The sequence below is a fragment of the Mauremys mutica genome, chromosome 13 (assembly GCF_020497125.1).
Source record: "Mauremys mutica isolate MM-2020 ecotype Southern chromosome 13, ASM2049712v1, whole genome shotgun sequence".
In the NCBI taxonomy this organism is placed as follows: domain Eukaryota; kingdom Metazoa; phylum Chordata; order Testudines; family Geoemydidae; genus Mauremys; species Mauremys mutica.
In genome coordinates, this window is record NC_059084.1 from 53,151,931 (window position 1) to 53,224,019 (window position 72,089).

At 46.7% G+C, this 72,089-nt stretch overlaps 4 gene segments (V, D, J or C); all 4 read right to left on the reverse strand.

Moving 5' to 3' along the window:
* Positions 1-4,098: 4,098 nt before the first annotated feature.
* LOC123348523 lies at positions 4,099-6,663 on the reverse strand. The segment is given in 2 exon segments: positions 4,099-4,462; positions 6,559-6,663. Coding segments are annotated over 2 exon segments (369 nt in total).
* Positions 6,664-21,437: 14,774 nt separating this feature from the next.
* LOC123347740 lies at positions 21,438-26,509 on the reverse strand. The segment is given in 2 exon segments: positions 21,438-21,760; positions 26,413-26,509. Coding segments are annotated over 2 exon segments (420 nt in total).
* A 3,528-nt stretch (positions 26,510-30,037) lies between these two features.
* On the reverse strand, positions 30,038-32,174 carry LOC123347741. The segment is given in 2 exon segments: positions 30,038-30,360; positions 32,126-32,174. Coding segments are annotated over 2 exon segments (372 nt in total).
* Positions 32,175-33,799: 1,625 nt separating this feature from the next.
* LOC123347959 lies at positions 33,800-34,431 on the reverse strand. The segment is given in 2 exon segments: positions 33,800-34,152; positions 34,361-34,431. Coding segments are annotated over 2 exon segments (372 nt in total).
* Positions 34,432-72,089: the final 37,658 nt, after the last annotated feature.

Consider the following 72,089-nt stretch of genomic DNA (forward strand, 5'->3'; position numbering starts at 1 on the left):
ACAATAAATTTGTTAGTCTTTAAGGTGCCACAAGTACTCCTATATTTTTTCAGTCATTCTTATTAGTCATTTTTCAGTTACAATCTCTCTTGCTTTCTTTAATTATTTTACCCCGACCGCGGTATCTGTCCCATTCAGACATGAGAAAAGATGCCCAAAATTCTTCCCGATTTAAGTTCTTTCCCTTTATATTCTCCAAAGACTGTGTTTTAATGTTGCTATTTTGAGTAAGCACTTAATTTGGCGGAGGACAGAGCGTGGACTAACTAAACCGACAGCTCCATAATCACCCACAAATGTTTGTACTGAATGGGGTTTAAAAAATTCAAATGTGCTGCTTGTGGTTTTTAATTTCCACAACCTCCGCTGCAGCAAGGCGAGGGGATTTTTTGCGCAGGTCTCCGGTTTGGGTCTGTCACTGCAGGGCGCTGTAATACACCACTGGGTCTGCCAGCTGCAGGGCTGTGATGTCCAGAACTGTGGAGCTGTCATTGGCCTGAGAAGAAATAGACCGGATTCAGCTTACTCTGCAGCTGACCTTAGTGGCGATAAGAGAGAGGGAAGAAGGATGGGGTTGTGGTGAAGAAAGCTGAGTCTGGGAAACAGGAGGTCTCAGTTTCCCATTTCTGCCACAAATTCCCTTAGCGAAACTGGGCAATTAACTTAGTCTCTCTGTGGCTCAGTTCCCCCTCTGTACAGAGGAGTGGTAATATTTCTCTGCCTAACCATGGGCATTATGGGGTAAATCCTTTTCAATCACTCAGATATTACAGTGACGGGGATCATGTAGTATTGACCAGTAATATAGACTGGGATGTAGTCGGGCTCCTAACTGTCTCCGCCTCTCATGAAATCCCAGGAGAGATTCGCGGGAAGAATTGTGTAAAATTATTAGTGTGTTTCTTCAACAGTCTTTGTTGTCAGTCCGGCTGCAACGGGAAAACATTCAAATTCCGTAGAACAGTGAAAGGGTTTCAACTGGCAACACGTATTTATTCTATTCACCAGCCGATGGCGCTGCTTTGACAGTAGTTCACCACACCACACTCATAGAAAGCATCGCTTTTATCGTGTGGGAACTGTACTTAACAAAATAAATACAAAGGAATGCCAGTAACCAGGGCGGCTTTAGCCAGTGCGGGGCCTGATTCGTGGGGCATGTACTCTCCGGGCGGCACTTCGGATTTCGGCGCTTCGGTGGTGATAGCGGGGCCCCGTGGTAGCGGGGCTGCGGGGTTGCGGGGCTCCGGCCGGGAGAGCTGGGCTGTGGGGTTGCGGGGCTCCGGCTGCGGTAGCGGGGCGACAGGACTTGCCGCGCTCGGCCGGGGGAGCGGGACCGCGGGGCTCCGACAGGGGGAGCCCAAAGGCAAACATAAGAACATAAGAACATAAGAAAGCCCGTACCGGCTCAGACCAAAGGTCCATCTAGCCCAGTATCTGTCTACCGACAGTGGCCAGTGCCAGGTGCCCCAGAGGGAGTGAACCTAACAGGCAATGATCAAGTGATCTCTCCTGCCATCCATCTCCATCCTCTGACGAACAGAGGCTAGGGACACCATTCTTACCCATCCTGGCTAATAGCCATTTATGGACTTAGCCACCATGAATTTATCCAGTTCTCTTTTAAACATTGTTATAGTCCCAGCCTTCACAACCTCCTCAGGTAAGGAGTTCCACAAGTTGACTGTGTGCTGCATGAAGAAGAACTTCCTTTTATTTGTTTTAAACCTGCTGCCTATTAATTTCATTTGGTGACCCCTAGTTCTTGTATTATGGGAATAAGTAAATATCTTTTCCTTATCCACTTTCTCAACATCACTCATGATTTTATATACCTCTATCATGTCCCCCCTTAGTCTTCTCTTTTCCAAGCTGAAGAGCCCTAGCCTCTTTAATCTTTCCTCATATGGGACCCTCTCTAACCCCCTAATCATTTTAGTTGCCCTTTTCTGAACCTTTTCTAGTGCTATAATATCTTTTTTGAGGTGAGGAGACCACATCTGTACACAGTATTCGAGATGTGGGCGTACCATGGATTAATATAAGGGCAATAATATATTCTCAGTCTTATTCTCTATCCCCTTTTTAATGATTCCTAACATCCTGTTTGCTTTTTTGACCGCCTCTGCACACTGCGTGGACATCTTCAGAGAACTATCCACGATAACTCCAAGATCTTTTTCCTGACTCGTTGTAGCTAAATTAGCCCCCATCATGGTGTATGTATAGTTGGGGTTATTTTTTCCAACGTGCATTACTTTACATTTATCCACATTAAATTTCATTTGCCATTTTGTTGCCCAATCACTTAGTTTTGTGAGATCTTTTTGAAGCTCTTCACTATCTGCTTTGGTCTTAACTATTTTGAGTAGTTTAGTATCATCTGCAAACTTTGCCACCTCACTGTTTACCCCTTTCTCCAGGTCATTTATGAATAAATTGAATAGGATTGGTCCGAGGACTGACCCTTGGGGAACACCACTAGTTACCCCTCTCCATTCTGAGAATTTACCATTAATTCCTACCCTTTGTTCCCTGTCCTTTAACCAGTTCTCAATCCATGAAAGGACCTTCCCTTTTATCCCATGACAGTTTAATTTACGTAAGAGCCTTTGGTGAGGGACCTTGTCAAAGGCTTTCTGGAAATCTAAGTACACTATGTCCACCGGACATAACGCTGACATTAACATTGTTTCAGCCTGTGTGTTACTTGACATTGTGTATTCATTGCCACCATAGAAGGGAAGGGCTCTGCGTAGACGGAAATTTGCCTGGGCATCAGTACAAAATGTTCAGTAAAATTTGCTTTAAAAATTAAACCCGGCGCTTTGTCATCTTGTGTCATCATTGTTATTTCTTAGCTTTCAGCTATTTAAGTGAACTCTCAAACTTTCACACTGTTTCCTATCTGCCATTGTATCTCTCTAATCTCCTTCAGAACCTTCACTGACTTTTTTCCATTTTAATACTATCCCGTAGTATCAGAGACAGTGAGAAAAATAGCAAATAAAGGTACATGAATATCTTCTAGCTCTATAGAGAATGATAGATATACATGCATCTGTCTCACACAGAGAGATGGGATGGATTCCCTGCAGCCACAGCCGGCTTTAGGAAGTGCGGGGGCCCAATTCCAACATTTTTGAGGGGCCCCCCGCTGGGATGACTAAAAAAAATGTAAAAAAACATGTGGGGCTTGTACTCACTGGACAGTGCTCAGAGTCTTGGGCAGCACTTCAGCAGGAGATCCTTCACTAGCTCCAGGTCCTTCACTCGCTCCAGGTCCTTCGCTGCACTGAAGGACCCACCGCCTGACGAGCCAGAGCAAGTGAAGGACCCATCACAGAAGTGTTTCCGAAGACCCAGAGCGCCGCCAGGCGAGTAAAAATTAAAAAGGCGCCTCTAGGCAGGGAAGGGATTCTCGTTGGGCCCGATTCGGGGGAATTGGTGGAATAGGCCTAAAGCCGGCCCTGCCAGTAACCAGACCAATCAGCCCATCATATGATTTTTTCTTCCATTTGAATACTCACTTCACTTTGGTAGCGTGGTACACTGTAGTCATCCCAACACAAGCAGCCCAACATATGTGAAAACAATGAGGAGTCCTGTAGCATTTTAAAGGCTATCAGATTAATTTGGGCATAAATTTTCATTGTTTTTGTGCATACAGATTAACTCTGATACTTGCCAACATACGTATTTTCACATCATTTTTAAAATATTTCACCCACATTTCCCCACAAATGGGATTTTAAACAGTATTTTTTTCATATTTTACTCATTCATTTTCACCCTGATTGTACCAGAAATAAGGATTTTGATTTTATTTGTTATCTGGATTTTTATTCTCCTATTTGCACACCGCAGTTTAGTACAAATTAGCATTTTTTATTTGCCCCACAGTACACACGTAGAGCCCTTTATATTCTCCAAGCGTGACAGTTGAATGTATCTCTTTAAATACTTAACTCTTGGAAGGAGCTAGAACAAATAAATTGACGTCCCCTAGTCATCCGAAAATATATGGTTTTACATAGCAGAAGGAGTCCCCTCCAGAGATCTGCAAGCAGCATTAATCTCTGAAAATTTAGTGCACCAGGGAAGGGACGGTTTTTGTACGTCTGTCCTATGTGGCTCTGTCACTGTGTCACATCCAGAGCGCAGTAATACACCGCTGTGTCCGCCAGCTCCAGGGCTGTGATGCTCAGAACTGTGGAGCTGTCAGTAGCCTGGGAAGAAAACCTCTCCTTGGCGAAATCTGCGGTATTACTCTCATCTCTGGCTTCCTTCACTCCTCTAAAGAGAATGTACTGCGGGGCTTGGTTGGGAAACTGACGGTACCAGTAGAGATAGACGTAGCCGGTAGAGCTGGTATCATAGGAACAAGTGAGGGTCACAGCGTCTCCTTCTCTTCCAGAGAGGTGGGGTTCCCTGGACTGGACCGAGTCCCCCAGCGCAGCACCTGCAACAAAACAATGAAATTTAAGGGCATCATTTCACCTGTACCTGACCCGCAGAGGTGCATTGCGGTGTGAGACTGGCAATTTCGAAAAATCTTAAGGGGTTCATGTTCTCGATGGTGTTTAAAATAAGGTTAAGGCCAGGGTAAAGGTAGGTATTTGGCATTGCCGTTCGGTTTAGGGCTAGGTTTAGGGTGTAAGGGTCAGGTGCAGAGTCAGGTTCCAGATAGGGTTAAATGGTAAGTAGGACTTTCAAGTTCCTTCGACTACCTCAGAAACCCCAGCTTGTTTACCTAGGCGGTTAAATAGCCAAATGCTGAATATATAATACGTCTCCATGATTTTTTTCCTATTGTGATTAAGTGAGACGCTGCAGATACCGCTGCCAAGAGGAATCTACACTTCACGGCTCTTCAGGCAGCTACAACTAACTGGAGGGTGAGGGTGGGGGAGCGGGAGGTTCATGAGAAACCGGCCTAGTGGAGGCGGGAGGGTTTGGGGGAAACTCTGAACAGACACAGGAAACGCGGTGAGTTGTGCTCAGTCTGCAGGTGACAAGGTGGTGACACTGAGGGGAGAAGAGTGAGCTGGTGGCTAAGGCTCTGGGCTGAGACAGAGGAACCCTGGCTTCGATTCCCTGCTCTGCTACAGACCCGCTCTGTGACCTTGGGCAAGCCAGATGATATCTTTCTGTGGCTCCCTTTCCCTATCTCTACAAGACAGGCATAGGGCCATCTTTCCCTCACGGCTGCATCGTGAGGCTGGACAATTTGAGGCGCTCTGATATCATTCAGAAGAAGCCCATGCAAGTAAGTAGATTTTTTTTAACAATTAAGTCTGAAATGTTCAGAGAAATTAAGAGAGTTGGGTGCCTAATTCACCTGGGTTCCTTTGAACTTCCTCGCCGCATTTTTAGAACAATTATTTTAATGCCCCCCCTTCTGTGTGTGTGTGTGTGTGTGTGTGTGTGTGTCCTCCTGGTTAAAATACTTTTGCCAAATAGTTTTCGATTATCAAACCTCTGTTTGCCCCTAACATGCATACAAAGCATTGCTTTAATCTAGGTTATTATTTAAAAGTAATGTAAGGAAACAATAGTACTCTAACAGACCACGCTAATATACAAGTTTTCTTGTATGTTACCTAGAAAAACTAAGGCTGACAGAGGATGGGTGGGGACGGTGTCCCTAAAGCCTGTTGGTCAGAAGCTGGGCATGGGCAACAGGGGATGGATCACTGCATGATTCCCTGTTCTGTTCATTCCCTCTGGGGCACCTGGCACTGGCCACTGTCGGATACTGGGCAAGACAGACCACTGGTCTGACCCAGTACGGCCCTTCTTATGTTAGCTCAGGAATTTGCTTTTGGGGGGAATCGGAAGATATCCCTTGACACCACCAAAACTACTCCAAATGATGAGTTTCTTCCTTAACAAAGCAGCCAAGGGCCCCTGCTTCTAAATCCATCTGCAGAAAGGAGAGAGGGTTTTTGTGCAGCTCTGCTGTGTGGCTCTGTCACTGTGCCCTCTGCAAGGCGCAGAGATACACCGCGGCGTCTGTCGGCTCCAGGGCTGTGATGTTCAGAACTGTGGAGCTGTCATCGGCCTGGGAAGAAAACCTCTTCTGGGCGAAATCTGCAGTATGATTGTATGTGTTTCCCTTGGCGCCTCTCTGCAGAATGTACTGCGGGGCTTGGCTGGGATACTGGCGGTACCAGTAGAGAGAGAGGGAACCGGTATAGCTGGTAGTGTAGGAGCAATTGAGGGTCACAGAGCCTCCTTCTATTCCGGACACTTTGGGTTCCTTAGACTGGACCGAGTCACCCAGCGCTGCACCTGCAACACAAGGATTAACCTAATGGCATCAATTCAATTGCGCTTGGCCCAGTGAAGAGTTTCGGGCGTTGCACTTTAGGCGGCCACTTGAAACGCGCTCAAGGGGTTTCGGCGCCCGACACCAAGTGAATTGAGGATAAGGTGAGGGGTACAGTTGAGGGTTAGGGTAGAGGTTTGGGTTAGGAAAAGTTTTAGAATTAGAGTTGAGTGAGCGTTCGGCACCTGGTTTCCTTAGGATGCTCTGAAGAGCCCTAGACACCTTACCTACGTGAATAAACAGCCAAATGCTGATAATAAAACGCGCCTCCATGGTTTGTCCTCTAGCGACCGAATCGGAGGTTCTCAGCTGTTGCTGCTGCTCACAGGAAAATTAACTTCACGCCTCTGAAAGCAGCTGCAGGCGGGGAAGGTTCATCAGAAACCAGCCCAAGGGACGAGGGAGGGGTTCGGGACTGGAAACACGCTGGGTTCAGGTTGGTCTGTAGCTGACAGCGGACTAGCGAGGGAAGGTTGGGTTTGTGGTTAGAACGCTGGTGGGAGACCTGGTTTCTAGCCACACTACAGACTCTCTGCATGACATTGGACAAGTCTCTTAATAGTTCTGTGCTTCGTTTTCCCTGTATGGTGATCGTCATGTTTCTCTAGCCCAATTTGGCATTGTGAGTATAACTATCTCGAGTCACTCCAATTCCATTGTAATTGGGGGTACATTAGCAAACAGAGATCGAGTAGGAATGAAGTCTGGGGTTCTCAAAGGAGAAATTCAATGGGATTTTCGTGCATAACCCTCTTAGCCTCCTTTGAGATTCCCAGACAAAATTCTTGGAATAATTGTTTTAAATTGCTTTTGTTCACTTCTGATTTAAAACTGAAAATAAGGATATATGGAAGGATTTCACATTACAATGCGTATTTATTCTTCTCGCCACTAGATGGCGGAGGCACAGAAGCTTGCTTTAATTATATTTTTTCAACACTGAGGGCAATTAGCCAGTGGAGCAATTTACAAAGTGTTGCAACTTTTCAAGCAAAGTTGGATTCTACCTTCGAAAAGATGCATCATTTAAACAAACAGGAATTAATTTATGGAAGTACCATGGCCGGTGTAGTGACAGATATGGTGAATTCTTTTAATCCCCTGAAAAACATTACTGAATTCAGTTTAAGTATCTTTGGAGGTCCCATGTATTAAATACAAATTTTACGAATTATTGTGGACGAGGATTGTATGTAACCTACCTAGGGGAGAGATGTGATGTGGGAACCGAGTGTTCAGAGGTCTATATGGGACAAAATGCCAGGCCAAAAAGGACTTTGGGAACAAGAAATGTTGAGTGTTTGCCTGGGAAACATCTAGGGGGAGGTGAATGCAAATTCTCCAACATAAACTCAGCCTTTTAAAGCTCTAGCCTGAGGAGTAAGCTTGTGTTTGATGAGCTATTAGCCAGGCTGAGCAGGGATGGTGTCCCTGGCCTCTGTTTGCCAGAAGCTGGACATGGGCGACAGGGAATGGATCACTTGGTGATTCCCTGTTCTGTTCATTCCCTCTAGGGCACCTGGCATTGGCCACTGTTGGCAGACAGGATACTGGGCTAGATGCACCTTTTTTCTGGCCCTTCTTATGTTCTTATCACTTATGACATGCGGGTAAGATTAAAGGCCCAAGCTATATAAAGGAAAGACAAAATTATTTGTTCTGGATCCATGGCAGTTATGACCCATGTGGAAAAACCCAGTGGTTGTGGGTTTAGAAGGACTGATACTTAGGCTGGAATCAGGGGCTACTCCTGAGAAGCCTTTTAGCATGTGGGTGAGTTGTTTGTTCTATTTTTTTTTTTCTGTTTGTTATTTTTTTCTGTAATGTTTTCACCTGTATGTGATGGCTAATGAAGTTCATACAGTCCCCAGCTAAAACCCCTCCAACGCATCATCAGGGATCTACAACCCATCCTGGACAATGATCCCTCACTTTCACAGGCCTTGGCTGGCAGGCCAGTCCTCACCCACAGACAACCTAAGGTAAGGTAATAATTGGAGATATACCAGTCTCCTAGAGCTGGAAGGGACCTTGAAAGGTCATCGAGTCCAGCCCCCTGCCTTCACTAGCAGGACCAATTTTTGCCCCAGATCCCTAAGTGGCCTCCTCAAGGATTGAACTCACAACCCTGGGTTTAGCAGGCCAATGCTCAAACCACTGAGCTATCCCTCCTAACTTGCCAACCTGAAACATATTCTCACCAATAACTGCACACTGCACCATAGTAATTCTAACTCAGGAACCAAGCCATTCAACAAACCTCGATGCCAACTCTGCCCACATATCTACACCAGCGACACCATCACGGGACCTAACCAGATCAGCCACACCATCACCGGTTCATTCACCTGCACATTCACCAATGTAATATACACCATCATATGCCAGCAATGCCCCTCTGCTATGTACATCGGCCAAACTGGACAGTCTCTACGGAAAAGGATAAATGGACACAAATCAGATATTAGGAATGGCAATATACAAAAACCTGTAGGAGAACACTTCAACCTCCCTGGCCACACAATAGCAGATCTTAAGGTGGCCATCCTGCAGCAAAAAATCTTCAGGACCAGACTTCAAAGAGAAACTGCTGAGCTTCAGTTCATCTGCAAATTTGACACCATCAGCTCAGGATTAAACAAAGACTGTGAATGGCTTGCCAACTACAAAAGCAGTTTCTCCTCACTTGGTTTTCACACCTCAACTGCTAGAAGAGGGCCTCATCCTCCCTGATTGAACTAACCTCGTTATCTCTAGCCTGCTTCTTGCTTGCATATATATACCTGCCCCTGGAAATTTCCACTACATGCATCTGACAAAGTGGGTATTCACCCACAAAAGCTCATGCTCCAATACGTCTGTTAGTCTATAAGGTGCCACAGGACTCTTTGCTGCTTTTACAGATCCAAACTAACACAGCTACCCCTCTGATACTTCATCTACATTTGTACTCACCTTTAACCCTTGTTTCACTACAAATGATTCACACACACACATTACACCAATATAGATCATCCCAGGAAAAGAGGTGTTAATAGTTTCCTAATTAATGATCAGGCCTATTATCTTATCCAAGAGCAATGTTTAAATCAGCTCTTTAAAAAACATTTAACTTTTAAAGGGAGTTGTATATTTAAGCAGCGCGAATACACTCGTTCAAGGCGCTGCTGCCCGTTTTAATGCCTGTACCATCCCCGCAGCAGGGCTGGGAGGGTTTTTGTACAGCTCTGCTGTGAGGCTCTGTCACTGTGCCAGACGCAGGGCACAGAGATACACCGCGGTGTCTGCCAGCTCCAGGGCTGTGATGTTCAAAACTGTGGAGCTCTCAGTAGCCTGGGAAGAAAACCTCTGCTGGGCGAAACCTGCGGTATCACTGATAGATCTGACTTCCTTCGTTCCTCTCAGGAGGATGTACTGCAGGGCTCGGTTCGGGTACTGACGGTACCAGTAGAGATAGACACCAGCAGTGTAGCTGGTTTCATAAGAACAGCTGAGAGTCACGGTGTCTCCTTCTGACCTGGACACCTCGGATTCACTGGACCGGACCGAGTCACACAGCACCGCACCTGAAACAAAACACTCACGTTCAAGGGCAGCCAGGTGCACTGGCAGGTCTAGGCTGGGAATTTCAAAAGAGTCCAAGGGGTTTATCCGCATAATTTCGAACCAATTAAGGTTAGGGCAAAAATTAAGGTTAAGGATAGCAGGGGCGTTCGGATCTGGGTCAGGATTAGGATCAGGGTTCGGGTTCTGGGTAGGATGCGTGTTGGGAGCCGAATTCCCTGACGCTTCTTCCAAAAACCCAGAGCCCGGTTACCTAGTTGGCTAAAGACCCAAAGGCTGAGAATGAACCGTGTCTCCATGGTGCCTCAGACAGCGGCAGCCGGACAAGCTGAGAGGTCGCTGCGAGAAGAATTTTAAAGGCAACTTCTCAGAAGGACTGGGAGAGGTTAGTGCGAGACCAGCCTAGCAGAAGAGGGAGGGGTTCAGGTAACAGACACAGGAAACGTGCTGGGTTCAGATTAGTCGGCAGCTGAAGCGCAGGTGACAACTCTAGGGACAAATTCCTTCCACTGCACTTCCTGGAAGATCGATTTCTGATGTTCTGTCCTTTTTTTCTTATTCACTTTCCTTTTTATTGTCCTTCTTGTTGCTACTTGGTGAGAAGTGAATTAAATACATTGTGGGAAGACTTAAAAGGTCTGTATTGTGTGTGCCAGTTTTGTGGGTGTTGGTGTCTTTCTGTTTGTCTCTATGTTTGTGTTTGCACGTGCGTGTGTGTCTGCATGCTTCTGTGTGTTGTGCCTTTGTGTATCTGTCCTATTGGCCCCATGCTGGTTTACTCCAGCTAGGGGAATCCAGCCCCAATGCGAGCACAGCTGATTGATACTGTGGTGGACCTGGCCCAGTTGACTCCATCTGCCCCACAGTGATTCACCGCAGCTGAGGAGCAGACTCACTGTGGGTAAACTGACATTAATCTGGCGTAACACAACGGTGAATTAGGCCCAGAGGGCTTCAAAGGTGTCAGGTCGTGTGGTTTATACCAGCCCCATCATCTGGTTTAGCCATCTGTCTGGGCTTGGGGATGCTACTCTGCAATTGTTTATGACGATGAGAAAGCCAAGCGGGTGGGTTTTTGTACAGGGCTCCCTATTAAACGTCTCACAGTGTCTTCCCACAGAGCACAGAAATACATCGCCGAGTCCATCGGCTCTAGCTCTTTAATGGTTAAACTGAAGAATTTTGAGGATTTCCTGAATTGTGCAGAAAACCTTCTCCCGGCTCCATTCTCTTCATCGTTACTCTCATCTATTCGGAAGAGGAAATCCATTGTCCCTGATCGTTGCTGTCTGTACCAAAATAAGTAATAGTTCTGGTATCCAGTGGAGAAAGTACACTCCAGGGTGACAGTCTGGCCCCCCAACTTTTCCAGCTGCCCTTGTGTTTGCGTGACACTGCCTTGTCCCTGGCTGGAACCTGCAGGGAAGGAAAGAGAAAAAGTTCACCCTAATTAAGCATGTAAAACAATTACACATCTACAGCCATTGTCGTGTGAGGAGCACAGAGGCCTTTTAGGACTCAGGCGGCCCAGAAATGGAAAGGTTCTTTATGTTCATCTTGTATAAAGAGGCCAACTCAGGCCCAGAAAATAGGCTTGGTTCCTCCCTTGTAGTAAAGCAGCAGTGAAGTTGGGAATAGAACCTAGGATTCCTAAATCCTAATCATCCAAGCTCTAACCACTAGACCTTGATCCCCTTGATCCACTCAGGGCTGGATATAGGACCCCGGAGTCCTGATCCTCAGTCTAACTGCTCTCAACCACTAGCCTCTCCTCCTCTCCCAGACGTGGGACTAGAAACCGGAAGCTCAGACCCCTTCTTTTAACCCGCTAAACCCCTGCTCTCCTCCCTGGGCTATGAACAGAACCCAGGAATCCTGGCTTCCAGTTCCCCCCCTGCTCAAACCCAATAGGTAACAGAAGTTCTAACATCTGAAGAAGTGTTTTTTACCCACGAAAGCTTATGCCCAAATAACTCTGCTAGTCTTTAAAGTGCCACCGCACTCCCTGTTGTTTTAGAAGGTCTAACATTCGTTTCCCCTTTTAGCGGGCACTTACTGAAAGATAGAAATGCTGTTGCTGTCCAAAGCAGGATTTCTGGAGCCTTCATGGTTAAAGATATTGTTTCCAGACCTTCAGGCCACCACAATGATGGGTGAATACAGGAACCTGGATAGAGTGGAATTTTATGGTGAAATTTCTCTCACAGAAGCAAATCAGAGACATTAAATCTGTGGAAAGACCATTTCGTCCTCTCCGATAGACCCCAGCTGAAGGCTGTTTCCCTCACCATGTAACAGCTAGTACCCTCCGGTAGCGTTTACCCCACCCGCTGTGGCTTTGGCTTGGTCCTGTCACGTGACACATTTCTGGCCTCCAGATCTCTTTAGCAGCTCAGTGGGAGCAGCTTAGTTCTGTTCTCTTTCATCTTCGGAGACGGGAGCTCAGCAAGAAACACGCGGTCAAGCGGGTTTTTACTTTTTTCAAAAGCGCGCGCGCGCGGGCACACCCACACGGATTCTGTTGCCACAGATCTGCTCAGGATCCCCCTGCTCACAGCCCAGAGACACATTGTGCGCGGGGATCTTTCTCCAGAGTGAAGCAAAATTAAGCCCGTTGACTCACAACCTGGGGATCTGTCCCATTGACGCCAATGACCCTAGGGTGATTTACACCACTGGGGTCTGGCCCATTGAATTCATTGGGGCAACTCTGATTTGCACCAGCTGATACTTTGCCCCATTTACACTACTGGAGCGTGGTCTGATTCCTACCTGCTGGAGTCTGACCCCAAGAAAGTAGACGGAGCTATTCATTGGTGATATCTGGCTCATGAGATTTTGAGGGAGGTGGGGGAACGGTTCCTGGAAAAGGGTAACATTGCCACACAATTCCCGCCCATGCGGTTTCCGTCACACCTGCACCGTTTCATTCAAACCCCTGCTTGTGGTGTCTCTTTACACTGATTTCGATATGCGCTAGTTTTGTCTCTGAGTCAAGAGAAAACCGATCACTGGATTTCGTAACGGCCCCTCTATTAACCCACAGGACGTGGTAATTTAATGGCGCCTCAGCGATAGCACAGACACACATCACCGAATCGCTCAGTTCTAACTCCGCAATTCTCAGACCCACGTATTTCTCGGCTCGCCTAAAGTCCAATGAGAACCGGCTCCCAGCCCCGTTGTGCTCGCTCCCGGCAGACCTTGGGAAGAGGTACTTCGTCTGCCCGCTGCTGTCCTGTTTCTACCAGTGTATGTCATAACCTGCATCTTCAGTCGTGAAAGTACAGCCCAGTGTGACAGAGTCACTTTGTACTCCGGTCAGCTGCCCTTGTCTCTGGGTGACACTGTTCTTCTCGGTACTTAGTCCTGAAAAACAGTAGATGCAAATTGACTATAAAAATTATCACAACTGTGTCTGCTGTCAAATGAGGATCTCCAAGAGTTTTCCAATAAATGTGATCGATCTATCCCCGTACACCCCTTCTATCGATCTAATCTATCTCCATATACCCACCCCTCTATCTATCTACCTATCCCCACATACCCTTTCTATCTATCTGTCCTTCCCCGCTCTGCACTATATAATTATTTGTCTATTTCTGTATTTTTTCTCATTCGTTTTTAGAAAGGCGCGAGCTGAGATCTTCAAAGGTGCCCAAGAGATGCGGATACTTTAAAATGGATGGGAACCGGCTGCCCAGATCCGCTAGGCAGCTCTGCAAATCCCAGCCCGAATACAGAATTACGTCATTTATTTATTTTAAACAGAGTGTGTCTTTCCTAAACACCACCACACTTCATTGATTTTCTTTTTTGATCTCACCTCACAACAACAGTAGAATACAGAGCTGTACTAGGAGACACAGCATGCTCGCTGCAGCTTCAAATTAACCTCGTGCTCACTCGGTATCTGCAACGAGCAAGAAAAGATTTCTTCCGCTTGTGTGAATTTATTTGTTGTTTCCTTTATCTATTTTTAATGACTGTGCACGATGTAAAAATGAGCCCTGCTTTTTCTGTAAGCCCCTCTTCAATTTCCTTCCCGCCTTGTGACGTTAAAGGTATTGTACTGTACACATCAACAAAATATAAAGTCAAAGGTGGTTAATATGCAGGTCTGGAGCGCCCCCTAGTAGACCAATAAAACTATCAGAGACCACCCAGGAGGTGAAATGCGCGTGGAATTTCAGGTGTGATGTTTCTCCAGAGGAGAATTTTTGGATAGGCTGTGACTACTCACATACGGTTTTTTTTTTCTGAGCTGTGAGACTGTGAGGAAAGCGATAGTTTAGCCCATTTTAAAAGCGTCTCACTGTGCAAAGCTGGGGGGGGGGGGGCACAGGCCGGAGCAGCAAAGCGGGGGGGGGGACAACAGCGCAGCCGGCAAAGCAGGGGAAAAACAAAACAAAACCCCTACAGGGCGGCTGGAGCCAGGGGACTCCCTGTGCTGCAGAATGGGCCCCGGTCTAATGGGGGGGGGGAGGGGGAAGGGGAGGGAGCTGGAGAGAGAAGTGGGTGGCCAGCGCTTCAGAGGGGCGCTCACCCTGGGGCCCGACTGCCGCGCCGCCTGCCGGGAGGGCTCCGCGCTGCTGCAGTCGGCGGGGAGGGAAGGAGGCGGGCTGCCCTGCCGGGCTTGCTGCAGGGCGCTCCCCTCCTCCGCACCGCCACTGCCCCCTACAGGGCCGCCGGAGAAGCGGCAAAGAAAAGCGGCCTTGCCGCCCTAGGTTTAGGCGGAAGCCGCGGTAGAATCTGCCGCCCCAAGCAGGAAGTTGCTCAGCTGGTGCCTGGAGCCGGCCCTGCGGGATAGCTGCCCAGAGTGCACCTCTCCGAACAGCGGCGCAAGTGCTACAAGTGTGAAGACACTATTGCACACGCAGCTGTCAGTGCGAACACACAACAGCGGTTTTCCTTCGGTGCTCTCTGAGCAGCGGCGCTGTAACTGTTGGTGCAGTAGCTTTGCCAGTGTAGATGTGCCCTCAGTCTACATTTGCAAATGTAAAGCACCGAGAGTAACAGCTCCCCTCAGAGAGCGCTATAGGGAAAGCCCTGTTGTGTGTTCACACTGTCAGCTGCCATCCCAACCAGTGGCCACACTTGCAGCAACATTGGGAGCAGTGCACTCTGGGCAGCTCTGTAACTTTGCAAGTGTAGACGTGAAAAATCAGCACTCCGACCCTCGCGCGCAGCAAGTTTGCTCCCAGCGCTGGCGCGCGACCACACTCACACATCAAAGCGCTCCCGGGGCAGCGCTTGGGATTCTGTTCCATTTTCAAAAAGCATTTTGAAAGTGTTTTCCTGACAGCAGGAATTGTGAGATGACGCTCTCTGACCTGTGCTACGCAGGAGTCAGAGTCGATCAGATAGGTGCCTTCTGTTTTTTTTTTAAATCTGTCAATCTATTATATCATCCCATGTTCATTTTTAATGGGAAACTGGTGTTCAAACCCCGAAATCAGATTAAAATGCTGAGACCAAGTATTTCCTAGCACACAACTGGAAATTGATGGTCATGGTGATGGCACAGGAGGATAAAACTGAGATCTGGGCTGTCCCCATCAGGCAGGGAGCTGCACAGACACCCAGTGAGAGCCAGCTCCTGCCTCAAAGGTTTTTCAAACTCAACACCCAAGACAGACGGGGAAGAATGCACGTGAGGGATGTGGGAGGTTTTCGTGCAGCTGTCTCCGGGGTCTCTCTCACTGTGTTTCATTCAAGGCACAATAATACACAGCTCTGTCTGCCAGCTCCAGGTCTTTGATGATCAGAACTGTAGCCGTGGCGTTAGTCTCAGAAGTGAATCTCGTCAGGGCAAAATCTGCGTGGTCACTGATGGTGCTTCCCTTCGCTCCTCTCTGGAGAATGTACTGCGGGGCTTGGTTGGGGCTCTGGCGGTACCACTGTAGAGAGACACCGCTATAGCTGGTGCTGTAGGAGCAGCTGAGTGTCACAGCGTTTCCTTCTGTGACAGACATGTCGGGTTCAATGGATTGGACTGAATTGCCAGACACAGCACCTGCAACAAAGCAAAATACACCAGCTAGATGAGGGGAGGGCTAGATGGAGGGGATGTATTGACAGATAGAGGGGGTGTATGGGGATAGACAGACAGATAGAGAGGGTGTATGGGGAGCGAGAGAGAGAGAGTATTTTGAGAGACAGAGCAGAGTAATAGAGATCGTTAGACAGAGAAAGGCGAGGTGAGGGAAAGAAAGAGACACCTGGTAGAAAGATAATTAAGGATGCAACTTGGTATGAGACAGATTCATAGGCAGTGAGACAAGTTGCCCGAACAAAGCTAAAACAACAATTACCTGGACACCGAGTCCCTAGGAAGAGGCTCAGAAGCAAACACTTGTTCATTGTTTGAGATAAGTGGCCCCCAGTAGTTCCACTGAGAGGTGTTCGAACCGCCACGCCCTGCAGAAAGCGCCTCGAATGTTAAAACCTGACCCAGATTCTGCCTTACTTCTCTCTGGGGCGGATGTGAACACACGGCTTCCCAGGAAGCAGAGGGAGGTGGGTTTGTGGCTGACTGTAGCATCATGCTTACTTCCTTCTCCTAATTCATCTGGGGATTTCCCCCCACATCCTACTTCTAGAAAAAGTCCTGATTTATTTATTTGTTACAATTGTCAGGGTATAGGAAAGAGACAGAGTTCTCTTGTGACCTCAGGTGCTTTTAGTCAGCGCTTTGTTTTCTCGTTAATAGGTAACTGAGAAAGAAAGAAAGAAAGAAAGAAAGAAAGAAAGAAAGAAAGAAAGAAAGAAAGAAAGAAAGAAAGAAAGAAAGAAAGAAAAAGAAACGCCTGCCCAAGAATTAGGACTTGCAGCAAACCCAGTATCTGGGAATCCTATGGAGCACAGCTGGCCTGCAGTGGGCTGCCTCATAGACTACACAGCCTGATTGGCTGGAAGAGTCAGCAGACCAGCTCTTAAACCCAGCAGCAGCAACAGTTCAGGAGTTGCCCAAATCATTTGCCAGGGCTGCTACTTTGGCTTCTGGCTGGTTTGTTCCAGCCCTGCTCCTGCCTTGGACTCCGCCTGGCCTCACTTGCAGGTAATCCTGCCCTGGCCCTCAGCCCCATGCCTCACTTTGTCTTTGCGCCTTGGCTCTGTCTTCTGGATGCTCACTCCGGCTCTAACCCCTGGGCTGCCTGTCCACATCCTGCTCACAGACAGACAGACTTTGGCTCTGCTAGAACTGCGATGCCTTTCACTAGATGAGGATCTGGAGCGCTGGAGTTCTCTCAGGCTTCCATTGCTGTAAAAGAGACCAGGATCTGACCCCGTGTTTTTTAGCAGATGTTTCCAAATTCAGAAAATTTGGTAACCAATTTCTCAATGAATTTTTTTGCAAAGGCAGCAAATATGGTATTAAAACATTGCAAACTTCGACATGTAACTACTCTCGTAACTATCACTGAGATAAGAAGTAGTCATGCTTGGTTAAGAGGCGCTTGGTGATATCATATTATACAGGGATAGAGACTGAAAATATGTAATAATCATTTATATCTTAAGCGTTTTAAACTAAAATCCTATCCTAGTGAAGCCCTTAAACATGTTTATTTTTTAGCAGTGTGTGTAGCCCATTTATTTCTGCAAGACTAAAGCAGGTGCCTCCGTGTTTTCCTGGACTGGGTCCAAGAATCTGAGCAATGAGCAACACATGAAGTGATCGCGGGAAGAAATATGTTTGAAAGTGAAAATACCATTGCACACTCCCTTATAGCTTTAAAGGGCTTCAGTCATTCAAATTGCAAAAGTATCTTAATTTAAGCAAAAAGAGTAAAAATTTACAGTGGAAATATATATGATCCAGCCGGGGTCTGAAGCCTGAATGGAACCAAACTTGGACAAAGAAGTTGTCAAGCAGAAAAACACAGTGCCTTCCATACTATGTAGCCCTGAGAAAACTTTACCTTTTTTGTACAGATACAGATATTACCCTACTCCACAGTGGGTCTGATAACACAGTAGTTCACGGAGGAGTCCTGGAGAGACACCTCTTCAATTTCCAAGGTCAGACGCATCTTATTAATAAAATGATCATCATCCTCCAAATACAAAACTGCTGAGAATTTCCCAAGAGCAAACTTGTTCTCCTCATCAGACCTGAAAACAGTCAATACATGCTGGGGAGGTTGGCTCGGATACTGACGGTACCAAAACAGGTAGGGGTTTCTGTCTACCGTGGAGATGTTACATTGCAGTGTTGCATTGTGTCCAGCGGAGATTCTCAGCTCTGGAGGTGACTGGGACACAGAAAAACTTCCAGCAATTCCTGAAAAGGGGGGAAAGGTCTTGAAACACTTTTTGCATCCTTTTTTCTGTAATATTTATCTGTCATTCAAGGCACATCTGATGAGCAAAAACGTGATTTTTAATACAATTCCAGCTTTGCCAAAATAATTACATAAAATCCCCATATATTTTCTGGGGTTTTTTTAGAGATTGCATTTTACTTGCCAAATATCACAAAAGTTGAGGTTCTGAAGTATTTATACATCTGCTTCACAATGAAAATGGCTCTCACCTGACAGCAGGAGAATAAGATGGAGACGTAGAACCAAGCAGGGCATTTTGTAACTTCACCAATTACTTACAAAGGATTTCTGCCTGCTGCTTCTCATGTAACAGTTGGTATTATAAATATGGAACCTGCTTTTTCTGTGACCTGTGTGTGGCCTTCCTGTCACCTCCTGGGACTAAAGTAACTGAATAAACCAAGAAAATACTATGGGATGTGTTGCCGTGGAGCGCCCTCTAGTAGAAAAGCGGAGGGGGAGCAGGAAAAACATTCTTAGCCCACTCATGGGGAGAAATCGCTTATTTTCTGGTGGCGTGTCTCATGGATGGCGTCTTCCCAGAGAAGCAGTGCATGCAGCCTATAGATGTTTCATGAAAGTCATTTCAGAGTTAAGGGGCTTGGATGAAATTGATAATGGAGCCCTTCTTAAAGCATTCTTCTAGCCATGGTTTACAGTCATCTTTTAAAACTTTCTGGCTGAAAAATCTTCAGTGGGTCCTAGGCTAGACTTCTAAGAGAGGAAGGATGGTCCACTGGTCACAGTTCTGGGCAACTACACCTATATTCCCCATCCATGTTCCAGGCACCCCTCTCCAGCTTCTGGCCTCACAGCTTTTAAGAACATAAGAACGGCCCTACCGGGTCAGGTGGTGGTCTGTACTGCATCCAGCTTGAACCAGTACACCAGGGGATGGTGCCTACTGGGATGTGTTAGAAGCTGATGGAAATTGCCTCATCACTGAGTTTGATGCTGTATTCCAGGAGCATCTAAGAAGCATCACCACCCAAGAAATGTACACACACCACTACCTTGGAAAAACAATTCAAAATGAGATCATACAGTTACTGGCAACAAAAGTCAAACAAAAGATTGTGGTAGATTTGAAGTCAGCAAAATATTACTCTGTTATTCTGCACTGCACACCTGACATCAGCCATACAGAACAAATGACTTTAATGGTGTGTTTTGTAACAACAACAACAACAGAACCTAGTGAAAATGTCTCTGCAATGGTGACTGTCAGACAGCATTTTCTAGAATTTATTGATGATACTACAGGAGGTGGTATGACAAATGTGCGTCTTAAAAATCTGGAAGATACGGGAATTGCGATAGCTGACGTGAGAGGTCAGGGCTATGATAATGGTCCCAACATGAGAGAAAAGAACAGAGGAGTGCAGACACGGATCTGAGAGTTAAACCCTCGAGCTTTTTTTTGTCCCATGCAGTTCTTATTCATTGAACTTGGTGGTCAGTGATGCAGCATCAGCTTCTAGTGAGGCTGCTGAATTTTTTAATGTAATTCAAAGCATCTATGTATTTTTCTCTGTATCAACTCATCGATGGCAAGTTTTGAAGCAACATCTGGGAACATTCTCTCTAACACTGAAACCACTGAGTTCCACACGATGGGAAAGTCGAGTGGAGGTGATAAAGCCTATTGAACACCAAATTGGGAATATAGATGATGCCATAGTTGCCATTATGGAGGATAATGCTATGACAGGAACTGTTCGTGGGAGAACAATGGTAGAGGGAAATGGAATCACCAGAAACATACATAACTTCAAATTTCTGTGCGGCTTAGTGTTGTGGCATGACATACTGTTTGCAATAAATGTTGTAAGCAAAAGGCTCCAAGGTGTTGACCTTGATATATCTGGAGCAATGGAACAACTGGACAAAGCAAAGTCATACCTACAGTCTTACCGGTCAGAGGAGGGATTTCAAAATGTTTTGAAGAATGAATATAAGTGGGCAGAGGAACTTCACACTGAAGCTATTTTCCCACCCATTCAAGAATACAAGAGTCACCGAAGAAGTCATTTTGATTACGAGGCATGGGATAATCCCATAAAAGACCCCAAACAACAATTCAAAGTTGAATTATTTAACCAGGTGCTAGATTGTGCAATACAGTCAGTTGAATAATGTTTCATGCAGCTCAAGGAACACAGCAGTGTATTTGGGATGTTGTATGATATTCCAAAACTCCTCACTATACCTGAAGAAGACCTACACCAGTAAGGCAGGTCACTAGAGACAGCCAAGTAGTAAAGCAATTTGCAGCATAAATTTATCTTCTTTGTTTTAGGAGCCTTTGGTTAATTATAAAATAATTCTTCCTTTAATTTGTTTAAATGTTAGTTCCGGTTTTAAATGTTAGATCTGCTCTTTCTGAGCCCACCTCCTCTCTTCCATGCCTGTCCTATGATGCTGAAGTCACAAGGGAACTTCTGTCAGTTTGACTCAGATATTGTTATAGAACAAAATATCTAATGTAATGTGAAACGTCACTATGTGTAAGTCAGGGGCGCCCACTAGTGGCCGTAAGAAACCATGCAAGAAAATATCAAAAGCCAGCAAGAAAGACATTTCAGAGACCTTTCTGAGACCAAAAAAGTCCTATTGTTAAATGGAATGTCTCATGCTGCTCCAGTTCAACCACAAAGTATGGGCTGCAAGTAGGAGTCGTTGGGTGATATTCTCTTCCCGGTGTTATGACGGAGATCAGACTACATGGTTACAGTGCTCCCTTCTGCCCTTAAAATCTGCATGTTTATCGATATGGCGCTTAGCTCAGGCTTTAAACTGAGATGATTCCTACCAGCCAGTGCTGATTGACGGGAAAAGGTTTGTTTGTAAAGAGGCTATCAACCATCTTCTCACTATTCTTCTCCACATAGAACTTGCCTGCTCTGAGCTCATGATCATGACTGAATATTGACACAACAGCCCCTGTCCCGGACCAGGACCTCATTATACTAGGCACTATCCATTAAGCGCATTCTAGGAGCCTTGGTCTTAGGGCAAGACTCCATTACGCCAGGCGCTGTACAAACACAGAATTTAAAAAGGATCAGTGCCCTAAAGACCTCTAAGCTGTCTGGGTGACTAGGGGGAGACTGCGGGGCTTCGGGGACGCCTGTCTCTGGTCTCTCTCCAGTGCAGGGCAGGTGAATGGGAAGGAAGGGAGGGTTTTTGTACAGCTCTGCTCCGTGGCTCTGTCACTGTGCCCGCTGCAGGGCGCAGAGATACACCGCTGTGTCCGCCAGCTCCAGGGCTGTGATGTTCAGAACGGTGGAGCTGTTAGCAGCCTGGGAAGAAAACCTCTCCTGGGCGAAACCAGCATTTTCGCTGTCAGACGTGTACAACTTCGTCCCTCTCCGCAGAATGTGCTGCGGGGCTCGGGTAGGAGACTGTCGGTACCAGTAGAGAGAGACGCCCCTAGAATCGGTGGTATTGTAGGAACAGCTGAATGTCACCGAGCCTCCTTCTACTCCAGACACTTGGGGTTCCTCGGACTGGACCGAGTCACCCAGCGCAGCACCTGCGACAAGAAATAAACGCACACAGTATGCGATCAGTTCCACACAAGCTGAGTGCTCAACCCAGAGAGAGAAAGAGACTGTGGAAGGGGAGGAATAAAGCTAGGTATGTAGATAGGTAGACTGACGGGGAGGGAGCGCTGCAACGAAACGGAGACAGCTGGTGGATTGGTTCTGGTTTTGGGAGGGGAGAGAGCGGGTTTAATTAGCAGTGACCCAGGCTCCATGAACAAAGCTAACAGCTCAATTACCTGGACATAGAGTGAGCATAAAAAGGTTTAGAACAAAACGCATGGCCTTTGTTTAGCGGACTTTGCTCTTAGAGTCACAAAGAGGCGGTGAAAACACAACAGGAAAGCCAGGGGATTGTTGGCTGAATGTAATAAACCGACCCACGTGCCTCCCTGAAAAGTCCAGAGGGGCGGATCTGACCCCAATGCCTAAAGCGAGAGGAAACTAGGGGAGGGGAGTGGTGTTTGCTAATGATTTCTATGTGAAAATGTCCCTGCTGGCTCTTTCATCAAAAAGGTTGGTTTGTTCCAGCTGTGACTCTCTCTATTCAATAGACATCACATAGCTGTATAAGACGCTGAACGAACAGAAAAGCTGGAGGACGGAAAGAGCAAGCTGGGTGGGTGGATGTTGATTTCGGGGGAGGTGAAGTGCTTTACATCAGCTAAGACCCTGTCCCGATAGAGATACACCAGACTTGCAGTGATGGGACAGAGATCAGAACCTCGCGCCGTGTCTCTTGTTAATTTTTCCAGCTGCAGGAAATCGTGCTACTATTTTCCAAGGGTGGGAGGGTGATTTGTTTTACTGACAACACAAATTTTCATTGAAACTTTGTAAATTCTTGCATATATGAGTTCACATGAATATAATTGTGATAATGCATCGGGCTTGGTTTGCACAGGATGGTGGGTCTCATAACTACACAAGGACAGAAACGGAAAGATCCTCCCAGACATGGGAAGATCAGAAGGAACGTAACTTGCGTGTTGCTGGGCTAGAAAGAGTTAAGCAACTAGTACGCTACAGAACCCAAATTCAGCCTTTAAAGACATATTAGAAAAGCATGTAAATGGCAATTAAGGCCATAAATAACTCACAAAACTTCCTTACATAGGCTAGAGCTTTGAAATATAAACCTGTTCTGTTAGAGCAGGGGCAGGCAAACTTTTTGGCCTGAGGGCCACATCAGGTTTTGTAAATTGTATGGAGGTCCGGTTAGGGGAGGGGGTCATGGCCCTGCCTCCACCTCCTATCTGCCCCCCCATACTCCTGCCCCATCCAATCCCCCAGTTCCCTTACGGACCCCCCAAGACCCCTGCCACATCCACCCACCCCTGCTCCCTGTCCCTTGAAAGCCCCCGACCCCTGACACCCCATCCAACCCCTCCTCTCATTCCTGATGTCCCCCTGGGACTCCTGCCTCATCCAACCACCCCTTCTCCCTGTCCACTGACTGCCCCCAAACCCCTGCCCTTGACTGCCCCCTGCTGTCCTATCCAACGCTCCCCTCCTTCCTGACTTCCCCTGACCCTTGCCCCCATTCACACCCCCGCCCCGATCACCCCCCAACTCCCCTGCCCTCTATCCAACCCCCCGCTCCCTGTACCCTGACTGCCCCCCAGGACCCCTGCCCCCATTCAACCCCCTGTTTCCCCCCCAACCACCATCCACACCCCCGCCCCCGACCACCCCCCAAGTCCCCTGCCATCTATCCAACTCTCCTGCTCCCTGCCCCTTTACCATGCTGCCTGGAGCACCGGTGGCTGGCGGCGCTACAGCCGCACTGCCCGGCTGGAGCTGGGCCATGCTGCCACCACCCAGCACAGAGACCGGGTCAGGCCGGGCTCTTCAGCTGCACTACCCAGGAGCTCACAGCCCCGCTGCCCAGAGCATTGTGCCGGCGGCGAGAGGAGCTGAGGCTGCGGGGGACGGGGAACGGCAGGGGAGAGGCCGGGGGCGAGCATCTCGGGCCAGGAGCACGGGGGCAGCAGGATGGTCTCACAGGCCAGATGTGGACCGCAGGCCAGAGTTTGCCCACTTTTGTATTAGAGAATTGGAAGAAGATAGTGATTGTGGTAGTCTGTGTTTACCTGTATCTTGTTAGTGGTTAACAATTTGACCAAATGGTTCCTGTCAATATTCTATTGATTCAGAGAGGAAAGGGGGATACTATCATGTCGGTAGAACTTGGCTGTGATAATATCGCTGTCTATATTTCTCTTTGAAGTTTGTAGTAAACTGTCTATAAACTGCCGGAGGATTCTCTGCACCCTGAGGTCCTTAAACCATGATTTGAGGACTTCAATATCTCAGACATAGGTTAGCGGTTTGTTACAGGAGTGGGTGGGTGAGATTCTGTGCCCTGTGTTGTCCGGTCAGACTAGATGATCATAATGGTCCCTTCTGTCGTTAAAGTCTATGAGTCTATGCTTAAGGGATAATTACTTTATGCTGATTAATGCAACGAGATACCCCTGCACACATAGGAAATAGGAAGTTTTATGTCAAAGCCACTGTGCTTCTTCAGGCAAGGAATACTTGCCGTCAAAAGGCTGCCAGAGAACTATCAAATGACCTCTTGGGCCCTAATCTCGTCATCTCATATCTACCTAAACTTTACCAGTGGCAAGACTAAGGTGTCCAGCTCCAATCTGGATCACCCTGACTTGGATAGTGGATTATAACCTATGGAGCCAATCCAGAAAGCACTCTTTGCAGCTCTAAAGGTCACCAACTCTACTATGAAACTGATCTAAGATTTTTATTCATGTCTGTATGTATAATGATCTTTTGAACCAATACTCTTTTCTTTTTAAAATACATTTTACTTCGGTCAAGAAGAATTGGCAGTAAGGTGTATTTGGGTAGGATGTGAAATATTCATTGACCTGACGGGTAATGTGTCCAATCCTGATTTGGGATTTACATGATGAAGGAGGCTTTCAGCAATCAATCCTCATCATATTTGACTTGGCTGGGTGAGTGGGAGCCCAAGACAGGACTGTATTAAGGGAACTGTGGTTTTGGCTTTGTAGGTATTGTAGAAACTGCTTTGCTGCTGGTTTGGTGGCTCTAAGAATTATTAATGATGTCCAGTTGGGGGGATCATCCTCCCCATTCTTTGCAGTTTGCCTCGTTGAGCAATCTCAGTGTGCCCCTCCCTCGGGTCACAACTTGGAGGAGAAGTATCATTAACAAAGTGTCGAGTAGAAAAACAGCTTCTGACAACATCAATGTGGAAGGGAAGAAGGAAGATCCAGGGAACTACAGGCCAGTCAGTCTCACCCCAGTCCCTGGAAAAATCATGGAACAGGTCCTCAAGGAATCAATTCTGAACCACTTAAAGGAGGGGAAAGTGATCAGGAACAGTCAGCATGGATTCACCAAGGGCAAGTCATGCCTGACTAACCTAATTGCCTTCTATGAGGAGATAAACATCTCTGTGGATGAGGGGAAAGCAGTGGATGTGCTATTTCTGGACTTTAGCAAAGCTTTTGATACAGTCTCCCACAGTATTCTTGCCAGCAAGTTAAAGAAGTCTGGGTTGGATGAATGGACGGTAAGGTGGATAGAAAACTGGCTAGATGGTCGGGCTCAACGGGTAGTGATCAATGGTTCCATGTCTAGTTGGCAGCCGGTATCAAGTGGAGTGCCCCAAGGGTCGGTGCTGGGGCCGGTTTTGTTCAATATCTTCATTAACGATCTGGAGGATGGTGTGGACTGCACTCTTAGCAAGTTTGCAGATGACACTAAACTGGGAGGAGTGGTTGATACGCTGGAGGGTAGGGATAGGATACAGAGGGACCTAGACAAATTAGAGGATTGGGCCAAAAGAAATATGATGAGGTTCAACAAGGACAAGTGCAGAGTCCTGCACTTAGGATGGAAGAATCCCATGCACTGCTACAGACTAGGGACCGAATGGCTGGGCAGCAGTTCTGCAGAAAAAGACCTAGGGGTTACAGTGGACGAAAAGCTGAATATGAGTCAACAGTGTGCCCTTGTTGCCAAGAAGGCTAATGGCATTTTGGGTTGTATAAGTATGGGCATTTCCAGCAGATCGAGGGATGTGATCATTCTCCTCTATTCAGCACTGTTGAGGCCTCATTTGGAGTACTGTGTCCAGTTTTGGGCCCCACACTACAAGAAGTATGTGGATAAATTGCAGAGAGACCAGCGGAGGGCAACAAATATGATTAGGGGTCTGGAGCACATGACTTAAGAGGAGAGGCTGAGGGAACTGGGATTGTTTAGTCTGCAGAAGAGAAGAATGAGGGGGGATTTGATAGCTGCTTTCAACTACCTGAAAGGGGTTTCCAAAGAGGATGGATCTAGACTGTTCTCAGTGGTAGAAGACGACATAACAAGGAGCAATGGTCTCAAGTTGCAGAGGGGGAGGTTTAGGTTGGATATTAGGAAAAACTTTTTCACTAGTAGGGTGGTGAAGAACTGGAATGGGTTACCTAGGGAGGTGGTGGAATCTCCTTCCTTAGAGGTTTTTAAGGTCAGGCTTGACAAAGCCCTGGCTGGGATGATTTAGTTGGGTTTGGTCCTGCTTTGAGCAGGGGGTTGGACTAGATGACCTCCTGAGGTCCCTTCCAACCCTGAGATTCTATGATTCTGTGATCACTTCTTGTACTGCCGGAGATGCAGCTCTGCCCCAGTGTGGGTCTCAGAGCACAGTGATACACGTCTCTGTCTCGAAAGGCCACAGCCTCGATCTTCAAGGGAACCATCTTATTATCGTCGATCAAAACGATTGAGAACGTTCCAGAGGTGAACGTGTTCTTCTCAGCAGGAGATTTATAGGCTGCCAGTATATTCTGGGGTGGTTGGTTCGGATATTGGCGGTACCAGAAAAGATTCGGGGTGTTAGAAATGGTGGTGAAATTACAGTGTAATAATACATCGTGTCCCTCTGAGACTGTCACCTCCAGAGGAGACTGAAACACAGAATCACCTTGAAGAAAACCTGTAAAGGGAATAAAAGGTCATTAAGTAATTTTATTTTTCCTTTTCCTTTCTACTATATGTCTATAACTTGAGTACTAGTTTATATACAAACTGGTTTCCGTTGTTAAACCAAGATTTGTTTTCTAAGAGAGGACAAAGCCTTCTTTCAGAAAAACTGGGTGAAAGTTTGTCATACTAGTTAAAATATTCTGTGCTGTTAATAAGTATTGTGTGCCCATCAGGAAGCTAGGTGCCCAACTCTCCTAGGGTCTTTTGAAACCCTACCCTGCAATAACAGGAATTCTGCAGCTTTCAAGTAACGTAAATACTAAATTCAGTCAAAGTAAACATTTCTCACCTGAGTAAACAAGAAGAAGGTGGAGCAGTAAAGCCAAATAGTAAAGCATTTTGCAGCATAAATTTATATTTTTAAAGGAGTCTTTAGTTAATTATAAAATAATTCTTCCTTTAATTTGTTTAAATGTTAATTCCGGCTTTAAATGTTAGATCTGCTCTTTCTGAGGCTACCTCCTATCTTCCCCGCCCGTCTTATGATGCTGAAGTCACAATCACAAGGAATCTTCTGTCAATCAGTTTGTCTCCGATATTATTATAGAACGAAATATCTATTGTCATGCGAAACGTCACTATGTGTAAGTCAGGGGCGCCCACTAGTGGCTGTAAGAAACCATGCAAGAAAATATCAAAAGCCGGTAAGAAAGACATTTCAGAGATCTTTCTGCGACTAAAAAGTCTTATTCTTAAATGGAATGTCTCATGCTGCTCCAGTTCAACCACAAAATCTGGGCTGCAAGTAGGAATCGTTGGGTGATATTCTCTCCCCTGCGTCATCCAGGAGATCAGACTACATGGGCACAGTGCTCCCTTCTTCTGCCCTTAAAATCTGTTTGTAGATATGGTGCTTAGCTCAAGCAGAGAGACCCTTTTCTGCTTTAAACAGATTATTCCTACCAGCCAGCCCTGAATTATGGGCTTTGGGGAAAAGGTTTGTTTATAAAGAAGCTATCAATTATCTTCGCACTATTCTTCTCCACATAGAACTTGACTGCTTAAACTCATGATTATAAGTGATTATTGACACAACAGCCCCTGTCCCGGACCAGGACCCCATTATGTTAGGTGCTGTACACTAAGTGTATTCCAGGTGCCCTTAGAAGACCTAGTCTTAGACCAGGAATCTATTGTGTTAGGCCCTGTGCAAACACAGAATTATAAAAGGATCATCACTGCCCAAAAACGTACCAATGAATTATTGCTGCTATGTTTTTGGCAACTAATTTTAATCATCATTACATAAGTGCCTGCTGTGTAATTAATGATCAGTGACCTTCATGCAGGAAAGCACCATTAGTCACTCCCTACGACATAAACACCTGCTTTGGCAGATGAAATTTAATGTTGATAAATGCAAAGCATTTGGAAAGCATAATCCCAACTATACATTTAAAATGATGGGGTCTAAAGAGATCTTGGAGTCATTGTGGATACTTGTCTGAAAACATCTGCAAAACGTGCACCGGCAGCCAAAAAATGAACAGAATGCTGGGAATCATTAAGAAAGAAATAGACAATAGGACAGAAAATATCATATTGCCTCTATATAAATCCATGGTACGCCCACATCTTGAATACTGTTTGCAGGTGTGGTCGCCCCATCGGAAAAAAAGATACAATGGAATTGGAAATGGTTCAGAAAACAGCAACAAAAATTATTAGGGGTATGAAACAGCTTCCCTATGAGGAGAAATTAATAAGCTTGGGCCCTTTCAGCTTGGAAAAAAGATGGCTAAGGGAAGATATGATAGAGATCTATAAAATCATGACTGGTGTAGAGAAAGTAGATAAGAAATTGCTGTTTACTACTTCTCATAACACAAGAACTAAGGGTCATCAAATGAAATTAATAGGCAGCAGGTTTAAAATAAATAAAACGAAGTATTTCTTCACACAACACACAGTCAACCTGTGGAACTCCTTGCCAGAGGATGTTGTGAAGGCCAAAACCATAACAAGGTTCAAAAAAGAACTAAATAACTTCATGGAGGATAGGTCCATCAATGGCTATTAGCCAGGCTGGGCAGGGATGGTGTCCCTGGCCTCTGTTTGCCAGAAGCTGGGAATGGGTGACGGGGAATGGATCACTTGATGATTCCCTGTTCTGTTCATTCCCTCTGGGGCACCTGGAACTGGTCACAGATCACACGGAAGACAGGCTACTGAGCTAAATGAACCTTTGGTCTGACCCAGTGTGATCGTTCTTATGCTTAGGTAATTTCCTCAATGTTGGGACAGAAGGGATTTTTTAAGTGTTTGTGATGGCTAATTATATGGTATTTTTACACCTCACTATAGCACTTAGGCATGCCAAAAGAAAGCCAGGGGGAGTTAGGCACATAAACTGGTGAATCCCTCTTGAAATTCCCACCAAGGAGAATGTTTTAGTGGTGTTTGGATGCCTAAAGTCGAGTATATAGCAAGTGTGCTTCTTAACGTGATTAAAAATTTGCACTAGGTGCTTTCAAAAATCCCACAAGGGCAGTGGTTCTCAACCAGAGGTGCACAGAGACCTTCCACGGGGTACATCAACTCATCTAGACATTTGCCTTGTTTTACAACAGGCTACATCAAAAGAACTAGCCGATTCAGTACAAATTAAAACGTCATGCAGATAAAATGGGAAAGAAAGCAATTTTTCAGCAATAGTCTGGGTGTTCCATTCTGGTATTTTTAAATCTGTTTTTTTTAAGTGAGTAGTTTTAAGTGAAGTGAAAACTTGGGATGTGCAAGGGAAATCAGACTCCTGAAAGGAGTGAAGTAGTCTGGGAAGTGGCGAGCCACTGCGCTGGGGGCAGATCTTAAAGATATTTAGGCATCTAGTAGGTGTCTCAATCTCATTGATTTCAATGGGTGTTAGGCACCGAGTTACCTTTGAAAATCCCAGTAGGCACTTAAATTCCTTTTTAAAACCCGTCCCTAGGTGCCCCTCTGCATGTTCAAGCACCTAAATACCTTTAAAATCTCGCCCCTAGTCATTTGTCCAGGTCTCTATGGGTGAAACAGAATTTAAGCATATTCTTCAGCCCGAAGCTTTCTTGCGAGCGAGTAAGATGTGGGGCTGGGACAGCCGCTGTCTGTAACTGCCTGTCACCTAGAGCAGAGCTGTATCTGTACCTGTGACTGGGGGGAGACTGCGGGGCTTTGGGGACGCCTGTCTCTGGTCTCTCCCCAGTGCAGGGCCGGTGAATGGGAAGGAAGGGAGGGTTTTTGTACAGCTCTGCTCCGTGGCTCTGTCACTGTGCCCGCTGCAAGGCGCAGAGATACACCGCTGTGTCCGCCAGCTCCAGGGCTGTGATGTTCAGAACTGTGGAGTTCTCAGCAGCCTGGGAAGAAAACCTCTCCTGGGCGAAATCCGCATTTTCGCTATAAGCAGCGTACACCTTGGTTCCTCTCCGCAGAATGTGCTGCGGGGCTCGGTTAGGAGACTGTCGGTACCAGTAGAGATAGACGCCCGAAAAATCGGTGGTATTGTAGGAACAGCTGAATGTCACCGAGCCTCCTTCTACTCCAGACACTTGGGGTTCCTTGGATTGGACCGAATCAGCCAGCGCAGCACCTGCGACAATAAATAAATAAATACGATGTACCAGTTCCAGACAAGCGGAGTGCGGAACCGAGAGCGGGAGCGTGGAAGGGGAAAAGGGGACTGCAAGCAGGCAGAGAGTGAGGGACATCTATAAAACAGCGGATAGACTGAAATGGAGAAAGTGCTGCAGAGAAACGGAGACAGCTGGTGAATTGGCTCTGGGTTTGGGAGGAGAGAGAGAGGGTTTAATTAGCAGCGAGCCAGGCTGCATGAATAAAGCTAACAGCTCAATTACCTGGACACAGAGTGAATATAAAAAGGTTTAGAACAAAACGCATGGTCTTTGTTTAGCGGACTTTGCTCTTAGAGTCACAAAGAGGCGTTGAAAACACAACAGCGAAGCCAGGGGATTGTTGGCTGAATGTTATAAACCGACCAACCTGCCGCCCTGAAAAGTCGAGGGGGGCGGATCTGACCCCAATGCCCAAAGCCAGAGGAATCTAGGGGAGGGGAGTGGTGTTTGCTACTGATGTCTATGGGAAACCATCTCTGTTTGGTGGCTCTTCCGCCCGCTGCAACTTTCAAAAAGGTTTGTTTGTTGCTGTGACTGTCTCTATGCAGTAGTTAATATGTTTAAACATGAAATGGACTTTGCCTCACCACGGAATCAGAGAGACTACCTTGTGTAAGAAGATAGGCGAACAGAAAGACTGACGGACAGAGAGACCTGAGTGGATGGATGTTGATTTTAGTGGAGCTGACGCTTCACAATGAAGAACCCGCTGCCCCGATTAGTTAGACCAGAGTTGCGGTGATGGAACAGAGATCAGAACCTCGCCCAGTTTATTTTCTAGCTGCAGGAGATCCCGTTACCATTTTTCAAGTTTTATGGAGTGATTTGTTTTATTGACAACAAATATTTTCATGGAAAGTTTGTAAATTCATGTATTTATTAACTCACAGTAATATAACGGAGATAATAACGCGTCGGGCTTGGTTTGCACAGGATGGGGGCTATAACACTGCACAGGGGTAGAAACGGAAAGATCCTCCCAGACATGGGAAGAGCAGAAGGAACTGAACTTGGCAGAGACGGGTCATAAAAAAAGAGTCAGACAGAAAAACAGCCTCTGCCACCCTGGGTGTGTGTGAGCACCTCGATCACTTCCTGTACCGCCGGAGATGCAGCTCTGCCCCACTGCGTACCTCACAGCACGGTGATACACGGCTGTTCCTGGCAGGGGCACCGCCTCAGTCTTCAAGGGAACCGCCTTATTAGCGTGGAACAAAACTGATGAAAATGTTCCAGCGGTGACCGTGTTCTTCTCAGCAGGAGATTGATACGCTGCCAATACATTCTGGGGTGGTCGGTTCGGACACTGATTGGACCAGAGCGGATTTGGTCTGGTGAAAGCGGCGGTGAAATTACACTGCAATGTTGCGTGTTGCCCCTCAGAGATTTGCATTTCTTCAGGAGATGGAAACAAAGAAAAAAAGGCAATAAAGTAACTATATGTATTCCTTCATAGTTTTACACAAAAGTTTCTGATGATCTTATGTAGAAACTGGTTTCCATTAAAATAAAGTATCAGAAAAGGAAAGTTGTTCCCATAAAACTTTACGGTTTTGTGGTTCAGAAAATCTAGTTTCTTTTTAAATAATGATGTGGTATTTTCAAAAGGTAGTTAGGAAACTGGGTTCCTAATTCCCTAGGCTTCTTTGAAAAACCGAGCCTGTTATAGCAGGACTGCTTAAGAAACGCAATAAATTCAATAAAAATGAACATTTAGCTCACCTGACCTCACAAGTAGAAGGCAGGTCTGTAGAGCAAGGAAGAAGACCATTTTGCAGCTTCAAATTCTCCTCCTTTTTACTAGGCTCTTTATGGAGTTATTAGGGTTTTTTTCTCCTGATTTGTGCATTAAGAGAATGTGTCTGCTGTAAAAGTGCCCTCTCTGTGACTTCCCCCTCTTTATGACTTTAGAGTTGCGAAAGAAATGTTGTCCAGGGACTTGCCTGATTCAATTTCACCTTAAATAAATAAAATACACTGTAAAATATAATTACCAGAACGTCAGGAATGCTCCCTAGTGGACATAATAAATCATGCAAGCAAATTTGAAAAACGAGCAAGAAAACTTAAGAATGATCTGGTATGGCCAATGGCCCATTAAGCCCCGTATCCTGTGGCCAATGCCAGGTTCTTCACAGGGAATGAACAGAACAGGGTGATCATCAAGTGATCCGTCCCCTGTCCTCCAGTCCTAGAATCTGACAGTCAGACATTTAGGAGCACCAAGAGCATGGGGTTGCATCCTTGAACATCTTGTCTCATAGCCATGGATGGACCTATCCTCCAGAAACCATTCAGATATTTCTCTGGGGTGGGGGAAAGCATTAATTTCACATGGAATTTCTCACGCTTCTCTAGGTCCATCATAAGTTATGGGTCTGGTGCGGGAGTCATTGGGAGAAATTCTCTAGCCCTTGTTATCCAAGGCGTCAAATTTAAAAATCTGTGTATCTCTGTGTTACTTATCTCCAGAAGAGATTATTTCAAAGATTATTCCTACAAGCCATTCCATAGTTACAGGAGGTTGGGGAAAATGTTTCGCTGCTTCTTAAGAAAAAAAAAAAGATCTTCTCCCTAGACTTCGCCATTTAACACCTGCTTAGTGGCTAGCATTAGTGGTTGTAAGTATGCTACTCCCAAGCCTGACTGAAAAAGCAGGAGAGTAGACATCAGGCTAGCAACCGGTCATAAAACTTTGCCAAATGAATCCACTAGATGAGCATCCTTTTTATGCCCTATACATAGGCTTGGGGGGATTAGATTTCTAGCAGTAAAAGTCAATAAATGAGGATTTCAACACACACACACGAACACAAACACCAGGTAAAAATATTTCCACTGATAATCCTTTGCCTAGCTGTGAAACTCAGTTAAGAACAATACTGCTTGGAAACCTACTGGAGTTTGATTTAAGTCTGTTTACTTTGACAAATGAAATGTCAGTATCATGTCTTAATGGTCACATAGTTTTGACTTTCTGGATCTCCGAGTCTTTTGTCATTAAGTAATTGTGTAAAACGCCCAAGTTCTGCGATGAGTGCGGGGCATGAGGAGGAGGAGGAGGAGGAGCACTGTGGGTACGTCTAAACTCAGCTGACATCAGGACCCCATTGTCCTGGGTGCTGCCCAGACACTGACAAGAGACAGACCCCGCTGCGTTTAGACATTTGGGCTGGGATTTAAGAGCCGTGCGGAAGGCAGGAAGGCATCGATGCATTGACATGTATTTATGGATATATATGTAATGTATCGCCGAGATGTTGACAGGGAGGACAGCACCTGTCTGAGCTGTGGCCCAGCGCTGCATCCCTCACTGGGGGCGAATGCTGGGTCACGGGGACGCTCCCTCTGGTCCCTTGTCCATGCCGAGCCCCTGAAGGTGAAGGGAAGGGGAGGGTTTTTGTACAGCTCTGCTGTGAGGCTCTGTCACTGTGCCCGCTGCAGGGCGCAGAGATACACCGCTGTGTCGGCCAGCTCCAGCGCTGTGATGCTCAGAGCAGTGGAGTTGCCATCAGCCTGGGAAGAAAACCTCTGCTGGGCGAAATCTGCGGTATCACTGCCAGATCTGTCTTCCTTCGTTCCCCTCCGCAGGATGTACTGCGGGGCTCGGTTCGGGTATTGATGGTACCAGTAGAGATAGACACCGGCAGCGTAGCTGGTTTCATAAGAACAGCTGAGGGTCACGGAGCCGCCTTCAGCTCCAGACATCTGGGGTTCCCTGGGCTGGACCGAGTCACCCAGCACCGCACCTGCAACAAGAAATGGAAAGAGAAACTATAGCAGTTGTGTGCATTCTGAGTGCTCACTTCTATACTTTAGTAGACTGAGAGAGGAGTATGGGGAGAGAGAGAGACACACACACACACAGCAAAGGCGGAGGGGTGTGTGTGTGTGTGTGTAAAAAAGAGAATGAGAGAGAAATTTGGGAGTAATCAGCTTAACTGGACGACCAACTACCTGGATATAGAGTGAAAATTAAAAGGCCGAACATCAAACATTTGCTCATTGTGTAAGCAGAGCGGCTCAGGTTTCAGTTCTACCCGGAACCCTTCAGCCCTGAAGAGACAGCGTCCTGCCTGCACGTGTTAAACTCGCCGCGTTTCTTCAGCCACTGGCCTACTAAGGGCGTATGTGGAAGTGAGATCCCTCCCTAACCCACAGGAAACGAAGAGAGGTTGGTTCCGCTTGTGAACGGCGTTCTCAGACCTTCTGTAACGTCTCTTGATTTGAAGATAAGTGCGACTTTCTTTGCAGGCGTTTACATTAAGTAGGAAACACAGTGATTTGTGATACAAAGAGTAAATTATATGACGGAGAAATCTAGGACCCCACTTCCCTACAACCAGTTTCTCAAGGATTCTTGTTTCACCGGTGCACAATGGGTGTGGAGTCCCACGGATTTTTTTTCTAAAAGAATTTGGCTTCAATGTTTCTGAAATATCGGATATTTCAAAAACACTGAAGCGAAATTATTTTAGAAATATATTATGTATATTTAATATCTGCACATATCACAATTAAATATTCAAGTTTAATTCTTTCCAAAAGACCCCCTGGAGGATAAGTTATACCCGAGTGCGCTCATGGACCTCATCCAGGAAAAGTCGGGTTAATGCACACAGACATCGAAGGGTTCCCTGAATACCCGAGTATTGAGCTTTGCGGGATCCGGCTGGAAAAGGAATTTCCGTTCTGAGAGTTCTTTACTGAGAACCGGGCACCCACCCGTGAGCTGTAAACTTTTAGGGCTGTTACAAACAGTGGGGTCTATTTTCAGCTGAGATTAGGCAGAGAGGTGGGTGGCCGTGGGACATAACAGTGCAACATTTTACTGTTCAGTAAAATAGTTCAAAAGGCTTCAGTCTTGCTGATAAAATGTTCCATTTCCATGTGTTTGGGGCGTTCGTCTGTGCTTTTGCTTGGATTGTGTTGCGCTGAATTCGACTGGGTTGGGTTTCTTTCAGTTTTTTTGGGGGGGGGAGGCGGGGGGTTGAAATGGATTGAGTTGAACTGAGTTTCCATGGGTTTGGATTCGGTTGGTTTGGGCTGTAATCATCAGAGTTGGGTTTGGGATTGAATTTCATTTAACCGAGTTAGGCTGCACTGTTTTGAGTTGGGCTTGATTGGATTGTGTTGGGATCGGTTCAGCTGGATACAGGGTCTAGCCAGGTTGGCTTGATTTGAGTAGAGTTGGCTTGGATTAAACCGGGCTCAGGTGTATTGGATTTCGTGGCGGGGGGGAGGGGGAGTGAATGCACCGAAATGCGTCTTGTTGGTGATGTAAACACGTTTTAGCCCAGGGATCGGCAACCTTTGGTACGGGGCTCGCCAGGGTAAGCACCCTGATGGGCTGGTTTCTTTACCTTCTGCCGCAGGTTTAGCCGATAGTGGCTCCCACTGTCCGCGGTTCGCCGCTCCATGCCAATGGGGGCTGCGGGAAGCTGCACGAGCTGAGGGATGTGCTGGCTGCCACTTCCCGCCACCCCCTGGCCTGGAGCGGGGAACCACGACCAGGGAGAGCCGGGATTGGTGGCACCTGCTTACGCGGCAGGTAAACAAACCTGCCTGGCCTGCCAGGTGCTTTCCCTGGGGAGCCGCGTGCCAAAGGTTGCCGATCCCTGTTTTAGCCTATTGGTTACACGTTTATAGATAAAGTTCTCCTCTTCCCTAGAAGTGCCAGACCTGTTCTGATAAACTTGTTGCCTGATATATGTCATAACTCTGGGGGAGGGCTCCTGAATATGGCTTTCATTCATCTGAAATTATAGTAGTGACAAATTATTAAAAGTTAAACTAAATTAGTAACCCTTGTTCTAACCTTTTCCATTTATGGCTTACAGTCTTTTCAATAAAATGTATTTTAATCCAAAGAATCTTCATTAATAATTAAAAAACAGAGGAATATACAGTAGGGCAAAGTGCCGGAACTAAATATTTTTAGAGAAGATTTACAGTATATGGGGGGGGGACAATTTATTTTAAAGAACGGATTAGACAAACACCTGTCCAGGTTAATTCTTGTACATTTGGTTCTGCCTCATCACAGGGGGCTGGAGTAGCTGCCTCTCGAGGTCCCTTCCAGCCCTGTGTTTATACGATTCTATCATGTTTCCCTAAGCAACTTTTTGTAGGAGCGGAGATGCAGTTCTCCCCCACTGTGGGTCTCAGAGCACAGTAATACACAGCGCTCTCCTGATGAGAAACAGCCTCAATCTGGAAGGGAACCGTCCTATTAGCCATGTACAAAGATGCTGAGAATTTTCCCTGGACAAGCGTCTGATCCAGAGCATCAAACTTCGCTTTAGTCAGTATATGCTGGGGAGGCTGCTTCGTATACTGCCGGTACCAAAACAGATACGGGTTTGGGTCAGCGGTGGTGAAGTTACAGTGTAAAGTGACACTTTGCCCCTCTGGGACTCTCACTTCTGGAGGAGACTGGTCCACGGAGTCACTTTGTGCAAGACCTGTGGGGGGAAAGAAAAGCTTTAAACATCGATCTATGCGTGTCTGGAACTTTTAAACTCCGTGGGACTTGGATCCCTCACTCCCTTGTGCTCCTGTGAAAATTTCAGCCTCTGCATATGTAGCTCCGAGTCACACCTTAAAAAACATCTCTCTCCATTCCCAGCACACTGATGATGCTAACCTGGCTGTCTCTTTGCAAAGGAAAACAAAATTCCTCCTACGATTTCTTTGCTGAGAGACCTTTTTTTTTCTTTGTAAATGCCTTTACTTCAAATGAAAGTTTTTAGCCTCACCTGATTGCGGAAGCAGAAGCCAGAGCTGTACAGCCACGTACACGCGCATTTTGCAGCTTCAGGTTATTCTTGTGTTGTTACTATGATCAGCAGCTAGTTATGGAATATCTCTTCCTCCTCTGTGTTTTTGAAAATGACCATTCATGTCCTAAAGATGAAATCTGCTTCCTTCTGACCTTTGTCTCCTCCCTCTCAGCTTGTGACGCTACACAACGAGGCAAACTCATTCAGCTTCTGATTCCAAGTTACTTTCTCTCTCTCACACACACACACCGTAATGTAAATTAAAATATGGATACGAAGGTGTGGAGTGCCCTCTAGTGAATGTCAAATAAAACCAGCGACAAAAAGTCCCGTGGCACCTCGTTCTATTCCCAAATTTACTTATGATCATGAAAACTTTGTCCCCTCGTTTTTGTTGTTGTTGACATCTATTTAGATCAGAATTTAGATCAGCCTTCAAACTGAGGATAAATGGAGAGCTATTAAACATAATGAAGAAACATACTTTTCAATTTTCTGTATCTATATTTTTGACCCTAACTTTACACCTTTTCTAATATAGTATTCTACATCTCGAGACCAAAATCTATGCAGAACAGAATGTCTTCATCATGTACAAAAATACAGTTTATAAAATGGCAAATGATAGAATATATCAGTTGGCCAAATGAAGCTACACTTACTTAAACCAAGGCTTATCACAACCACGAAGGAGAGAGACAAATGCATGATCCTTTTAATAAATAGGGTGGTCAATAATCCTGCAGATCTGTCCCTCTCTATATCCACAGCTGTATCCTGTTCTTTTCCTGATGCACAGAAAAGCAAAAACAGATTTTTTCTTTGGATGTGGTGCCTTTAAAATCTGTGTCTTTGCTTTTTGTTCCTTGCACTTTCCTTCGAAGCATCTCCTACTGTCTACAGTTGGAGAAACAATATTGGACTAGATGGAGCCTGATCCACTGTGGTCCTGCATTCCCTAGTTTCCTTTTAAAATTGTGAGCAGCCTTTAGTGCTTTAGTGCTAAACCATAACTCAAAATGCTAATGATAAACTTAGCCCGTAACCCTGATATTAACTCTGAACTTTTATCCTTAACCCGAACTCTAACTTCCACATCATCATAACCTAATCTCTTACCCCAACCCTGCTCATAAACCTAATTCTGAACCTAAACTTCATCCCAGCCCTAACTTTCACCCAACATGCCACAAACTCTAACCTAACCCTAATCACTAAAATGAACATTAAACTCCTATCTCTATCCTAAACACTAACCCTAATTTCCCCTAATATCCTCCCTAATATTATCCTTTGCCCCTAAAGCTAAACCCTAATTTACCACTATAGTTTATCTAACCCTAAGCATAAGAAAATAACATAAGAATGGCCCTACTGGGTCAGACCAAAGGTCCATCTAGTCCAGTATCCTGTCTTCCGACAGTGACCCATGCCAGGTGCCCCAGAAGGAATGAAAAGAACAAGGAATCATCAAGTGACCTATCTCCTGTCGCTCATTCCCAGCTTCTGGCAAACAGACACCAGGGACACCATCCCTGCCCAGCTTGGCTAATAGCCACTGATGGACCTATCCTCCATGAATTTAACTAGTTATTTTTTAAAAACCTGCTCTGGTCTTGGCCTTCACAACACCCTCTAGCAAAGAGTTCCATGGTTGACTGTGCATTGTGTGAAGAAATACTTCCCTTTATTTGTTTTAAACCTGCTATCCATTAATTTCATTTGGTGACTCCTAGGTTTTCTGTTATACTAAGGTGTGAATAACACTTCATTATTCACTTTCTCCACACCAGTCATGAATTTATAAACCTCTATCATATCCCCCAAAGTCATCTCTTTTCCAAGCAAAAGTCCAAGTCTTGTTAATCTCTCTTCATATGGAAGCTGTTCCATACTCTCAATAATTTTATTGCCCCTTTCTGAACCTTTTTCAATTCCAATATATCTTTTTTGAGATGGGGTGACCATATCTGCATGCAGTATTCGAGATGTTGTTGTTCCATGGATTTATATAGAGGCAACATGATATTTTCTGTCTTATTATCTGTCCCTTACCTAATGATGCCCAAGCACATTATGAATTTCAGTCTAATTACTCCTTAAGCTACAAAGTGACAGTGAGGAGTCTGACGATGATGTCGACATGCATAATGCATTCAACACAAGATTGCTTGAGGCATTCATGGACATGCTCATCACCATGGAATCCTGCTTTTGGTCTTAGGAAACAAGCACTGAATGGTGGGATCACATTGTCATACAAGTCTGGGATGACGAAAAGTGGCTGCAGAACTTTCTGATTAGGAAAACCACTTTCATGGGACTGTGTGCTGAGCTTGAGATTGAGAGCTGCCCTGTCAGTGGAGAAGTGCATGGTGATTGCAATCTGTAAACTGGCTACTCCAGACAGCTCCCGATCGTTCGCTAACCAGTATGGAGTGGGCAAGTCTACTGTGGGAATCATGTTGATGCAAGTTTGCAGGGCCATTAATCGCATCCTGCTAAGAAGAACTGTGACTCTGAGCAACATTTGTGACATTGTGGATGGCTTTGCACAAATGGGTTTCCCTAACTGTGGAAGGGCAATAGATGGCATGCAAATTACAATTCTGGCACCAGATCACCTAGCCTCCAAGTACATAAATCAGAAGGTGTATTTCTCTATGGTTCTCCAGGCACTTGTGGATTACCATAGGCATTTCATGGACATTAACGCAGGCTGGCCCAGAAAGGTGCATGGCACATGCTTCTTTCGGAACACAGGCCTGTTCAGGAAGCTGCAAGCTGGGACTTTCATCCTGGACCAGAAGATCACCATAGGGGAAGTTGAAATGCCCATTGTGATCCTTTGAGACTCCGCCTACCTGTTAATGCCATGGCTCATGAAACCCTACACAAGAAGCCTTGACAGCAGCAAGGAGTGGTTCAACAACAGACTGAGTCAGTGTAGAATGACAGTTGAGTGTGTTTTTGGCCATTTAAAGGGCTGCTGGCACTGTCTGTATGGGAAGCTGGACCTGGCTGATGACAAGATCCCTATGGTTATATCTGTGTGCTGTACCCTCCATAACATTTAAGAAGGGAAGGGTGAAAGTTTCACTCAGGCATGGACCGCTGAGGTTCAAAGCCTGGAGGCTGGATTTGCACAGCCAGAGAGCAGGGCTATTAGAGGGGCCCAGCGCGGGGCTGCAAGGATTAGGAATGCCTTGAGGGAGCAATTTGAGGCTTAAAGCCACCAGTAATGTTTGGTGCCCTGCACTGTAGTGAAGTGCAGTGGTTCCAATGTTAGTAGGAATCTGTGTTTGCTATGTATGATGCACTGACTTGCAGTGCCTGTTGCTGTTCCTACTCCTGCGCTATGCTATCTCTTACTTAATGCAATGAAGAATATTTCCAAAACCAAAAAAAATCATTTATTGAAAAGAAACACAACTGCTGGAGAAACACGCATGGCATGACATATCTGTGGTGTGTGGGAGCAGGGAAGGGGACGGGTTAGGGTTAGGTTTAGGCAAGGGGGTGGGGTGGCAAATGGAAGAATCACAGATTTGTGAATGTCCTGCTATCATATTCAACCTTCCTGTCTGGAGTGTCGTGCAATGAGTGCTGCACTTCAGGCTGGCTAAAATGCATGGAGATGGGGGTTGAGTGCAGTGGGTACAGGTCATAGTTTACAGGGCTGGGCAGTAAAGGTAAACGTGTTGGAGGCAGCTGGTGTGATAAGAAACCAGATGTTGGGGAAACTGGGTTGGTGGTGACATGGGGGCACAAGGGAAAGAGCTTTGAGACAAGGGCTGCAAGGGTGGGTGGGTGCAGATCTGCTCTGTATGCAGTGATATGAGCGCCTGCATCGAGTCCACTTGGTGCTCCATAATTCTTAGGACCCACTCCATGGTTTGTTGCCAGTGATCTGCAGTATCCTTGTGGACCCTCCCTTGGGTCTCCCACCACTCCTGTACTTTTTTTTATTTTCAGTAAGGGACTGCTGCATGACTTCATGCAGAAGGTCCTCCTTGCTTCTTCATGGCCGCTTCCTGAGTCTGTGCAGCCTTTCCGCCATTGATAACAATGATGCCTGGGATCTCAAGGTTGCATCTGTAAAGCCAAAATGCAACATTTAACAGAGGCAGCATTGTTAACACTAGACAGAACAATGATTCAGCCAAACTTAAAGACAAGCACAGTTCATGCATTAACACAAACTGCCTGTCCCAAGACGAGCACCCATAACCCATAAGAGCCTCATAATGTTAAGTAACCACAGAGGCAGAGGGAATTGATTATTCCAGGGCTGTACTGTCCTCTGGGTTTCTGTGCCTTGGGGAGAGCCAGCAGCTGCAGGGGTCTTCTATACTGAAGATAATCCCCACATTTTCCACAGCGTGGGTTCGTACTGGAAGATATCTCGCTGCTGAGGGTGACCTGAGAAGCAAGGGAGGGTCTTCTGCAACAATGCGGCTTCCGCCCTGACCCACATGCAGCTTGCCTGTGTGCAGCAATGGTCCCCCTGCCCCTCATGGCACAGTGGTGTGGACATAGCCTGACTGGGACAAGGAGCACAGTAGTTCTGCCAAAGAACCTGCGCAAGCGCATTGCCCAGCTTCTACATGAGACCTTCGATGAGATCACTGAGGCCAATTACCATGATGTGAGAGAGTACATCAACGCCCTATTCTGCATTTAGGCATGCATGCAGCCCTAACCCTCCTGGCACCAAGAGCCCGCACCGAACAACTCCCTTCTCAAAATAAAAGCCACTTACTGGGCACCTTATGTGCTGTTTGTTCTTCCCAAAGCACCGCCCACTGCAACTAGCTACCTTCCTCCTGGCTTGAGAACAGCTCCTGGTTTCATGCATCTAGGGGTTCCGGGCCATCCTCTGGCTCTGGGCCCCCCTCATCCTCAGCACCCTTGCTCCTGCTTTCCTCTTCCTGCCTTGTTGTACTCTGGGCTGCCATGGCCTCTGAAGTGTCCATGGTGCTTTGTGGAGTGGAGGTGGGGTCGCCCCCAAGTATCTTGTCCAGCTCTTTGTAGAACTGGCAGGTTGCGGGGCCAGCACCAGAGCGGCAGTTTGCATACCATGCTTTGTGGTAGGTGTTCCGCAGCTCCTTCACTTTAACCCTGCACTGCAGTGTGTCATGGTCATGACCCCTTTCTATCATGGCCCTTGATATCTGCCTGTAGGTATCATAGTTCCTACAGCTGGAGCACAGCTGGGACTGGACAGCTTCCTCCCTCCAAACACTGATGAGATCCAGCACCTCAGCATTGCTCCATATGGGGGATCGCCTGGCGTGTGGAGGCATGGTCACCTGGAAAGATGCGCTGAGAGCACTCCACGCCTTGCAGAGAAAACAGGAAGGGGACTTTCAAAATTCCCAGAGAATTTAAAGGGCGGGTCTGAGGGTTGGTCACCTGAGGGCAGAGCAGTAGAGTTCAAAGTGATGACCAGAGTGGCTAGAATAGGCATTTTGGGACAATTCCTGGAGACCGATCAGAGCGCATTAATAGACCAGGGCATCCACACTGGCACCGCGGCACTCCAGCCGGGTCGCAGAAAGCTCTATGCCTCTCATGGAGGTGGATTACCAAGGGTGCTCCCGCCGCAGAGTCTGGGTGCTCTACGTGCCTTGCCAGTGTGGACACCTCAGTGTTATACCCTTGGGGCAGCCGGTGTAGGAAGCAATCACTTGAGACCAGAGAGCAGACAGCTAACCAAAACCTCCATTTTATTTACAGAAACAGAGAGCTCACTCAGCCGGTTGAAACCGGCTGAGCTAACCCATAATAATCTAACTCAGTTGCCATAGCAATAAAAACCATGACAACCAAATACACAACACTCAGGAGTTAGGGCACCCAGGGCTGATTTAATGTGCTCCAACTTGCAATGTAGACAAGACCTTAGTCTTTAGGTACCTCCAGTCACTTTCTCTCTCTCTCTCTCCAGAGACTCTGTATAGACCAAGGAACCCTGGGGTGAAATGAGGCCTTGGCCACAGAGCGAGGGGCTACTTTAGCCTGTTTTTTCGGGGTGAATGAAGGTGGAAGGAGCCCCTGGGTGGCTGAGGAGGTTTTTGTACCTCCTGGAACGCCCTGTGGCTCAGTTTGGGGCTCATGGCTCAGTAATACACAGCAGAGTCCCTGAGCTGGGTGGAGTTTTTGCCTGACATCATGCTGAGCCAGAATAGGCAGCTCTTGTGCTGAGACCGCAGCTGGTTGTGTTACCCAATGTAGTTTCAGTGTTTCCTTTGTATTTTTTAATAAAATTCTTCTTTTAAGAACCTGATTGATTTTCAGTGTCCTAGAACCAGGGATTTGGTCTGTGCTCAGTTTATTAACCTATTGGTTGGTATATTATTCTCAAGACCCCCCAGGAAAGGTGATGAAGGGGCTGGGGGGATAATTTGGGTGGGGGATAGGGCTCCAAGTGGCCCCTCCCTGAATGTTTGTTTAAATCACTTGCTGGTGGTAGCAATACCATCCAAGGACAAGGAAAGGAATTTGTTCCTTGGGGAAGTTTTTAACCTAAACTGGTGGAATATAAGCTTAGGGGGTCTTTCATGTGGAGCACTACATCTATACCCCAGAGTTCAGAGTGGGGAGGGAACCCTGAAAGACCCTTACTTCATGTAGATAAATGGATACACACAGATTTCCACCAGATGAGGTTTCATCCTGTTTCATATTATAGAGGACTATGAAATCATAAATGGTCTGAAAAAAGTGAGTAAGGAATTGTTTTTAAGCCCTTCACATAACTCAAGAACCAGAGGTCGCTCATTGAAATTAATAGGCAGCAGGTTTAAAACAAGCATAAGTACTTATTCACACAATGCACAGTCAACTTTTGCAACTCTGTCAGGGGATATTGTGAAGGTCAAAAGTATAACTCACTTGAAAAAAGAACTAGATAAGTTCATGGAGGACAGGTCCGTCAGTGGCTACTAACCAAGATGGTCAGATGCACAACCCTATACTCCCTAAATCTCTGACTGCCAGAAGTTGGGTTGATGACGGGATGGAGCACTGAGTAATTTGTCCCCTTCTGTTCATTCTCTGGCACAGGCCAATGTAGGAAGAGAGGACACTGGGCTAGATTGATCATTGGTCTGACCGAGCATGGCTATTCTTATGTTTTTATGAGAGTCATAGCTTCTAACCCCTCAAGGGGTGAGTAGATTATCTAGTCAGATTTCCTGTGTAACACAAGATATAAGAATGTCATCCAGTTACCCCTGCATTGAGCCCAACGACCGGTGTTTGACAAAAGCATACATTCCAGAAAAGCAACGTCTTGCTTTTTAAGATGCCAAGAGGTGGAGAAGTCATCCTTTCCCTTGTTGGTTTATTCTCCTCTCTGTGTTTGTTTGTTTTTGGTTTTTTTTAACAGTACGCTTTATTTCTCATTTGAATTTGTCTGGGTTTATCTTCCAGCCAATGGTTCTTTTCATTCCTCTCTCCACTACATTTCAGCTCTTTCCTCTGCTTTCCCTGGAGGTACTTTATATACCATAATGAAGTCAAGTTATGAAAATATAACATGTTGGATTTTGTTTTCAGAGACAGAAGTCTAGAGTTTCAGTGCTTCAACCTCTCTCAGTGGATTCTTGTTCAGCTCCCCTTCTGGTTGCAATCACTGTGGCTCTGAAGGCGCAGTAATAGACCGCAGAGTCGTTCACTTCGCTGGAGTTTTTCTTCAAATGGAAGGATTTCTTGTCTTGGACATGGTCAGCAAAGAACCCCTTCTTGTCCCCTTCATCATGGCCACCCCCTGATGTTTTATCTCTCAGCCATAACTTCGGTGCTTCATTGGGGTGTTGAATATACCAGAGGAGATAAGGGAATAGGATAGACTCATAGGTACACTCAATAACCAAAGGTTCTCCTCCTTTGACAAGAACGGTGCCTTCAGTTTGGGTGACCGAGTCCCCGAAGGTCCCTTGTGTGGGAAGGGGGAAAGAAAAAATATTTATTCTAAACACTATAATCGTAGGCAACTTTAAATGTTCTCACCCTAAGTGATTTAGATCCCTATACCCCATTATTCAGGGTAACCTTAACCTTAAATGCATCCAGCCCCTTTAAACATTTAACCCTTCCGAGCCTCGGCTTTTTAAGAGTAGTTGGGTTTGGCAAAACGGCAATAGAAAATATTTCCAGCTGGACACATTAAAATGCTACTTACTTGAAATCGCAACCAGCAAAATAATTGACCCGGAGGTAAAGAACATGGTGGGAAGTCACCGGTTCTTAACCCGAACTGTTCTTATCACACACACACCCCGCCCAAAACCCAATTATCAGGAAGGGATCCGCCTTTTTATTTCTCACAGCGACCAGAATATTGTCTGTTTCGGAGTAAAGCCGAAGATCGTGGTTTGGTTCTTCCCTTTTCCTGTTCAGCTGTCTGTGTGGGTGGTAACAGCCTCCTGAGTGGGTGGTTCCTTCACATCTGACAGTTTCCTTGAGCTGCAGTGACAGTATTTTAAACAGGGCTCGAACAGAAAGAGGAGGGGTTGGACTGCAAGAGGCTCAGAATTCATAAGACACTAGAGATCAGAAGAAAGTGTGGGTCATGCAGAGATGAAATATTATCGTGAAGATGAAACAGATCCTCCTTGTGGTCAAAGGCATCCACTGAACAGCGGTGTCATGATGGAAAATAGGGGTATATTGATGGGATGGGGAGAGATATTTATGGGAATGGAGAATATTGATCATAAATAGGAGTATATTTGTGGGAACTGAGTCTATTGTTAAGGAATATGGTATTTTGTTGGGGGGAAATGCATTGATGAGCAATGGTGATACACTGATTGGATATAGAGTATATTGATGGGAAATGTGAGGATACTGATGATAAATAGGAGATACTGTTGAGAAATAGGGCAAATGAATGGGCATTAGCGGTACATTGCTTAGAAACAGGGTATATTGATGGGAAATAGCGTAACAGTGATGGGAAAAATTTGATCTAGTGATATGAAATAGGGTGTATTGATGGGGAAAAGGGGGAGATTTGTGGGGAATAGAGTAAACTTTATATCTTAGTGTGATAATTGTGTTGCATAGCCAACTTTAGTATCTTTCACTCCTTCATTGATTTAACGAAATCTATAAAAATGACTGTGATTAAACTAATGAAACTTCCTCATGTTAATATAGTCTCAGTGTACTGTACCCATCAGGGTAAGAAAAGATAAGAACAACTGGTCAGACCAAAGGTCCATCTAGCCCAGTATCCTGTCTTCTGACAGTGGCCAATGCCAGCTGGCCCAGAGGGAATAAACAGAACAGGTAATCACCAAGTGCTCCATCCCCTGCTGTTCCTTATTCCCAGCTTCTGGCAAACAGAGGCTAGGGACACCATTCCTGCCCATCCTAGTTAATAGTAATTGATGAACCTATCCTGCATGAATTTATCTAGTTATTTTTTAAATCCTGCTATGGTCTTGGCCTTCACAACATCCTCTGACAAAGAGTTCCACAGGTTGACTGTGCGTTGTGTGAAGAAATATTTCCTTTTGTTTGTTTTAAACCTGCTGCCTATTAATTTAATTTGGTGACCCCTAGGTTTTCTGTTATGAGAAGGTGTGAAAAACACTTCATTATTTACTTTCTCCACACCAGTCATGAATTTATAGACCTCTATCATATTCCCCTAAATCATCTCTTTTCCAAGCAAAAGTCCCAGTCTTATTAATCTCTCTTCCTATGGAAGCTGTTCCATACCCTCAATCATTGTATTGCCCCTTTCTGAACCTTTTCCAATTCCAATATATCTTTTTTGAGATGGGGGTGACCACATCTGCACGCAGTATTCTAGAAGTGGCAGTACCATGGATTTATATAGAGGCAACATGATATTTTCTGTCTTATTATCTGTCTCTTTCCTAATGATGCCCAATATTGTTAGTTTTTGAGTGCCACTGCTCATTGAGTGCATGTTTTCAGAGAACTATCCATGACTCCAAGATCTCTTTTGTGAGTGGTAACAGCTAATTTAGACCACATCGTTTTATATGTATAGTCGGGATTGTTTCCCAGCGTGCGTTACTTTGCATTTATCAACAGAGGGGACTTCACTCAGCAGGGCTGAAGATTTGACACCTTGACTCAGCAATTGATTGGCTGGGGGTGGGGGCGTTTGTGTATCTATATGTAGATTTTGTAAGGGTTCTTTTGTTCCTTAAATGCCTGAGTCATTTCACCTCTCTCCCCGGGTGGGACCCCTCTCTCGGCGCTCCCCGCTGCTCAGCCCCGGAGTGGGATATTAATTGCACGGGGCCGCCCCTGGCTGCCACGCCGTGTCTCTCAGAGCACAGTAATACACCGCTGCGTCTACCAGCCGCACCCTGCGCAGGGACAGGGCGCTGGATTTTCTGTCCTCAGAGACGTGCAAAGCTCCCTCTGGGTCGGTGCTCGGACTTGTTTTGCTGTATCCCTTAGCTATAAATTGAGGTCCCTGCCTAGGGAACTGCCGGTACCAGAAAATCCATTCGTCTGTAACTGAGGGGTGAGCGCAAGTCAGGTTCAGGTCTCTTCCACCAGACGTCTCTGCAGTGGCTGGCTGCTTGATACCAGTCCTGCCCAGGGCACCTAGGAAAGGAGACAGGGCAGGGAATGCATTTATTGGGGGCAGATAATGTATAATGGTTCTGAGGGCCAACATCCCGGTCCCGTCTCTTCGTCTTGTAAGTAGCTCTCATTAACCAAGCTACAAAGCTCTCTACTAAGCAGCTTAACAGAGATGATAATAATTTCAGACAGTTTATTCCATGGCCAATGGGTCCTACTTCCAGGTTCACACTGCGGCATGGGAACATGGGAGATTCTATCATAGAATCACAGGACTGGAAGGGACCAGGCTGGAGAGGTTTTCTAGTCCCTGACAGGTGTTTGTCTAACCTGCTCTTAAAAATCTCCAGGGATGGAGATTCCACAACCTCCCTCTTCTCTATGTGTATGTGTCTACGTTGGATGTGGGAGGTGGAAATAACATACCCTGCCTAACTTTGATTTGAGCTTGCTAGCTAGCAACCTCCTCTTTAGTTCTTTACAGCGTTCTCCCAGTCCTAGCCTATTTTAGTATCACCTTCCACTCGAAGTAAACATAAATCTCTCCTCTGGTCCAGCACATGGTACACAACCCAGCTGAGCGAGGTAAGAGGCAGCTCGCCACGATCTGTTCCCATCATCTCTCTTCCAAATTCCTACAGGGTTCAAATACGGATACTCACATAATGTCAGCAACAACGTCGCTCCCCTCAGGAGAGACATTTTCTGGGGAAGAGACTTTCTGGAGAAGTGACGCCGCTCTGGAGGTGTTTAGAACCAGCTCAGTGAGAACTGACAGAGGCAACCCGAGAGAATGAAATCACAAGAGACAAGCCCATGAATGAAAAGCGAGAGCAGGCACCCAGCTGGAGGGTTCAGGCTTGTCTAAGAGTTGATTGGGCCACACCCTCAGTTGGTGTCTATTGGCAAAGCTCCATTGGAGTCATTCTGGTACATTTGTGTGCATTATATTACGCCAAAGGGGATGGGACAGAATCCTAGGACATCCTCAATATTCTCCTCTCCCATATTAAAATTAAAAGCAAGAAGGGTGATCTTGTGCTTATGGTCCTGGGCTGAAACTCGTGAGACCTGGGTGGTCAGTTCCTGGCTTTAACACAGTGTCTCTGTGAGATCTTGAACACGTCTTTAGTCTGGGAATCAAATCGGTTTAAGAGTAACATTTTCAGAAGGCGCCTTAGTTACTTAAGAACCTAGCTCTGTCATTGGGATGGGTCAGCTTGTTCCTTGTTATCTGTGGAATGTTCCAGTATCAAAGTGTCCTGGTACTGTGTTTATAGTTCTGGTATTCAATACACTATATGGATATATGTTTATACAACATCAGCCCTTTCCTTGCCAGCTTCTGTGAGCAGGGTCTGCCTCTGGCTCACAGCTTAACTTTGCTTTATGTGAGCAAAGTCTTGACCATTACTTTAGTTCAGGTCTTGGGCCTCATACCAGGCCTCTGATACCAAGGTTTATATCTCAGGGCCTCCTCTTACTACAGTTACTTGCTGGCTATGTAATTTGTCAGTGTGGGGTGTATCCCTCATGCCTTCCTTCTATGAACTTGTATGTCTTGATCTAAAATCAGGATCTTTAAGCTTTCTACCATTCCATCCCTCCCTCTGGGGAGATCTCCAGAAATACATTCACAAACTGCTTCATTGTTGTCTTTCCAACCCCTCCTTCAAACTCTGCTCTGCTGTGCTGCCTACAGAAAACTTGGCAAGGGGTAGGCTATGGACCGTCTGCGGAGACCACTCTTTATCATGCTGACCAATATGTCTCTCTCGTGTTGTGCTCCTGCTCTGTCTATCTGTATCCACTTGTCTCTTGGACTGTAAACTCTCTGGGGGCAGAGACCGTACATTTGTTCTGTCTGGAGAAAGCCTAGCACCGTGGGGCTATGGTCCATGACTCGGGCTCCCAGGTGCTCTGGTAATTCAAATAACATGTTATTGTTAGTAATAACAGTGAAACCTTCCCCAAATGAGTCTAAATAGAATGCATCTGCTGCAATGATTTCTGCTGGTCAATCCATCATACTGGAAAGATTGTCTCTCTCACCAACTGAAGTTAGTCCAGTAAAGGATTCTCCCTCACCCACCAAGGTATGACAGGCTCAGTGGAACTTGGGGTAAGCTTTAACAGAGTATACTGAGAGTATTTCGGTAGATAAGGTAACGCCAGCTTGTGTAGAAAGATGAGGAATAGTGCTGCTTCCTAGCAGTGTGAGGCAGAATTGTAGCCTGATAGGCAATTATCAATTGATACTGGCGAGACAAGATGCAGTGAGGTGATATCTTCTACTGGACCAACTTCTGCTGGTGAGAGACACAAGCTTTCGAGCTTACACTGAGCTCTCCTTCAGGTGAGCTCCAGATATGGTCTCTCTCACCTGCAAAAGTTGTTCTAGTAGAAGATATCACCTCACCCCCACCAGGACTCCATAATATCCTAGACCCAACACTGCCTGTCAGGTGATACAGCAGCGTCCCCTTGTGGGCAAAGAAATGAACTGAAAGGGGAAATGTCATACACGACTCAGAGAGGAGACTCTCCTTCTTATAGATTTCCCAACGGTTCTGTCTGATGTTACCTCAGAACTTTGTGTGTTTGTACGGAATTCGGAGTTAACTAATATGGGAGTTTAAAGGGTTTACACGGTTTGCCTGAATCACTCAGAAGCTCCGATAATATGGTGATGGGAGGGTTTTCTTTAAAAAAAAAACCCAACCACTTCAGACAGAAAGTTGGCTGTGTCTGAAAGACAGAAATTGCAGAAATTGCAGACAGCTGGTGTTTCTCTTTGTTCACCGGACAAGAAAGAAGTTGTATTCCCCTCCCCTCTCCTTAGACCCTGAAAGGAGCGGATCTTTTTTCATGCTTCACCATACGGAAGAAACTCTCTCTCCTTAGCTTGCCCAGCCAAGAGACGCTGGGTGTCCTCTGTTCGGGGCTGGGCTGGGGGGATACTGCGCGGGGGCCGCCTCTGGCTGTCACGCTGTGTCGCTCAGAGCACAGTAATACACCGCTGCGTCCGCCAGCCGCACCCTGCGGAACTCAAAGACACTGGAAGCTTTGTCCTGAATCCACCTGCCAAAAGCCGCGGTGCCTGACTGGGGACGTGGCGGTACCACATTATCTTCTCGGTGGTCACATTAGGGTGATTGCAAGAGAGGGTCAATTTCTCTCCCTCCACCGCCTCTGCGGAGAGGGGCTGCTGGATCTCCGCTCTGCCCAGGGCACCTCGGAAAGAAAGGAGGAAAGAGAATTAATCTCAAGCGCTTTAGGAGTCAATTCCCTTCTTCCTGCCCGCCTCCTTTCTGGGTGAATCCCATTGGTGCTTTCAAAAAGAGCGAGAGAGACTTTTCTCCGGACAGCTGGGGGCAAAGGACATTTAATTGCAGGCCTGTGCAAAGTCTAAAGTCCTGTGGCAATAAATACGCATCTCGCCCCCCCGCAGCCCAGGTACCTCTCATCTGCTCACCACGCCGGCTACCAGGTGGAAAAACACATTCAAACCAGCTGATTTCAGTCTTCTGTACTTGCTCCCTGGTTCAACTGTCCGGTCAGGGCTAGGGACTGGGATCTACACAACAACCTAGCAAGGGCGGTGACACGAAATCTTCACACTCACTTAGCACCGAGGCTGTTAACGCAGCTGCGATCCAACCTGAAGCCATAACGGAGGTTCAGGGGATCTGGGTCTCAGCCTCCAGCAGGATTAATTGCTCTTTGCAGCTGGGAGGGAAGAGAAGAAACTTCACCCCCTGCGTGACGCCTTAGAAGCTTCTCTTGTGGCTCTGGGCTGGAGCTTCCAAGGGGCTGAGTAGCAGAGAACGGACTGGCTCTGGTCTGTACAGGCTGCTGCTGCTGTCAGAGACAGGAGACTTGGGGCGGAAGGGGTGAACTTAGGCAGAGTGGAACAGGGCTGATAGACGTGCAAATACTCTGTGGAGACTGTGTTATATACTCAGGGGAAACATCGCCACCTGGGGGCTATGAATAGGCACTGGTTGAAAAAAAATTGCAGTGCTTACAATTTACGGCGGTGGGTCACGGACCAGGGGTACCGCAGAGATCTCCCAGGGGTTACATCAACTCATCTGGAGAGTTGCCTAGTTTTACAAGAGGCTACATAAAAAGCACTGGCGAATTCAGTACAAACTAAAAATTCATACAGACAACAACTTGTTTATACTGCTCGAAACACGGAAATGTCAGTACGATATTTATATTCCAATTAATTTATTTCATCATTATATGGTAACAATGAGAAAGTCGGTAATTTTTTGGTAACACTGTTCTGTGACACGTTTGTGTTTTTATATCTGTTTTTTGTAAGCAAGTAGATTTTAAGTGAGGTGAAACTTGGGGGTTACGGTTCGGGTTTTATAATTTATAGTTTGTTTCCTTCTTTGTTTGATAGAATCTCTCTCATGTTTGTGTCTTTTCGGAGTTTAGCTTTTGTCGATTTTTTCATGTCGGCATTAGTTTCATTGACAAAACTTGGTAGTGTAGACAAGCCTTGAGACAGAGAATGTTACTCACTATAGCTGTGACTATATAACAGCGGAGAGCCAAGTTGGAGCCGTCCTTGGATTGAATGGTTCTTTGACTAAACAGAACTAATTTCTCAATCCCTAAAGAACTGATTTATCTTCTTGGCCTGTAGCTCCAATTTAGGGAAGGCAAGAACTCTGTCCTATAAAAGGTGCCTTAAAATGAATGTTGCAGAAGCTGTCAGAGTATCATGAACCCAGCTTCGCAGGGGTGATTCTCTCTGCTCTGTAAACACTCATTAATGGTGCTGTCAGAAATGGGAGAGTCTGAAGGGTAAAGGGAGCTCGGTTGGTGTCAGGGGAGGGAGAGAGCAGGGGACAGAAGAACGCTGTTACTTATACTGGTTATTTAACAGCACATGGCCCCCGAGCCGCAAAATGTGGTCACAAATCGAACATGGTGCAGCAGATTTTCTTACACCTTTGCCAGTAAACCAGACTTTAGTTTCCAATACAGATAGTGAGTATTTTTCTGATGCAAGAGGTGAGGAAGGTCTTCTAAAGACTGTATGTCTGTCTGTTTATACTGGGCAGGGGAAGATTTCTGAACTGCACAGTACCAGTTCTTCTCCTATAATATATGAAGTTTTCCACTTGGTAGAGCTTCTCAGGGCTGGTGCAACCATTTAGGCGGTTGCCTAGGGCACTAGGATTTCGGGGAGGCGCCATTTTCTTCCGCAGCGACTGCGGGGGCTGGATCTTTGGCAGCCCCGGTAGCCTCCGGTATTTGGGCGGAGGGAGCTGGGGCAGGGGAGCACGGCCGCCTGCAGCAAGTGAGGGGGGCAGCCCCCCAGCTCATCCCTGCCCCTCCTCCCGGAGCAGCCCTGGCCGCTTCACTTCTCCAGCCTCCCAGGCTTTCTGGGCCAATCAGCTTAGGCTCCTCAAGCCTGGGAGGCGGGAGAAGTGAAGCAGCGACAGCTGTACTGGGATGCTCATGCTGGTGGGCGGAGCAGGCGAGCTGGGGCGGGGGTGCCTCAGGGCGGAGGGTGGGGAGCTGCCGCTAGGGGGGGCACCTCAGGGCGGGAGCTCGGGGGGAGGGCGCAAGGTGGAAGTTTCACCTAGGACACAAAACATCCTTGCAAGGGCCCTGGAGCTTCTGTGTTTGTTTGTTCAGTGTCAGTGACATTGAACCGTCTGGTTGCACCTTCCTTAAATGGCAGAGCTGGGGCACCTCTGCCAACCAGAGTTGGAGGTTCATGTTTTTGTCTTTCCTGAGTTCACCTTACTTCGTGATTCATGACAGTCACCATCCTTTCAGAAATGGCAGCACTGGATTGTGGGAAAAGAAAAAAGACAGAGATCTAAAGAGGTGTGTGTGGGGGGGGTTGTATTCATGTGTGAGAGTGAATTTATATATCGTTTCCAATTTCAGTGTTTTCAGATCTCTCCCCTTTTGCCCCCCGAGTCAACCCCGGTGCCCGCAACCCTGCTGCTCCACACAGCCCTTGGGCGGTTTTTGCTCAGCTCCCCTACCGGTGCGTGTCACTGTGTCTCTCCCGGCGCAGTAATAGATCCCGGAGTCACTCACTTCGCCGGATGGTTTCCACAGCTGGAAGGATTTGTCCTTTTTAGCGTGGGTGGCATCGAACCCTTTTCTGATCCCTTCATCCGAGTCCTCCCGTCCCGGGTCCCTCAGGAAGAGCCTGGGGGGCTGATTGGGGAACTGCACGTACCAGAAGAGGTAAGGAAATCCAGAAATCTGATATGTGCAGTTAAGAAGCACTGGGTCCCCTTGAGGGATGGTAACGCTGCCGTCAGTTTGGGTCACTGAGTCTGCTCCATAGGTGCCTTCTATGGAAGAACAGAGCAGAACAGACACACTCAGATATAATAGAGTTTGAGGCGATATACTCCGAGATAATCTGCATGTAACCGATACAAACAATGCAGCAAAAACACGATGAACACACATACAATAAAAACCTGGCATATTAACCAAGAAGTAATAGAATCAAAGTCTGCACTGCGAGACCATGCAAGCATAAAGGCTTGCCATCAGATACAACAGCAACATAATATTTAGACTCGGATATAATAGAGAATATTGACCCTCAGAGATAATAAATACACAATATAAGCAATCTGATATAAAAGATATATATAATCGTTATACTCGGATAATAGAGAGCAATGACCCTTATAGACAATACAAACATAATAGATCCAATCGGATATAATATAGGCACTTCGTGATCGTGATCACGGGCATTGAAACAAATTTAAATCGTGAAGTCAGGATAAACACATGGTTCGATAGAATGTGACAAAGCTGAGAAGTAGACGGTTAGGGTTAGGGTTAGGGTTACTTAGAATAGGTGTGATTGTAACAGCAGAGAGCCAAATTGGAGGCATCCTTGAGTTGAACGAGTCTTTGACTAAAGAGAGTTAATTTCCTAATCCGGCAAGAATTGATTTGTCTTCTTGGCTAGTACCCCTCATTTAGAAAAGGCAAGAGTTATGTCCTATAGAAGGTGCCTTACAACTATTGTTCTATCTCTGAGCAGGAGCTGGCAGTTGTGGGAACAGCATGAACCCATCTACACAAGAGTGATTCTCTCTGCTCTATAAACCGCTCTCAATGGTACTGTCAGAAACTAGACAGTCTGACGGGCAAAGGGGGCCAGGCTGGTGTCAGGAGAGGGCAGAGAGCAGGGGACAGAAAAATGTGGTTACTTCTATTGTTTACCTAGCACCACAGCGCCCCCGCGTGGTACAATGTGATCACAAATGGGGAAGTGGTTGCAGCAGATCTTCTTACACCTTTGCCAGTAAAGCAGCGTTTCTCACAGAGATAGTGAGCATTTTTCTGATGCAAGAGGTGAGGATGGTCTTCTAAAGACTGTCTATGTATATGAGAAACTAAGCAATATTTAAGCAACTGCATGCTGTAACACTTTTGTATTTTATGTCTGATTTTGTAAGTAGCTTTTAAGTGAGGTGAAACTTGGGGTACACGAGACAAATCAGACTTCTGAAATGGGTACAGTAGTCTGGGAAGGTGGACAGCCACTGCCGCCATGCTTGGGTTCCTATGTTTACTGGTTTCGTTTTAGTGATATTGAACTGTCTGGTTACACTTTCCTTCAAGAACGGGGCTGGGAACAGCTTTCACCAGAGCTGCTCATGAGAGGGTTGATGTGTTCTGGTCTTCACTGATTTTACCTTACTTGGTGATTCATGACATTCACCATCATTTCTGAGATGGTGACACTCCGGATTAGGGAAAAGAAGGAAAAGACCGAGAGCACAAGTGTGTGCATCGGATGAGACAGATGTCTGTTCAGGAAGAGCCCGGGAGGCTGGCTGGGGAATTGCAGGTACCAGAAGGAATGAAGCAACAAAGAGTCCTGTGGTATCTTATAGACTAAGAGACGTTTTGGAGCATAAGCTTTCATGGGTGAATACTCACTTCGTCAGATGCATACTCTGACGAAGTGATTATTCACCCACGAAAGCTCATGCTCCAAAACGTCTCTTAGTCTACAAGGTACCACAGGACTCTTTGTCGCTTTTTACAGATCCAGACTAATACGGCTACTCCTCTGATACTTGACAGAAGGGATAAGGAAACCCAGAAATCTGGCACAATTCAGATGCACAGGTTCCCCTTGGGAGATGGTAACGCTGCATTCAGTTTGGGTCACTGAGTCTGCTCCATTGGTAGCTTTTGTGGGAAGAACAGATGCACTCCGAGACAACATCCATGTATCACCTCTGATTCTGTAATAAATGAGTGTAACAGATACGAACAGTGCTGCAAAAATCATGATAAACACAGATACAATGGTAGTTTCACTAAGACACAAGTGAAACAAAGTCTGCACTGAGATACCTGGCAAGCATAAAAGGGTGCAATCAGATACAAAAGCAACATAATATGTAGAGTCGTATATAAACAGAGAATATTGAAACTCAGAGACAGTACAGGCGGCACATGCAATCAGATATAATTGAAATATATTTATGGTAAGATATAATAGAAATAGAGCATTGGCAATCTATAGACAGTATAAGCATAACTGTTACAATTGGATATAATATAAGAACTTCGTGATTTTAGGCCTTGAAACAAACTAAATTTCGTAGGCAGGATGAAGACATGGTTCGATAGAATGTAACAAAGCTGAGACATAGAATTTCTCATTTAGAACAGCTGTGACAGTAACAGCGGAGAGCCAAACTGGAGCTATCCGTGGATTGAATGATTCTCTGACTAAACAGAGCTAATTTTCTAATCCCGCAAGAATTGGTTTGTCTTCTGGGCTAGTAGTTCCAAATTAGGGAAGGCAAAAAATCTGTCCTGTACAGGGTACCTTAAAATTTATGTTGTGTCTCTGAGCAGGAGCTACAGGAACAGCATGAACCCAACTTCCCAGGAATTATTCTCTCTGTTCTGTAAATCCTTCTCAATGCTACTCTCAGAAATGGGAGCGCCTGAAGGGCAAAGGGCCCGGGCTGGTGTCAGGGAATGCAGGGAACATGGGACAGAAGAATGTTTGTTACAGTACTTGTGTCATGAATAGTTAGTAAAGGGTTAAAGCATAGTACCTGGTGGGCATCTGACCTGAGGACCAATCAGGGAAGAGAATTTGAAACTCCTAGGAGGGAACTTTTCCCTCTGTTTGGGGGGGTCTTTGTCTTTGGCCGGTTGGAGTTCAAGAGACCAGACGAGTTAATCAAGTCCCTACAAGTTCCACCTTTCTGAACTAATTTCTTCTAGTCAAGATAGTGAGTATTAGAAAGATACTTTGTGTCCTTATCTAATAATCCTATGTTTGCAATTCTGTGTGTTTGTTATTGATTATTCTTAATTCTGCTTGTACTGGTTGTACTGAGAAAGAGAGAGGATTCTCTCCAGAACTTAGCAAGGTTATACCCTATGAGTGCCCAGCTTGGATTCATAGAGATTCTATATTTTCTTTTGTTCTCTTAATAAATTCTTTTCTTTTCTTTGGACTTGGTTAATTCCTTCCCTTGGGGAAATTCAGGGGAAGGGGAGGGGGAAGTGGGCTGCTTCCCTGTGTGTGTGAGATTCAAGGCGTTTGAATCCAGGCACCTCTGTCTCCAGAGCAGGCTGGAGAGAGGGAGGAGGGGGGAGGTTCCTCCTCTGTGAATTGATCTGTGTTCCCAAGGGGGGAAACAGGGGTGTCCCGGCCCACGGAATTGACCGGGTGGTGGCAGCCGAAGGGGAGACCTACCCTAGGATTTTGGGGTGGGGGAAGACATGCGGGTCCTCACTTTGAAACCGCCCAGTTTCAAGTGAGGGTAGACTCCTGACATGGTGGCAGCGGAGTTTCGAACCCATTGTTACAAGCAGTTTTTTTCAGCTGGGCTACGCTGAAGGGAGCTATTCTCTTCTTCTAGAGCAGGAAAGCAACCTGACAGAAGAGGGAGTTTACAGTTTCAGCCAGGTTGGCTGGAGGGAATTAAGTTCCAGCAGGCTTTGTTGGAAGCAGTTTTCTTCTGTTTGCTTGAGGCAGCTTGAGGAAAAGGCAAGTTTCAAGCAGTTTTCAGGGTTGGGAGGAGTTTTTTTTCTCTGCTGGCTATGCTGAGGAAAAACTCTTCCCTAGAGGTGTGTCCTTCCTTTGTGATATCAGGTATCACTCAGGATTCCTAAGGTGGGGGGAAGTGCTCGCCAAAGTACATTCCCATCCAACAGGAAAAACAGGTTTGGGGGGGGAAGAGACAAACCCTCCAGCCAGGTTTTTTTTTTTTTTTTTCTCCCTGTGTCTTTTGAAAGGATCAGAAGACAGGAGAACACAAATCCCTGAGGAATAGACCAGTTTTTTCTCAGGGGTATTGTTAGCAGCAGCCTTTCAGCTGGGCTGCTGGGTACAGCAACTCAGAGCAGAGGGAGACAGAGAATTTTTTTTTTAACTCTTTCCCTCTTTCTCAGTACAAACCAGTAACATTACACAAACCACAATTTGCTATACAAAGGATTGATTTCTCTTTCTTTACTCAAGTTATCATAGGCAGGGGTAGGGACTGTCAAGCAACACATACGGTTCACTGACTGCAGAGGGGTGTGACCAGCACCTGAAGGCACAGACATGACTGACTCAAAGACCGAACTGGAAATTGCTCAAGTAAATTTAAAAATCCTACAGGCACAAAAAGAGAAGGAGGAAGCTGCCCATCAGAGAGAGATGGAAAAACTAGAAGCTACCCAAAAAGCCAAAGAGGCAGAACACAGGAGGGCGATGGCAGCCAAAGAGGCTGACCGGGAAACCAAAGAGTTAGAGCTACGAATCCAGACACAGGCTTTGGAATTAGAAAAAGCTAAACAGCAAACTCCACCCAATCCAATCCCTCTTCAACCTACTGATCAACCTTCTCGGAGAAAATTTCCCGCCTACAGGGCCGGGGATGATGTTGAGGCCTTTTTAGAAAACTTTGAGAGGGCCTGTATTGGATACCATCTTCCTAAAGATCAATACATGCTGGAGCTGAGGTCACAGCTCAGCGGACAATTATCCCTGGTGGCAGCTGAAATGCCTAGAGACCTGATGGACGACTTTCCACGGTTCCACGCCCGTCAGCGTTTCAGAGCCCAGAAATGGAAACCAGAGATGTCATTTCCAGAGCACGCTGCTTACCTGGAAAAACACTATTTCTCCTGGATATCAGGATCCAAGGTTAAGGAGCTAGACGACCTACACCTCCTGATATTGATGGAACAGTTCCTAGATGGTGTTCCTGAGAACATTAGACGCTACATCCAAGATGGTAAACCAAAAACTCTCACTGAGGCAGGAGAGATTGGAGCCAGATGGATGGCATCGGTAGACAACACGAAAGCTACTGCCAAGGGGAGCGAATCCAACAGGGTACACACCGACACTAAACCCTACCGTCGCGGACCAATCAAACCCACACCTACAACCCACGGACAGTCACACTCTACCTCTTCTTCTACCTCACCAGTCTCCAGTAGACCAACACAAACCGGTGACCCATCAACTGGGCGATGTTTTCAATGCAATGAATTGGGGCATATCAAAGCCAAATGCCCAAAGAACCTAAACCGAGTGCAACTCCTTGCACCTTCACACCAAGGAAAGCCGGACATAGATGTATCTCAAATACCCTTAGAACATAGGGAAACTTTGAGAGTGGACGAAAAGGAGATCATCGCATGGAGAGACACTGCAGCACATGTGTCAGCTATCCACCGAACCTTCGTGGACCCCAAATTCATCAACCAGAAAACCAAAGTGACAATTCGACCCTTCATGTCAAAACCTGTAACATTACCTACAGTGTGTTTACCTGTCCAGTACAAGGGCTGGTCAGGGAAGTGGACTTTTGCTGTCTATGACAACCATCCGATTCCCATGCTACTGGGGAACGACTTGGCCCGACACATTGAACAGCAAAAAACAGAGGGAGTGGTTACACGCAGCCAAGCCAGACGAGCTGCCGGACCCATCCCTGTTCCTGAGCCATCCACCGGGACCCGTCTGTGTTACCAGAGACCCAGACAGAGGTGGTGGAACCGGATCCCAGGCCAACACCTACAGCAGCCATAGTACATCCAGTCCCAGAACCGGAACTGGAAGAGCAACCAGCGCCAGCACCGGCGCCAGCGCTTGCAACTCCACCGCCAGAGGGCGCCAACGGGCCTGAACTGGCAGAAGCAGCAAACAACCCTACCCAAGAGGCTCAGCCGGAGCCTGAAATGACACTTTGTGCACCAGCGGGGAGCGGTCCACAGTCAACGGAAACAACCTCATCACCTACATCGCTTCCAGAGGAACTGGTGTCTCCCGCCTCAAGGGAACAGTTCCAGAGAGAGCAGGAAGCCGATGACAGCCTCAAGAAAGCATGGGCGGCGGCACGCAGCAACCCACCGCCTCTCAGCTCTACTACCCGATCCCGGTTCGTTGTGGAGAAAGGACTGTTATACAAGGAATTTCTTTCTGGTGGACACCAGGAGGGCTGGCATCCTCAAAAACGGTTGCTCGTTCCGACCAAGTACCGGGAAAAGCTCTTAAGCTTAGCCCATGATCACCCTAGTGGCCATTCTGGGGTGAAACGAAGCAAAGACAGGTTGGGAAGGTCCTTTGACTGGGAGGGGATGGGCAAGGACGTTGTCAAGTATGTCCGGTCTTGTGAGGTATGCCAAAAGGTAGGAAAACCTCAAGACCAGGTCAAGGCCCCTCTCCAACCACTCCCCATAATGGAGGTCCCATTTCAGCGAGTAGCTGTGGATATTATGGGTCCTTTCCCAAAAAAGACCCCCAGAGGAAAACAGTACATACTGACTTTTGTGGACTTTGCTACCAGATGGCCGGAAGCAGTAGCTCTAGGCAACACCAGGGCTAACACTGTGTGCCAGGCCTTAACTGACATTTTTTCCAGGGTGGGTTGGCCCTCTGAAATCCTTACAGATTCGGGAACAAATTTCCTATCAGGGACCATGAAAGACCTGTGGGAAACTCATGGGGTGCATCACTTGGTTGCCACCCCATACCATCACCAAACTAATGGCCTAGTGGAAAGGTTCAATGGAACTTTGGGGGCCATGATCCGCAAATTCGTCAATGAACACTCCAATAATTGGGATCTAGTGTTACAACAGTTGCTGTTTGCCTACAGGGCTGTTCCACATCCGAGTTTAGGATTCTCACCATTCGAGCTGGTGTATGGCCATGAGGTTAAGGGGCCATTACAGCTGGTAAAGCAGCAATGGGAGGGGTTTACACCTCCTCCAGGGACTAACATTCTGGACTTTGTAAGCAACCTTCAAAACACCCTCCGAGACTCTTGGGCCCTTGCTCGAGAGAACTTAAGAGATGCTCAAGCGGAGCAAAAGGTCTGGTATGATCGACATGCCAAGGAGCGGTCCTTCAAGGTAGGAGACCAGGTCATGGTCTTGAAGGCGCAACAGGCCATAAGATGGAAGCGTCCTGGGAAGGACCATACATGGTCCAGGAGCGCCTGGGAGCTGTTAACTACCTCATAACATTCCCTGATTCCTTTTTAAAGCCTAAAGTGTTTCATGTTAACTCTCTAAAGCCCTTTTATCCCAGAGAATTACAGGTCTGTCACTTTACAGTTCAGGAAGGAGATGACACCGAGTGGCCTGAAGGTGTCTACTACGAAGGTAAAAGAAATGGTGGTGTGGAAGAGGTGACCCTCTCCACAACCCTACAACGTCTACAGCGGCAACAGATCAAGGGACTGTGCACTGACTTCGACCCCTTGTTCTCAGCCATCCCAGGACGGACTGAGCAAACCTACCACTCCATTGACACAGGTAATGCTCACCCGATTAGAACACCACCCTACCGGGTGTCACCTCATGCCAAAGTTGCTATTAAACAGGAGATTGACAACATGTTGGAGATGGGTATCATCCGCCCTTCTACCAGTGCATGGGCATCTCCAGTGGTTCTGGTTCCCAAACCAGATGGGGAAATACGCTTTTGTGTGGACTACCGTAAGCTAAATGCTGTAACTCGTCCAGACAACTATCCAATGCCACGCACTGATGAGCTATTGGAAAAGTTGGGACGTGCCCAGTTCATCTCTACCATTGATTTAACCAAGGGATACTGGCAGGTACCACTAGATGAACCCGCCAGGGAAAAATCTGCCTTCATCACCCATGCAGGGGTGTATGAGTTTACTGTGCTTCCGTTCGGACTGCGGAATGCACCTGCCACCTTCCAAAGGCTGGTGGATGGTCTACTAGCAGGATTGGAAGACTGTGCAGTTGCATACCTCGATGATGTGGCCATTTTTTCTGATTCATGGCCCGAACACCTAGAACATTTGAAAATGGTTTTAGAGCGCATCAGGCAGGCAGGACTAACTGTTAAGGCCAAAAAGTGTCAAATAGGCCACAACAGAGTGACTTACCTGGACACCAGGTGGGTCAAGGAACCATCAACCCCTACAGGCCAAGGTGGAGGCTATCCAACAGTGGCCTGTCCCAAGGTCAAAGAAACAGGTCCAATCCTTCTTAGGTTTGGCCGGATATTACAGGCGATTTGTACCACACTACAGCCAAATCGCTGCCCCACTAACTGATCTGACCAGGAAAACCCAGCCAAATGCAGTTAAGTGGACTGATGAGTGTCAGAAAGCCTTTACCCAGCTTAAGGCGATGCTCATGTCGGACCCTGTATTAAGGGCCCCAGACTTTGACAAACCCTTCCTAGTTACCACCGATGCATCTGAACGTGGGGTAGGAGCGGTACTAATGCAGGAAGGACCGGATCACAACTTCCATCCTGTCGTGTTTCTCAGCAAGAAACTGTCTGAGAGGGAAAGCCACTGGTCCATCAGTGAAAAAGAATGTTACGCCATTGTGTATGCCTTGGAAAAGCTACGCCCATACGTTTGGGGCCGGCACTTCCAGCTACAAACTGACCATGCTGCGCTACAGTGGCTTCACACCAACAAGGGAAACAACAAGAAACTTCTCCGCTGGAGCTTAGCTCTCCAAGACTTTGACTTTGACATTCAACACATTTCAGGAGCTTCCAACAAAGTTGCTGATGCACTCTCTCGTGAAAGTTTCCCAGAATCAAGTGGCTAAAAACTGTTCTTAATATGTTTTCATGCTTAGTAGTCGATGTAATAGTGCATGTGTTTTATTACTCTGGTTGTTTTACAGTTCTAGGAGGAAATCGCCGCCAGTGGATCCCACTGTGACGATTTGGGGGGCGTGTCATGAATAGTTAGTAAAGGGTTAAAGCATAGTACCTGGTGGGCATCTGACCTGAGGACCAATCAGGGAAGAGAATTTGAAACTCCTAGGAGGGAACTTTTCCCTCTGTTTGGGGGGGTCTTTGTCTTTGGCCGGTTGGAGTTCAAGAGACCAGACGAGTTAATCAAGTCCCTACAAGTTCCACCTTTCTGAACTAATTTCTTCTAGTCAAGATAGTGAGTATTAGAAAGATACTTTGTGTCCTTATCTAATAATCCTATGTTTGCAATTCTGTGTGTTTGTTATTGATTATTCTTAATTCTGCTTGTACTGGTTGTACTGAGAAAGAGAGAGGATTCTCTCCAGAACTTAGCAAGGTTATACCCTATGAGTGCCCAGCTTGGATTCATAGAGATTCTATATTTTCTTTTGTTCTCTTAATAAATTCTTTTCTTTTCTTTGGACTTGGTTAATTCCTTCCCTTGGGGAAATTCAGGGGAAGGGGAGGGGGAAGTGGGCTGCTTCCCTGTGTGTGTGAGATTCAAGGCGTTTGAATCCAGGCACCTCTGTCTCCAGAGCAGGCTGGAGAGCGGGAGGAGGGGGGAGGTTCCTCCTCTGTGAATTGATCTGTGTTCCCAAGGGGGGAAACAGGGGTGTCCCGGCCCACGGAATTGACCGGGTGGTGGCAGCCGAAGGGGAGACCTACCCTAGGATTTTGGGGTGGGGGAAGACATGCGGGTCCTCACTTTGAAACCGCCCAGTTTCAAGTGAGGGTAGACTCCTGACAACTTGTTTTATTGATCTTCTAGCACCACACTGCTCCCAAGGGACAAAATGTGTTCTTCACAAATGGGAAATGGGTGCTGCAGAGATTCTTACAGCTTAGCCTCCTTAGGCTGATTTTACTGGCATTCTCACACAGAGAGTGAGCATAAGACAGTGGCTCACTCTCTATCTATTCATCCATGTGGCCTGGGCAGGGGAAGATTCCTTCACTGCTCAGTCCCAGTTTTCCTACAGAACCTAAATTTCTCCACCGTGATCATGGTAGAGTTCATGTATTTTTATTTGTGTAGTCTTTGTGATATTGAACTGTCTGGTGTCATTTTCCTTGAAGAACAGGGCTGGCCCAGGGGCAGCTTTCACCAGAATTGCTCATGAGAGGGAGGATGTCATGGGGTAAGAGGGAAGGTTCTCTCATGGATCGGTAACTGGTTAAAAGATGGGGGGGAAGGGTAGGAATAAGTGGTCAGTTTTCAGAATGGAGAGAGGTGAATAGTGATGTCCCCCAGGGGTCTGAACTGGGCCCAGTCCCATTTAACACATTCATAAATGATCTGGAAAAGGGGGTAAACAGTGAGGTGGCAAAATTTGCAGATGATACAAAACTAGTCAAGATAGTTAAGTCTCAGGGAGACTGGGAAGTGCCACAAAAGGATCTCACAAAACTGGGTGACTGGGCAACAAAATGGCAAATGAAATGCAATGTTGATAAATGCAAAGTAATGCACATTGAAAAACATAATCCGAACTATACATATACAGTGATGGGATCTCAATTAGCTGTTACCACTCAAGAAAGAGATCTTGGAGTCATTGTGGATTGTTCTCTGAAATCATCCACTCAATGTGCAGTGGCAATCAAAAAAGTGAACAGAATGTTGGGAATCATCAAGAAAGGGATATATTGCCTCTATATAAATCCATGGTACGCCCACACCTTGAATACTGCATGCAGATGTGGTTGTCCCATCTTTAAAAAGATACATTGGAATTGGAAAAGGTTCAGAAATGGGCAACAAAAATTATTAGGGTATGGAACGGCTTTCATATGAGGCAAGATTAATAAGACTGGGATTTTTCAGCTTGGAAAAGAGGCAACTAAGGGAGGATATGATAGAGGTCTCTAAAATCATGAGTGGTATATAGAAAGTAAATAAGGAAGTGTTATTTACTCTTTCTCATAATACAAGAACAAGGGGCCACCAAACAAAATTAATAGGTAGAAGATTTAAAACAAACACAAGAAAGTATTTTTTCACGCTACTCACTGTCAACCTCTGGAATTCCCTGCCAGAGGGTGTTGTGAAGGCCAATACTATAATGGGGTTCAAAAGGGAGTTAGATAGATTCATGGAGGACAGGTCCATCAATGGCTATTAGCCAGGCTGGGCAGGGATGGTGTCCCTAGCCTGTTTGCCAGAAGCTGGGAAGGAGCGACAGGGGATGGATCACTTGATGATTCCCTGCTCTGTTCATTCCCTCTTGGGCATCTGGCACTGTCGGAAGACAGGACACTGGGCTTGATGGACCTTTGGTCTGACCCAGAATGGACGTTCTTATGTTCTTATGATGTGTCCTGGTCTTTACTAATTGTAATTAGTGATTCATGACATTTGACATTCACCATAATTTCTGACCAGGAAACACTCCGGATTAGGGCAAGGAAGGAAACAGAGAGCTAAAGCATGCCCTGATTTCTGTTCCAAGTTCTGCCCCCGAGTCAGCCCCAGACCCAGTGCCCACCTCCCCGCTGCTCTGCACAGCCCCTGCACGGTTTTTGCGCAGTTCCCCTGCCGGTCCGTGTCACTGTGTCTCTCGCGGCGCAGTAATAGGTCCCGGAGTCGCTCAGTTCGCTGGACGGTTTCCACAGGTGGAAGGTTTTGTGCTTTTTATCGTGGGTGGCATTGAACCCTTTTCTGATCCCTTCATCCAAGTCCTCGTGTCCCAGGTCCCGCAGGAAGAGCCTGGGGGGCTGGCTGGGGAACTGCACGTACCAGAAGGGATAAACATTAGCAGCGAGAGAAAATTGATAGGTGCAGTTCAGACGCACTGAGTCCCCTTGGGGGATGATAAAGGTGCCTTCAGTTTGGGTCACTGAGTCTGCTCCATAGATGCCTTCTGTGGGGGGAAGAAAGCAGAACAGACACACTCAGAGATAGAACAGAACCGGAGCGAATACACTCCCAGACAGCGGTGCTGGAACAGTTTGTATGGTGGGAGTGCTGAAGGCGGAAGCCATGTATTTGGGTTGTTATGAGAACTTCCAGACGCTGGATGCGGCAGCACCCCTAATTCCAGAACCTTTGCTCCCAGATAACATGCACTTAACAGATTGAAACAGCGCAACATTACACATATCAAAATAGAAACGTAGTAGATTCCCTTAGTTATAATAGAAACGTAAGGAATGCACAGAGAGACCATATCAATATAATAGATACACTTGCTACATGATTTAATTCGGGGAGAACAGAAACAGAACATTGAAACTCAAAGCCACCACAAACATAGATGCAATCAGATATCATAGAAAACAATATTTAAACTCGGACATAATAGAGAACAAGTGATCTTAGAGATAATACAAACAATAGATACTGTTAGACAATATAAGCATTATATATTATATAATATAGACATTGAAACAGATCGAATTGTAAAGACGGGATATAGACGAGGGTCATAAAATGTGAGAAATCTGAGGAATTGAATCTTACTCACTTAGAATTGACACGATTATCACAGCTGCGATCCAAGGTAGAGTCATGTTTGGACTGAAAGATTCTTCGACGAAACAGAGCTAATCCCGAAACCAATATCAATTTATATATTCGGGTCTTGTTACTTCAATTTAGAGAAGGCGAGAATTTTAGACTCTAGAAGGTGCCTTTAGAAATGTACCTGGTATCTCTGTGCTGGAGCTGCGCTTTAGCTGATTAACAGGGATCTAACTTCACAGGAGTGAGTCTGCTCTGTAAATGCTTCTGGATGGTGCTGTCGTAGGAGCGGCTGAGGGGCAGAGTTTGCGGGAGGGGGTTGTTGGCTGGCTGGCAGGAGAATTCTCAGGGCAGGAACAGAATCGGGTCATCTCATTGGTGTGTTTTTATAGCTCAACTCTGCCTCCGTGTGGCAAAGCGCCTAAACTAGTGGGAGACAAGGTGAGTGATTGCACAAGCGTTCGAGACCCGCTCTCTCACTCAGAGCCGCCCAGGGAGCCTGGGGTCTTCGGCGGCGGGAGGCCCCTGCTTCGGCGGTAATTCGGAGGCGGGGGGGTCCTTCCGCTCCGGGGGCCCGGGCCCCTCCAGAGTTTTGCGGGGCCCCTGGAGCGAGTGAAGGACCCAGCTCCAGGGGCCCCGGAAAACTCTCGTGGGGGGCCCTGCGGGGCTCGGGACCTGGGGCAAATTGCCCCATTTGCCCCCCCCCCCGGGCGGCCCTGCTCTCACCCACAGAAGTTGGTCCAGTAGAATATATTTACCTCACCTACCGACAGGGCTACAGCTACTCTGCATAAATTAGTGAGAACTATTTTAGCAGAATCGGATCTCCTGATAGTTTGACATCAGAATCTTCAGAGAAAAAATAGTGGTTATAACTGGTGCAAGGCAATGCCTGGTGTCACATAGACAGACAAATGCTTTATATCTGTGCCGCATGTTACCCAGGGCCGGCTCCAGACCCCAGCGCGCCAGCGGGAGGGCGGCAGGCGGCTCTGGTGGACCTCCCGCAGTCGTGCCTGCGGAGGGGCCGCTGGTCCCGCGGCTCCGGTGGAGCATCCGCAGGCACGCCTGAGGGAGGTCCACCGGAGCCGCGGGACTGGCGCCCTACTTGGGGCGGCGGAAATCCTAGAGCCGCCCCTGATGTTACCTCACCCACATTTGTCTTTTTGTGTGTGTGTCCTTTTCACTGCAACACCCTCACCCCCTTTTCTCTTTAGATGCTGACCTGCCTTTTCTACATAGTACAATTTTCCTCCCAGAACACCGGCGTCCCCAGCTTTTATCCGAGTGAATGGGAGTTTTGTGCTTCGGATTGTTTCATACTTTGCAGTGAAAGCTGCGTCTCATCGCGTTCCCCATAATTGCCTAGTAGGAAAAATCCTGGATTGGAGCAAACAGGACTCGTTGATCCCAGCGGAGACACCGATATGTTCTCCTGTACGGAGTAACCTCTCTAGCCCCCGACTCCTTTACAAATAAAGTCCCCTCCGGGCCGGTGCTGGAAGCTGGGACTTTGAGTCCTTCCGTGATGAAGTCGGGCGCCGGGCTGGGGAGCTGCCGGCACCAGAATATCCACTCGCTTGTCACTGAGGGGTAAGAGCAGGTGAGGTTCCGCCCAGCTCCCTCCAGCTCCTGCGCAGACCGGCTGCTGGATTTCCGCACTGCCCGGGCCACCTGGGAGAGAGAAGTTGGCGCCGAATTCACCCAGATACAACCCTTAGGGGCCAGTCACTCAATTGCATTCCCCCTCACCTGTCCCAACCGCGTTGAGAGGAGACAGGATTCTCATCCGGATTAGTGACCTGGGCCGGCTGGAGCAGGACACCTCACTCACTCAGAGCTAACACCGTTAAGGCAGCTGCTATCCAGCGTGACAGCATGGTGAGGTTTTCGGGGAGGCGGGGACACCACTGGGCTGGGCCCCAGACCCAGCTAGGGCGAACGGGGCTGGGTCTGTATCCGGAAGCTCCAGAGAACAGAAAAATCCTTAAACACAAACCCTTGTGTCTTTTGTCTCGAAGCTGCCACCCGCCGGGGTCACGCGCAGAGTGGACTGCACAGCCGTGGGTGTCTCTTCTCTGTAGGAGGCTGCCGAGGCGGGGCTGGTGGGGTGGGTGGCCGTTCAAAGGGAGGCAGCGAGCATGAGGCAGAAGAATACGGTCCTTTGTATTATTTTTCTAACACAATACCGCCCCCCTCCCGCCCATGGCAAAGTGCGTGCGCAGAAGGTAAATATTAGTGTCTATATATCATCCCCCTCCCCCACCCCGTGTCTCTCTTGCTTGTTTAGATCACCGGCTCTCAACCCTCCTCCCAACCTGGGATGGGGAGATTTATCATGTTTCATTTCCTGCGCAGATTACGCATCTCCGTTCATTTGTTCCCTTTTTCCTGAGCTGATGATGAATTTTGCTCTATGACATGGCCTAGAATCGTGGCCTGGAGCAGAAAGAGGCGAGGCAGACTGGAGGACTGACGGGCGGGGAGGCGGTTGTGTGCTGCTTTGGTGAGAGACAGAGTCCGGTACTTGCAGAATTCCTCCTCCTTCCACTCCCAGTAGCTCCTAGCAGCCTCCGATTCCTGCTACAGCCCCTGGGAGGTTTTTGCTCAGCGCCCCTGCCGGTCTGTGTCACTGTGTCGCTCAGGGCGCAGTAATAGGTCCCGGAGTCGCTCAGGTCGCTGGACGGTTTCCACAGGTGGAAGGATTTGTCCTCTTTATCGCGGGTGGCACTGAACCCTCTTCTGATCCCTTCATCCGAGTCCTCGCGTCCCAGGTCCTTCAGGAAGAGCCGGGGAGGCTGGTTGGGGAACTGCACGTACCAGAAGAGATAGGGCGAAACAGCCTCATAGGTGCAGTTAACAACCACCGATTCTCCTTGGGAGACGAGGACGCTGCCTTTCGTTTGGGTGACTGGTTCTCCATTGCTCTGTCCTGCGCGGGGAAAATAGCGTATTGTGTCCACTCAAATGTAACAGCAACAAAATAGATACACAGACAAAATAAAAACATAATAATATAAACACTCAGACTAGAGGCACAGTATATATAGAGAGACATAATAGCAGCTTAATGATACACAAGTTAATGTACACATAAGAGACACGTACAATAATGGAAACATGCTAAATACATAGAGATATAATAATATAATAGATACATTGAGATATAATAGAAACACATAGATATGAATAGTAAGAACATTGTTGATACATTCAGCTGTAATAGAAAGACATCAGACACAGATAGAATATAAACGTATTAGGTACATTCAGATATAATAGTAACATGTTGAAATAAAGTAACATAACAGAAATAGTACATCGAAACATATTAGATACAGGGAGGCACAATAAATACATAATATATGCACTCAGATAAAATAAATACAATTGATGGAGAGAGACATGACACAAACATAATACTGTACATACATTCAGATATAATAGAACCATGATAGGTACGAGAAGACATAATAGGAATATACCATTTCAACTCCGTTCTAACAGAAATATAGTAGATACAGACATCATGTAGACATCACAGATGACCTGAGATATAATGGAAATACAATACATGCATAACACAGACATACTAGATAAGCACAGACATAATGTGTTGTATTTCCATGCATAATACAGGCATAGGGGCACATACAAAATTTTAGACACTGTCAACATCAAGTGATGTACGGGGACAGGGTTAGCAGCTGGAAGAATACAATGGGGACAGGCTGCGGGATGGAATCTCACTCACTTAGAACAGACAGCACCAGCACAGCTGCGACCCAAGATAAAGACATCCTTGGGTCTTCCCGGAATATGGGATGGAGACAGAGAAAGAGAGAGAGAGAAAGAATGAGGAGTTTCTCTTTGATCGTGGTTTCTGCAGAGAAGAGAAGGGAAGAATTTTGCTCTTTAGGGGTAATCTCTGATGGTTTAGAAGAGCCGATTGTGTCTCTCTAGTGGAGCGCCTCTCCTTTGAATAGCCGCACGGAAGTGACTGTCTCCACTCTCTAAAGTGCTTCAGAATTGGTGCAGCTGCCAGAAATGGAACCTGTTTGAAGGGGGAGGACCGTGTTAAGAGCAGGGGCGGCTCTACGTTTTTGGCCGCCCCAAGCAGTCATGCCCGGGAGGCACCCCGGAGCCGCGGGAGCCGCGGACCTCCCGCGGGCATGACTGCGGAGGGTCCGCTGGTCGCGCGGCTCAGCTGGACCTCCCGCAGCTGCGGACGGTTCGCAGGTCCGGCGGCTCCGCTGGAGCTGCCGCAGTCATGCCTGCGGGAGGTCCAGCCGAGCCGCGAGACCAGCGAACCGTCCGCAGTCATGCCTGCGGTCGTCCCGGGGCTCCGGTGGACCTCCCGCAGGCATGACTGCGGCAGGTCCGCCGGCCCAGCCTGCCGCCCCCCCCCCCGGGAAAGGGCCGCCCCACGCGCGTGTTTGCCGCGCTGGGGTCTGGAGCCGGCCCTGGTTAAGAGAGAAGAGAACTCCCCGGCGAGGAAAATACCGTGTTGTTTGTCCGGGGCAACATCGCCCCCACGTGGCAAAAATAATTTCACTGTTTTAATAGCAGAAGCGAAGTTTCTCATATCTTTGCCGCCAGTCAAGCAGCCATTTCTATTATGGTGTAGGTGGGTATTTCTTCCTGCATGTTATGGGTGAGTTTATGAAAAATCTACCTAATTATGATATTACATTGTGCGTGTGTATATACACACTGTATAAACTAAAAAACCCAGACATATATAATGTGTGTCTGTGATTGTGTGTCTATTATGCGTACCACAGGGGGACCTTCTGTTAAGATATATTCCGGCTTTTAAGTTAAATTGTGTTTCGTCTTAGTCCCCATAATGCCAGAAATCGTACACCCCGCTTTAAGGGAAATCACAGGGCTGACCAATAAGGAGAAATGTTATTCTATATTCTTTATATGGAAAATACCCCAGTCCCATGACTTCCCAATCGCTTCCAGACCCCAGCCCGCAGGTTCTTGCGCGCGGTTTTTGCTCCGTTGCCGCCTGATCTGTTTCCCCGTGTCTCTCACAGCTCAGTAATAGGTAGCCGGCCGCTCGCTTCACTGGAGGGTTTCCCCAAAGGGAAGGATTTTTGCTTCTCGTTCTCTGTTGCGTTGAACCCTCTTCTGATCCCTTCATCCGGGTCCTCCCTTGCAATGTACCTCGGGAGCAGCCTGGGGGACTGGTTGGGATACTGCGCCTACCAGAAGGGATAGGAAGAAACAGACTCGTAGGTGCAGTTGAGAAACATAGAGTCTCCTTATGAGATTATAACGCTGCCTTGTTTGGGTGCCTTCTGTGCGGAGAACGAAGCAATACAGAATGAGCGCGGTGACAATGGAAGCAAAATAGACACTCGGAGATAACAAAATAGATGCACGCAGAGAAAACGGAATCATAATTGGTAGACATATAACAGAAACATAATAGATATACTTAGACATAATATACATATAATAGATACATAACACCTTCACTCAGATAAAATAGAAACATAATAGTTACTCTCAGATATGAGATACATAAGATTTGCATTCCAATATACTATAAACTTGATACTCATATAACAGATATATAGTAGAGATACAGCAACTAGAAAC